The sequence below is a fragment of the Coregonus clupeaformis genome, chromosome 20 (genome assembly GCF_020615455.1).
Source record: "Coregonus clupeaformis isolate EN_2021a chromosome 20, ASM2061545v1, whole genome shotgun sequence".
NCBI lineage: Eukaryota > Metazoa > Chordata > Actinopteri > Salmoniformes > Salmonidae > Coregonus > Coregonus clupeaformis.
The window spans coordinates 37,215,765-37,283,714 of NC_059211.1; the positions used below are offsets into that span (position 1 = coordinate 37,215,765).

The following is a 67,950-nucleotide window of genomic DNA, read 5'->3' on the forward strand; positions in this document are numbered from 1 at the left end:
GAGCTTTACACCACTCCAGCAGTGGCTGGGGGGTTAGAGGTCTGGGTCAGGGGGGTAGCAGTGTCTAGAGTCAGCGCAAGGGCTGTTGCTGAGGCTGAGGCTAGCAGGGCAGTAGCCAGTCCCCCTGTGTTTGGAGCCCTGCTGTGGTCTGTGGTTGGGGTCTGGGGCAGTGGCTTCAGTCTCCCCCCCTCCGTCCTCCCTTGGTGCCTGGCTGTGTCCAGAAGCACTTTGACACTCTGAGAGAAGACAGCTCTGGGGTCTGTGGCAGGGAGGGCAGGACAGGAACAGCTCTACCTCAGCTCCAGGTACTGAGGATAGAGAAAGAGGGAGAGAGAGGGCGAGGGGTTATAGAGGAAACACACCAGAAAGACGAACGGCTGAAAGCAGCGTGTGGTGGTGGTGTGTTAGTGATCACCTGCTGAGTGTCGACGAACAGCGGCATTTCAACATGTAGAATCGCCAGGAAATGAACTGAAAGTGACGGCTGACGTTCTGTGGTCAGATGCGATAGGACGGCCACCCACTGCTTTTAAGTACCCTCGGACTTCTATTACTCTGGTGTGTTTCCTCTCTTATACACACAGTGGATGTGAGTAAATCCATCCCTAAACTGTACTGATCCAGATCACTGCTTCTACAGGTCAATGTACCAGTCAGGGATTCAACAGATTAAGATTAAGATCATTTATTGGTCAATTGCACACAAAGTCCAACCGAAATGTGATTTACGCTTTTAACCCAACTGTTGTGTATTGATATTCTAGTTTGTCCCTTTAGGGCACCTGTAACACCGCCCCTTGCTAACATACATTGGAATGCTTGTAATGTTTTGTCCTGCGAAACGCATTAAACAATGCCCACGTTAGTTTCTACCCCCGTCTCATGTCCTGTCCTTATATTAGTTGTATAAGTAATACAGTGTGGTATACAACAAAAACTGGCGACGAGGAAGAAACGTTCTCACGTTTGTGTTCATTATTTTCGGTAGAAAGTCTGAGTTTAATTCATTTTTTTGCTGTAGAAAGACGCAAAGAAAACGTGGAGCTAGCCAGTCCAGTGATGCTAGCTAGCTTCTGATGTCACAGCAACGAGAGCCTCGAGGGAGAGGAAGAGTTTTGCTGCAGGAGAAAGTGAAATCAATGGCTGCAGTCCAAACACGTTATTTTTACCCCCTCAGCCCTTGCGCTAGCCACTTTCCCTTGGGGGAATTCCCGTCGAAACCGGATGCAGTTTGATTGCCATCTTAAGTGGAGGTCCAATTCACTAACGTTGCCCCCTCGGCCCTCGACTTAGCTTGAGGGAGCGAGTGAACAACTTTGGTCACTTGCAGGGTTGATATGACCCACAATTCAATGCAAACTATATCACATGTCAAACTCTGGTGGCCGCGAAGTGTCAAATTTAATCAACAAGGCTGCATTTTCATGTCAGAAAAAAGTATGAAGCTAGCTTGCTAAAAAATATATATAGACATTGATTTTAGCATTGGTAAATTTACTTAGTCTCGTAGTGAGGAGCCTATAAAACGTAGCTAGATTCATAAACATATTTTTCAGAATTCTGAAATGTATTGGAATAAATGACCAAACTATAAAACTAGCTAACCAGCTATGGGTAACTGTAGCTAACGTTAGCTACCTGACAGGAGTGCTAGCTAGATATGTTAGCTTACTAGGTACATGAATAGCTTTAGGATGGTTGTTTTTAAGCACAACTTCAAGATTTCCACCAAGGACGTTGCCTCTCCGATCATCACTCTCCCTCGCTTGGGCAAGGGACATTTAAGGTACACTCGGATGTGACGATGTAAAACATAACTCAAGGGCTAAGGGTTTAGGGCCGAAGGCTGTCTAATTTTGAAACGCAGCCACTGAGTTATATACACTGCTCAAAAAAATAAAGGGAACACTTAAACAACACATCCTAGATCTGAATGAATGAAATAATCTTATTAAATACTTTTTTCTTTACATAGTTGAATGTGCTGACAACAAAATCACACAAAAATTATCAATGCAAATCAAATTCATCAACCCATGGAGGTCTGGATTTGGAGTCACCCTCAAAATTAAAGTGGAAAACCACACTACAGGCTGATCCAACTTTGATGTAATGTCCTTAAAACAAGTCAAAATGAGGCTCAGTAGTGTGTGTGGCCTCCACGTGCCTGTATGACCTCCCTACAACGCCTGGGCATGCTCCTGATGAGGTGGCGGATGGTCTCCTGAGGGATCTCCTCCCAGACCTGGTCTAAAGCATCCGCCAACTCCTGGACAGTCTGTGGTGCAACGTGGCGTTGGTGGATGGAGCGAGATGTGATCCCAGATGTGCTCAATTGGATTCAGGTCTGGGGAACGGGCGGGCCAGTCCATAGCATCAATGCCTTCCTCTTGCAGGAACTGCTGACACACTCCAGCCACATGAGGTCTAGCATTGTCTTGCATTAGGAGGAACCCAGGGCCAACCGCACCAGCATATGGTCTCACAAGGGGTCTGAGGATCTCATCTCGGTACCTAATGGCAGTCAGTACATGGAGGGCTATGCGGCCCCCCAAAGAAATGCCACCCCACACCATGACTGACCCACCGCCAAACCGGTCATGCTGGAGGATGTTGCAGGCAGCAGAACGTTCTCCCTGGCGTCTCCAGACTCTGTCACGTCTGTCACATGTGCTCAGTGTGAACCTGCTTTCATCTGTGAAGAGCACAGGGCGCCAGTGGCGAATTTGCCATTCTTGGTGTTCTCTGGCAAATGCCAAACGTCCTGCACGGTGTTGGGCTGTAAGCACAACCCCCACCTGTGGACGTCGGGCCCTCATACCACCCTCATGGAGTCTGTTTCTGACCGTTTGAGCAGACACATGCACATTTGTGGCCTGCTGGAGGTCATTTTGCAGGGCTCTGGCAGTGCTCCTCCTGCTCCTCCTTGGGCCCTCCTACGGCCTCCTCCACGTCTCCTGATGTCTGTCTCCTGGTAGCGCCTCCATGCTCTGGACACTACGCTGACAGACACAGCAAACCTTCTTGCCACAGCTCGCATTGATGTGCCATCCTGGATGAGCTGCACTACCTGAGCCACTTGTGTGGGTTGTAGACTCTGTCTCATGCTACCACTAGAGTGAAAGCACCGCCAGCATTCAAAAGTGACCAAAACATCAGCCAGGAAGCATAGGAACTGAGAAGTGGTCTGTGGTCACCACCTGCAGAACCACTTCTTTATTGGGGGTGTCTTGCTAATTGCCTATAATTTACACCTGTTGTCTATTCCATTTGCACAACAGCATGTGAAATGTATTGTCAATCAGTGTTGCTTCCTAAGTGGACAGTTTGATTTCACAGAAGTGTGATTGACTTGTGTTGTTTAAGTGTTCCCTTTATTTTTTTGAGCAGTGTATATGTATTTTTTAAAAGGGCTGGGAGTAAGAGACCGTCTAAAAAGTGTGAGAAAGAAAAATAATAAACTGAAAATGTCTGCACTGGTTGGAAATATAGGAACATTTGATGAATCTGTGGAACAATGGAGTTCTTACACAGAACATTTTGAGTACTTTGTGTTGGCAAATGGAATTAAAGCAGAAGTAGTTGTGCCAACATTTTTGACTGGGAGGAAAAACATTCAATCTACTGCGCAGCCTAGTAACGCCTGAAAAACCTGGTGATAAATCATATGATGAAATTGTGGCTACCTTAAAAGGACATTATTCTTCCAAACCACTAATAATCAAATCAAATCAAATCAAATTTTATTGGTCACATGCGCCGAATACAACAGGTGCAGATATTACAGTGAAATGCTTACTTACAGCCCTTAACCAACAGTGCATTTATTTTAAACAAAAAAAGTTAAAATAAAACAACAAAAAAAGTGTTGAGAAAAAAAGAGCAGAAGTAAAATAAAATAACAGTAGGGAGGCTATATATACAGGGGGTACCGGTGCAGAGTCAATGTGCGGGGGCACCGGCTAGTTGAGATAATATGTACATGTGGGTAGAGTTAAAGTGACTATGCATAAATAATTAACAGAGTAGCAGCAGCGTAAAAAGGATGGGGTGGGGGGGCAGTGCAAATAGTCTGGGTAGCCATGATTAGCTGTTCAGGAGTCTTATGGCTTGGGGGTAGAAGCTGTTGAGAAGTCTTTTGGACCTAGACTTGGCACTCCGGTACCGCTTGCCATGCGGTAGCAGGGAGAACAGTCTATGACTAGGGTGGCTGGAGTCTTTGACAATTTTGAGGGCCTTCCTCTGACACCGCCTGGTATAGAGGTCCTGGATGGCAGGAAGCTTGGCCCCAGTGATGTACTGGGCCGTACGCACTACCCTCTGTAGTGCCTTGCGGTCGGAGGCCAAGCAGTTGCCATACCAGGCGGTGATGCAACCAGTCAGGATGCTCTCGATGGTGCAGCTGTAGAATTTTTTGAGGATCTGAGGACCCATGCCAAATCTTTTCAGTCTCCTGAGGGGGAATAGGCTTTGTCGTGCCCTCTTCACGACTGTCTTGGTGTGTTTGGACCATGATAGTTCGTTGGTGATGTGGACACCTCTGAGAGATTCAGGTTTCATAAGAGAATTCAAGAGGAGGGGGAGTCAATCTCACAGTTTGTGGCTGTATTGAAACAGTTATCTGAACACTGTGAATTTGGGCGATCACTGAATGACAGTATACGTGATAGGTTAGTGTGTGGCATGCGCAGCGAGGCAATTCAGAAATGCCTTTTGACTGTGTGTAACTTAACATTTCAGAGAGCAATAGAAGTGAGTATGTCAATGGAAATGACAAATAAAGATGCACAGCAGCTAAGTGCATCGACCCAAGTGCATAAGGTGTTTTCGGATTTAAAAAACAAGGCAGTAGGTGGCAAACCATGCTATCGCTGTGGGAAACCAGCGATAGCATAGGAGTGTTGGTCCAAAGACTTCGACTGCAGAAGTTGTGGAAAAAAGGGTCACATCGAACGTGCATGTAAAAACAAAAAGACACAATCAAACAAAAGTACTGAATAAAGGAAAAGCGAATTCAGGAAGTACAAAAAGAAAGTGCATAAAATGGAGCACACAGAGGATGAACAAAGTGATACCCTGTCGGAAGGGGAAGAATCTTTGCATGTTTTGTTCATTTCAGACAAAGCAGTACGGATGCAAGTGGACACTGGAGCAGCCGTATATTTGCTGTCTGATGCTGTACAGTCGTGGTCAAAAGTTTTGAGAATTACACAAATATTAATTTTCACAAAGTCTGCTGCCTCAGTTTTTATGATGGCAATTTGCATATACTCCAAAATGTTATGAAGAGTGATCAGATGAATTGCAATGAATTTCAAAGTCCCTCTTTGCCATGAAAATCAACTTAATCCCCCAAAAATATTTCCACTTTTCTGGTTTAGCTGGAGGACAGAAATTCAGTGAGATAGACTTATGTCAGGCCTATCTACAGATGCATGTGGACCAAGAGTCACAAGAACTGTTAACCATAGTGACTCACAAAGGACTGTACAGGTACCGGAGGCTTCCTTTTGGAACCACCTCAGCTCTGGCCTTATTTCAGAGAGCTATGAACCAGATACTGAGTGGGCTCACCGGGGTCCAATGTTACCTCTATGATCTACTCATCCCCGGCAAAGACAAGCAGGAGCACCTGAGAAACCTGGACTCTACACTACAGAGACTGGAGGAGTACAGTCTGAGGGTCCGGAAGGACAAATGCACGTTTTTCCGGCCTTCTGGTGAGTACCTAGGTCACGTCATTGACAGTTCGGGGCACCACAAGGCGCCATCGAAGGTGAAGGCTGTCGCGGAAGCTCCATCCCCACAGAACGTGAGTCAACTGAGATCATTCTTAGGACTACTGACGTCCTACGCCAAGTTTGTGCCGAACCTAGCTAACATGTTAAAGCCACTGCATGAATTTTTTTACAAAACCACAGTGGAAGTGGACAGACAGAAAGTGAAAACAGCCTTAGCTCAGTCAGAGGCCCTCACCCACTTCATCCCCAACTTGCCATTACAGTTGGCATGTGATGCATCGCCTTATGGCGTTGGTGCTGTTGTCTCACACATCATGCCATCAGGACAAGAAAGGCCAATTGCTTTCGCATCACGGACCTTAAGTAAAGCAGAGAGCAATTATGCACAGATAGAGCGTGAAGCACTCGCCATCGTGTTCGGAGTTAAGAAATTTTAATCAGTTTCTGTTTGGCCGACTATTCACACTGCTGACGGACCATAGACCCCTCACCTACATCTTTGGTCCCCACACTGGCATTCCATCACCCGCAGCCAGCAGCGATGGGCATTACTGTTATCTGCTCACCAGTACGATATCAAGTACAGAAGGTCTGAGCAGTACTGCAATGCAGACGGCCTCTCAAGGCTTCCCTTACCTGTTGCACACACTGAGCACTCCCAGGCCACAGTTACGTCTGTCCAAGTGAAAAAGTTCACCTACACTTATCCAGTGATTTCTGAGGTGGACATTGTCACTCGTGGGAAAGGAGGAGAGCTGTCGGACAGCATAATGGCTTACCTGGTGAGGATGAACGAACTCACAGTTCAGTCTGGATGCTTGCTATGGGGATTTCGAGTCATCATACCGCCACCACTGAGAAGGCAGGTGCTTGAAGAACTCCATTCAGGGCACTGTGGCATGGTGCGAATGAAGGAGATTGCACACAGCTACTTTTGGTGGCCAGGTTTGGACTCAGCGATCAAAGACACGGCCAAGTCATGTTCTGCATGTCAAAAGATGAGGAACATGCCTCAGCTAGTGCCACTACACCCATGAGACTTCCCAGAGGAGCCTTGGCAGCGAGTCCACATAGACTATGCAGGCTCGCTGGAGGATCGTATGTTGTTAGTTGTAGTCGACGCACACAGCAAATGGCTCAGCGGAGAAAACCATCGAAGAGCTACTGTCAATCTTCAGTCGCTTCGGATTGCCAACGCAACTCATTAGCGATAATGGCCGTCAACTGGTGTCTGAAGAGTTCTAGTCATTCATGGAAGCAAATGGAATTCAGCACATCAAGTCAGCTCCGTATCACCCTGCAACGAACGGCCTCGCTGAAAGATTTGTCCAGACGATTAAGCAAGCTTTAAAATAATCACAAGGGAACGGGTTCCTCAATAGGCGCCTAAACACCTTCCTGTTGACCTACAGAAACACCCTCCATGCTACAACCAAAGTGGCACCCACGTCAGCCATGATGAAAAGACAGCTTCGCACGCGACTCGACCTCCTGAGACCTCCAAAGACTAAACAGGTTGTACAGACACAACAGAGAGCAAAGCGAAAGACAGAAGCTTCAGAGCTGGAGAGAGAGTTCTTGCTCGGAACTACTGCAAAGGTCCAAAGTGGATACCAGCAACAGTGGTCGCACAAACAGGCCCTGTGTCCTACACAGTTCACACACCGGAGAACATAATCTGGAGGAGACACGTGGATCAACTGTTACCAGGAACCAAACTCAGAGATGACTCATGTCAAGTGACAAAAAATTTGAGGTGACAGACAGTGACACATGGACAGACAGTGACACATTCAATACTGCCTTGCACACTCTTGCCTGCATCTAGCTGGTTTAGGGTGTAATCATTAGTCCAACAGTTGCAAACGAGAGTTTATATTTGACAAATTCAGGAATGTTTATCCCTGTTTCGTTCAATTTGCTTCCGTTTAAGAAACGTTTCTCAACAGAATCAGCGGAATGAACACACCCGTGATCACGCGTAAACACAGTTCACTTTCATAGCAGCCACGTTGTATTCCTTCTCGCATCTATGCGCTCTCCTCCTCTCACATTTTCCCTTCGCTTGTGGACTTCAATGCACAACATATCAGCTGTATGTGACCAGGTGAAAAAACCTTTCCAAGCCAAACTATATCATAACCGTTACACACAACCTACATCATTGTCACCATATTAGCTAAAGTAAAATAATAGTCAACATAGCTACTAGAACTAATGAGTTAGTAAACCCGCTACAATCATTCAGTAACGTTACAGTGTACAGTCAGTAAGCAGTTTAGCACTTACACCGGCAGGCCCCAGTGGCAATAAATTAGTAAAACCAAAAGCTTACCTCGACTTCCAGTGTTGTGTTGGATAGTCATAGCCAGCTAGCTAACATAGCATCCCTCTGTTTGAGCAGGGTGTTTGAGTAGGCTAAACTAGCTAGCTGCATTTGCTAGCTAAGTAAGTGAAACTGAAAAAAATGACACTCTCTCTATATCTCTCTTGCTTCAACTTCATTTTGGAAGAAATTAATTTGTTAAAAACTGTTCAACTATTGTCTTTCTCTCTCTTTGAGTGAACTACTCACATTTTATGCACTGCAGTGATAGCTAGCTGTGGCTTATGCTTTCAGTACTAGATTCATTCTCTGATCCTTTGATTGGGTGGACAACATGTTAGTTCATGCTGCAAGAGCTCTAATAGGTTAGAGGACATCCTCCAGAAGTTGTCATAATTACTGTGTAAGTCTATGGAAGGGTGTGGGAACTATGAGCCTCCTAGGTTTTGTATTGAAGTCAATGTACCCAGAAGAGGACAGAAGCTAGCTGTCCTCCGGCTACACCATGGTGCTACCCTACAGAGTTCTGTTGAGGCTACTGTAGACCTTCATTGCAAAAAAGTATGTTTTAATCAATTATTTGGTGAAGTTAATATATTTAGTATAGCTTTATCTGAAAAGGATAAATTGTAAATGTTTAACTTTTTTTTTAATGCAATTCGCTGAGGAGGATGGTCCTCCCCTTCCTCCTCTGAGGATCCTCCACTGGTACCTACCTACAGCTTCCACGACCCCGGCCACAGCAAAGTGTGATACTAGCCTACGTGAGATTTCATAACTTTTACAACCATGACCAGAGAGAGATTGTCAAAGAATACAGCAAAGAACTGCTGTTTTTATGAGTGAGTTAATGTTTAAGTTTTATCCAGAACTGTCAACACTGTTTTAATTCAGCACTATTACAAAACATTAAACGCTCTTCTCTCTACTTTCACTCGCGCTGCAATGCATAAGTAGCCAAGTGTATCGATAGCCCTGCGTTTTTATTATTATTAGCAGCTCGTAGTGTATATTTTAATATTGAGGAGTAGGCTATTTCACTTTCTCTGGTCATAGGAACAACATGAATTTGTGCCTGAGGCAGATGCGATGCGACTTGAGTTTTGCCATCAGGTGGAAGACTGTGTCCCCGCTCTCTGGTCAGTTTCACCGGAGGAAAGGAAGGAGAGAGCAGGGACTGTAAGAGGTGGACCCTCTGCTTCTCTCTCTCTCCCTCCGCTGAGACTAATGCCATGTTCAAAACAACTGGGAACTCTGAAATCTCCGAGGTCAAATCATGACATCATTGAACTGATCTATTTTGTTATCAAAGCTCGAGTTTTGAAATATAATATGGTCTGACAAGAACAATATTGGCAGGCCAGGCATATAGCCAATATGCTGTGATAATGTATTAGGCCTACTGCACAAACCTCATTCCTACAGAACTGTTTTTATTATGTTCATGTAAAAAAATTTAAGTGATGCTTTTTTTTTTATCGGAGCAGTAGGTCTCGACTTGCTTTTTGACTGCGAAGGTGATTTTGACTCAGAAAAGGTTGGTGACCACTGACATACAGGTTTTGGAGAGGTGCGGGGGGCTGTTGTTGTGGGGGGTTACGTGCCTTGCTCAAGGGCACAAAGGTAGGCAATGGCATCTAGGATTTGATACAACAAACCCTCCGGTTGCCAGCTCACCTCCTGCCAGATTTTTCCTGTCGGACCCGAAATTGGAAATGGCAACCCTCCGGTTGCTGGCTCGCCTCTCTAACCGCTAGGCTACCTGCCACCCAGGAGAGCTCAGTAACGTGCCAACTGAGCTCCTCAATGTGCTCCTGTTATAATGCATCTGTACAGTAGCTCAGCACCTACAGGCCCCAGTACATCAAAAGCCTCACCTAGCCCCCCTCTTACTGCTTTCAGTCCTGGCCATGTCTGGGCCTCAGCCCCCCACATCCATCCCCTTCTACCCCACACGGTAAACGTTTCCCCTCCTTCCCTGCTCTTTCAGCTCCTTATGTCTCCATGTGTTTCTCAACTCCCTCCATCCACATCTCTCCATGTCTGCAGGTGTGTATCTACAGTCTCTAGGTGTCTCATTAGTTAGATTCAACTCTCTGCTCATCCTACAGCTCTATTAAGAGTACTCATTTTAGACCACAGTCCTCAGGGCATGGGAGATGCTTCTGTACATGAGCAACACCAGGGAGACTTGATGACAAGATTTAACGCAGACATCATACACTTGACAACCACAGACCCTGGGTGAAAGTATGCTGGTTTATGTGGACCAGTGTTGTTTTCTGTGTGTGTGTGTGTCTAATCAAATTGTATTTGTCACATGCTTTGTAAACAACAGGTGTAGAAAACAGTGAAATGCTTACTTTTGGACCCTTCCCAACAATGCAGAGAGAAAAAAAGATAAATAATAGAAAAATTTAAACACGAGGAACAAATACAGAATAAGTAACGATAACTTAGCTATATACAATACATTCTGAATGTATTCAGAGCCCTTCACTTTTTCCACATTTTGTTACGTTACAAGTTTCTACCATTCTTCTCTGCAGATCCTCTCAAGCTCTGTCAGGTTGAATGGGGAGAGTCGCTGCACAGCTTTTTTCAGGTCTCTCCAGAGATGTTTGATCGGGTTCAAGTCCGGGCTCTGGCTGGGCCACTCAAGGACATTCAGAGACTTGTCCCGAAGCCACTCCTGCGTTGTCTTGGCTGTGTGCTTAGGGTCGTTGTCCTGTTGGAAGGTGAACCTTCACCCCAGTCTGAGGTCCTGAGCGCTCTGGAGCAGGTTTTCATCAACGATCTCTCTGTACTTTGCTCCGTTCATCTTTCCCTCGATCCTGACTAATCTCCCAGTCTCTTCTGCTGAAAAACATCCCCACAGCATGATGCTGCCACTACCATGCTTCACCGTAGGGATGGTATTGGCCAGGTGATGAGCGGTGCCAGGTTTCCTCCAGACGTGACGCTTGGCATTCAGGCCAAATAGTTCAATCTTGGTTTCATCAGACCAGAATATCTTGTTTCTCATGGTCTGAGAGTCCTTGAAGTGCATTTTGGCAAACTCCAAGCGGGCTGTCATGTGCATTTTACTGAGGAGCTTCGGTCTGGCCACTCGACCATAAAGGCCTGATTGGGCACACAGTGCCCAATCAGTGCTGCAGAGATGGTTGTCCTTCTAGAAGGTTCTTCCATCTCTACAGAGGAACTCTGGAGCTCTGTTAAAGTGACCATTGGGTTCTTGGTCACCTCCCTGACCAAGGTCCTTCTTCCCTGATTGCTCAGTTTGGTTGGGCGGCCATCTCTAGGAAGAGTCTTGGTGGTTCCACACTTCTTCCATTTAAGAATGATGGAGGCCACTGTGTTCTTGGGGACCTTCAATGCTGCAGACATTTTTTGGTACCCTTCCCCAGATCTGTGCCTCGACACAATCCTGTCTTGGAGCTCTACGGACAATTCCTTCGACCTCATGGCTTGGTTTTTGCTCTGACATGAACTATCAACTGTGGGACCTTTATATAGACAGGTGTGTGCCTTTCCAAATCATGTCCAATCAATTGAATTTACCACAGGTAGACTTCAATCAAGTTGTAGAAACATCTCAAGGATGATCAATGGAAACAGGATGCACCTGAGCTCAATTTCGAGTCTCATAGCAAAGTGTCTGAATACTTATGTAAGTAAGGTATCTGTTTAAATTTTTTTATAAATTTGCAAACATTACTAAAAACCTGTTTTTGCTTTGTCATTATGGGGTATTGTGTGTAGTAAAAAATATATATATCAATTTTAGAATAAGGCTGTAACATAACAAAATGTGGAAAAAGTCAAGGGTTCTGAATACTTTCCGAATGCACTGTACACGGGGTACCAGTACCGAGTCGATGTGCAGGTGTACGAGGTAATTGAGGTAGAAACACAACTTGACCAAAAGTATGTGGACACCTGCTCGTCGAACATCTAATTCCAAAATCATGGGCATTAATATGGAGTTGGTCCCCCCTTTGCTGCTATAACAGCTTCCACTCTTCTGGGAAGGCTTTCCACTAGATGTTGGAACATTGCTGCGGGGACTTGCTTCCATTCAGCCAAAAGAGCATTAGTGAGGCACTGATGTTGGGCGATTAGGCCTGGCTCGCAGTCGGCGTTCCAATTCATCCCAAAAATGTTCGATGGGATTGAGGTCAGGGCTCTGTGCAGGCCAGTCAAGTTCTTCCACACTGATCTCGACAAACCATTTCTGTATGGATCTCGCTTTGTGCACGGGGGCATTGTCATGCTGAAACCGGAAAGGGCCTTCCCCAAATGGTTGCCACAAAGTCGGAAGCACAGTATCATCTAGAATGTAATTGTATGCTGTAGCATTAAGATTTCCCTTCACTGGAACTAATAGGCCTAGCCCGAACCATAAAGAACAGCCCCAGACCATTATTCCTCCTCCACCAAACATTAGAGTTGGCACTATGCATTGGGGCATGTAGCGTTCTCCTGGCATCCGCCAAACCCAGATTAATCCGTCGGTCTACCAGATGGTGAAGCGTGATTTGTCACTCCAGAGAACGTGTTTCCACTGCTCCAGAGTCAAATGGCGGCGAGCTTTACACCACTCCAGCCGACGCTTGGCATTGCGCAACTTGATCTTAGGCTTGTGTGCGGCTGCTCGGTGAGTGTTGCAACCGAGGACAGACGATTTTTACGCACTACGCGCTTCAGCACTCGGCGGTCCCGTTCTGTGAGCTTGTGTGGCCTACCACTTTGCGGCTGAGCCGTTGTTGCTCCTAGACGTTTCCACTTCACAATAACAGCACTTACAGTTGACCGGGGCAGCACTAGCAGGGCAGAAATTTGACGAACTGACTTGTTGGAAAGGTGGCATCCTACTATGTTGCCACGTTGAAAGTCACTGAGCTCTTCAGTAAGGCCATTCTACTGCCAATTTTTGTCTATGGAGATTGCATGGATGTGTGCTCGATTTTATATACCTGTCAGTAATGAGTGTGGCTGAAATAGCAGAATCCACTAATTTGAAGGGGTGTCCACATATTTTTTGTATATATAGTGTATGTACATATAGGTAGGTATAAAGTGACCAGGCAACACACTATACTGTGAACCATCAGATCCTCCTCTCCACCCTCTCCGAGCTGGGCATCTCCGGCGCGGCTCACTCCTGGATTGCGTCCTACCTGACCGGTCGCTCCTACCAAGTGGCGTGGCGAGAAGCTGTCTCCGCACCACGTGCTCTCACCACTGGTGTCCCCCAGGGCTCAGTTCTAGGCCCTCTCCTTTTCTCCCTATACACCAAGTCACTTGGCTCTGTCATATCCTCACATGGCCTCTCCTATCATTGCTACGCTGACGATACACAACTAATCTTCTCCTTTCCCCCTTCTGATAACCAGGTGGCGAATCGCATCTCTGCATGTCTGGCCGACATATCAGTATGGATGACGGATCACCACCTCAAGCTGAACCCTGGCAAGACGGAGCTGCTCTTCCTCCCGGGGAAGGACTGCCCGTTCCATGATCTCGCCATCACGGTTGACAACTCCGTTGTGTCCTCCTCCCAGAGTGCGAAGAGCCTTGGCGTGACCCTGGACAACACCCTGTCGTTCTCCGCTAACATCAAGGCGGTGACCCGCTCCTGCAGGTTCATGCTCTACAACATTCGGAGAGTACGACCCTGCCTTACACAGGAAGCGGCACAGGTCCTAATCCAGGCACTTGTCATCTCCCGTCTGGATTACTGCAACTCGCTGTTGGCTGGCCTCCCTGCCTGTGCCATTAAACCCCTACAACTCATCCAGAATGCCGCAGCCCGTCTGGTGTTCAACCTTCCCAAGTTCTCTCACGTCACCCCCTCCTCCGCACACTCCACTGGCTTCCAGTTGAAGCTCGCATCCGTTACAAGACCATGGTGCTTGCCTATGGAGCAGTGAGGGGAACGGCACCTCTGTACCTTCGGGCTCTGATCAGTCCCTACACCCAAACGAGGGCATTGCGTTCATCCACCTCTGGCCTGCTGGCTCCCTTCCTCTGCGGAAGCATAGTTCCCGCTCAGCCCAGTCAAAACTGTTCGCTGCTCTGGCACCCCAATGGTGGAACAAGCTCCCTCACGACGCCAGGACAGCGGAGTCACTCACCACCTTCCGGAGACATTTGAAACCCCACCTCTTTAAGGAATACCTGGGATAGGATAAAGTAATCCTTCTACCCCCCCAAAAAAAAATTGTAAAGTGGTTATCCCACTGGCTATAGGGTGAATGCACCAATTTGTGAGTTGCTCTGGATAAGAGCGTCTGCTAAATGACGTAAATGTGCCCTTGAGCAAGGCACTTAACCCTAATTGCTCCTGTAAGTCGCTCTGGATAAGAGCGTCTGCTAAATGACTAAAATGTAAATGTAAATGTAAATGCAACAGGAAAGATAATAAACAGTACCAGCAGTGTATGTGATGAATCAAAAGAGTTGGTGCAAAAAGGGTCAATGCAGATAGTTAAATGGTTAACTAATTGCTACCCAGACTAACTATTTAGCATTCTTATGGCTTGGGGGTAGAATCTGTTCAGGGTCCTGTTGGTTCCAAACTTGATGTATCAGTACCGCTTGCCGTGCAGTAGCCGAGAGAACAGTCTATGACTTGGGTGGCTGGAGTCTGACAATTTTTTGGGCCTTCCTCTGACACCGCCTGGTATAGAGGTCCTGGATGGCAGGGAGCTTGGCCCCAGTAATGCCAAGCAGTTGCCATACCAAGCAGTGATGTAGCCAGTCAAGATGCTCTCAATGGTGCAGCTGTATAACTTTTTGAGGATCTGAGGGCCCATGCCAAATCTTTTCAGCCTCCTGAGGGGGAAGAGGCATTGTAGTACCCTCTTCACGACTGTGTTGGTGTGTGTGGACCATGATAGATACTTAGTGATGTGGACACCGGGGAACTTGAAGCTCTTGACCCGCTCCACTACAGCCCTGTCAATGAACAGCATTCTCAAGTAGGTGTTCCCCTTGTCCAGGTGGGAGAGGGCAGTGTGGAGTGCAACAGAGATTGCCTCATCTGTGTATCTGTTGGGGCGGTATGCGAATTGGAGTGGGTCCAGTGTTTCTGGGATGATGGTGTTGATGTGAGCCATGACCAGCCATGATCTCAGGTGTGTGTGTGTGTTACCTGTGGACCAGCCTGTCCAGCTGTGTAACTCTGTTCCTGTTAGAGGGGTGTGTGGAGAGCCACTCAGGGACGGTCGGTTCTCATCTCAGCTGGTCACTGATCTCCATCTACTGCCGAAACACTGGCCCTGCCCGAACATCAGCACACGCCTGGAGGGAAAGGCACAGATAGGGTTACACACCCACACACGCACGCACATATATGGGCACGCACACACACAGGTGTACCCTGAGTGCCTGTCTGGTTGTCATAGAAATGGTGACTATACATTACTACAGGCAGAAGGTTAGAGGAGAGAGAGAAAATGTCTATTGACAACATCGCCATCTAGTGCACTGTAGGCAGTTGACCGGTTAGTCACGATATACAGCAGAGTCAGAATGCAAGAGTGAGGTTGAGTTACTGTCCTATCCTGTACCTTGGCAGCCAGCTGGAGTCCAACTTGATCAGCTTCTGCCTCCAACATCCTGCTGTAGGGACGATCAAACATGAACTGACAGACAGACAGACAGACAGACAGACAGACAGACAGAGAGAGATAGGGAGAGAGAGAGACAGGGAGAGAGATAAAGACAGAGAGAGAGAGATAAAGACAGAGAGAATAGTTAAACATCTCTTTCACCACATGAAATGTCCTGATATGTGTGTGTGTGTGTGTTACCTGTATGAGGTTGGTCTGTATCCACTGTCCCAGTACGGCCAGACTGTCTAGTGGACACACTGCCCAGATGGCTGTTAGCAGGATCAGAGATAGGAAGTCTACCAGATGAGACATGCTGGCCTACTCTGCCTGGAGGAGGGCGGGGAGGGGGGAGGGAGGGAGGGGCGGAGAGAGGGAGGGGAGGGGAGGGGAGGGGGAGAGAGAGATGGAGGGAGGGAGGGAGGGAGGGAGGGACAGGGAGGGAGGGAGGGAGGGACAGGGAGAGAGGGAGGGGAGAGGGGGAGAGAGGGGGAGGGAGGGAGGGAGGGGGAGAGAGAGAGGGAGGGAGGGGAGGGGAGGGGGGAATAGAGAGAGGGGGGAGAGAGAGGGAGGGAGGGAGGGGGAGAGAGAGGGAGGGGGGGGAGGGGGAATAGAGAGAGGGGGAGGGGAGAAAGAGAGAGCAGAAAGGCAATAAGTAAACTATTCTCTGTAAATGTATTGATTGTTCCCACCTATTTCATCTGAACTTTTTAATTCAGACCTAATATGGAGATTACACTTGGAACAGTGAATCTAATAGAAGACACCCAGGGCGAGGTTGGAACTGATTAATCCATATACATTTTCTTCATCTAATTAAACTCTCCTCTGTATTGGAGGGTATGAAGTTCTCAGAGGAAATTATCAGAAACTAACTCAAAATATTTCTCTCAGAGCAAGAAGAATATCAGATTAGAACAGTCAGTGATTCTGATTTAAATGAAAAGGGTTGAGACTAGAGTCTCTCTGCTACTTAAATAGCTGTACCATCGGTCCAGAAACAACAACAGTGTCTCAGACTTCTAAAGTACTGTCTGTCTGTCTGTCTGTCTGCCAGCTTCTTAAAACTATGGCTGATGACGCAACCCCACTGCAATTAATGACATCCTCTCTGTAGACCTGCAGCAGATCTGAGCTCTGAGCTTTAGGTCAGGTGATGTGGATGAAAGTGTGGAGAGGAGAGCAGTACTAGTGTAGCATTACTGAGACTGATAAGTCACCCTGCACAGAACAGGACATAACTCTGTGTAGCCCCCAAGCATACACATACACACACATACTGATGAAGGTGGAGAAATAACTGAAAAATAAGAGATAAGAGGAGAGACTCAGAACTCACACACTCATACTAGAGAGAGACAAACAGAAAGGCCTGGGTGTATGCTCACAGTGTCCCGTCACTGCGTGGGCCATCTCATGTCCCAGGATGAATGTGAGCTGATGAACATCTGCTACGACCTCTAACATCCCAGTGAACATAAACACCTTACCATTCTAGAGTAGAGAGAGACAGGTATCATACAAACAACTGTTAACTTTTGCTGTAGCTGAAGTGATCCACCTTTATCTTACTGGTTTGAATGGATCTGTACTGGGAATAAAACAAACACATCAGTCACACACAGGGACTGGGACTCACAGGCAGTACGAAGGCGTTGACGATAGGGCTGTCGACCACGTGGACTCTCCATTGAACAGGAGACCTCTGGGATGTCTTTGTTCCTCTGGGCCAGGTGACGCACCACTCTCTCAACCACCTGGTGACGAGGGTCCTTCTCTGGAACCAACAACTCAGCAAACTCCTCCATGTACTGGGGAGACAAACAAGGCTTGGTTCAGTCCTAATCGGATAATAAATAGGTTTATCTGAATGGTTGAAAATAATGATCTTCCTTATTAGATTGAATAGAGAACAATAGTAATGGCTTCTTTTTGTAGGCACTAACATGTCTTGTTAGACAAAGCCTATGGGGAAATTTATGTTTTTTTTGGATAAATGCCGCAAATGAGGTCTGTGGTAAACACAGGCTTAGGAGATCTTATACATTTTGTTCTATGAGGTAATCTTCATCAGCTAACGTCACTTTTGTGAATTTTGAAGCATTTATGTAATCAAAACAAGCACATAAAGGCTCAATAATGAATACAGGTAATGTTAACTGACTGATATTATCTCATAGTACAAAACGTATAAGATCTCCAAAACCTGTGTTAGCCTCAGACCTTATTTTCGGCATTTATCCCAAAACCCCATTCTTGCCCTCCATAGGAATGGCTGAACGAACCAGAGGTTATTCATTTCCTGTTTTTAAGACTACAAGCTGGCGAGCTCTATATGGCCCACACAGGGTTAACAGCATCTCTCTCTCCACCCCCCCCTCTCTCACCCATCTCCCCACTCTGTCTCACCCAGTCTGATCACTGCAGCCAGCTCCATGTAGTTCTCTCTACTGATCACTAGGAGGCATGTGCGTCCCGTGACGGGCGATTCGTCCAGGTTTAGTGAGGAATAAGTGCCATGATCACCATAGCAACCATACCCCCAGCCACCAGCTGCCAACCGCAGCGCCAGGCATCCTGACGCAGGAGTGGCTGCTTATTGGGCAGGAGGGCCAGCCACCACTTCCTGATACTCCTAGAGGAACACCAAAAACACCATGTAGTACTACTAGAGACTGGGACACCAAAAACACCATGTAGCAGCAACATCTGATTCATCTCACCATCATAAACCTTATCAATGTAGATGGACGGGCTGAGACCGCACTCAGATCTGTGTGTGTCTTACCTGCGCAGTATGGTAGTCACTATCTTCTGCAGGGGTTTGAGTACCAGACATATTAAAGGAGAAGGCAGGGCGCGGTAAGGAACAGAGGTATGGAACAGGTTCTGTCCACACTGAGACAGCCATATAACAAGACACAGTTGACAAGAGGGCCAAGTTTGGGGGTCCCCACTGGGAGAAGTCCTGTTCATTCTCAGACAAGAAAAGTAGTCTCTGAGACAAAGATAGTCTCAATTGAAATTGACAAACTGAGTCTGTGGTTTCGCGCTGCAGTAGATTCCAACGTGTTGGTTGAGTAGTAGAGTTATGTAGTTCTATTTATAGCTAATAATATTAACAGAGATTCAATGTCATTGCAGTTTCCCCAACTCAAGCGCAGCAGCGCTAACGTTAGCAAGTTAGCTAGCTTGTCTTGAAGCAAAATGCACCGATAAGAATGGCATGCATAAACGACACTTTACCTTTGTATGATCGATCCTCTGAGGGCTAATAATATATGCATGCCAGTCTCTATTGGCTAAGAGTTTAGGAAAGACTGACTGCATCATTTCTTGTTTTTATAAGAAACAGAAATTCCAAATGGTTTGCATAGTCAACTTACACACAGCACTGTCACACATACTTACCCCACCAGACATTCCACCAGGGGTATTTTCAGTCCCCAGATCCAGAACAAATTCAAGAAAACGTACAGTATTATACAGAGCCATGAGTGCATGGAATTTCCTTCCATCCTATATAGCGCAAGTGAACAGCAAACCTAGTTTCAAAAAAACAAATACATTAACACCTCACAACGCCTCTCCCCCATGTGACCTACTTGTTGTGTGTATGTATTGACATGTATGTGTAACTGATAGATGCACACACACATTCCATGTTAATGTTTTTAAATGTATGTAAATTGTAAAGTATTTTGTTTGTAATGTCTTTTCGTTATACTTCGGACCCCTGTAAGACTAGCTGTCGCCATTGGCATCGGCTAATATGGATCCTAATAAATCAAATCAAACCCCTTGGCTCCATCTTGTCAAAGAAATACTGATTTATGCATTTTCCATTTACTTTGACAGTCCTCTGCAAGTCAAAATTTGCATGGCAAAGGAGGAACCAGAGTTTATAAACCATACTGTAGTGTACTCTCTTTGGAGGAACAGTCGTGTTGTGAGTACAAATCCCGCTGCAACTTCATGCGCAAGAACAACGTTCCGACAATGACCGTCTCGTCAAATATAACATTCTGCAGACTGTGTATATTAATAATGTTTGATAAATTCATAGTGTTAATAAACTGAAATTACATGCATTACAAAATATACACATTTTATTATCGACAGTGATACAGGTTCTATACGGGAACTATTATTGTCTGTTTTTCTTAAGGTAACTTCACCATAAAGCATTTGAACATCAAATGTGCAAACCTAAACATTGAAATGTTAGACTTTATTTCTTTTTTCCACAAAGGTGTGGAATGGTGTAACTTCCTATACATATGGTATGAAAAGTAACATGTAAAAACTTGGTCCATTACTTGTTCTAGCAATGTTTTTTTTCTCATTAAATACAGTATAAAGCCTTCTAAAACAGTAGCCAGACTTGATTTAGCTTGCCTTGTGCAACAGGTAGGCAGAGTTTTCCCTTTTGGAAACAAACTCCACATAGTGCACCAGTCGAGCTAAATCAAGTACGCCTACTAACAAACCTAAAAAAATGGATTTAAAAAAGGGGCAATCTGGAGCCACATCCATTTTTGGAATGATAAATTATTTATATGTACCCATTGATTCTTGAACTGTCGTACCCCATCAGAACCCAAAATATACACTTGTTTTACTACAATGTTTGTAAACAAAGTGCAAACAAACACTATATAGCCTCAAAACATGGTTGAAACAATCATTTTTATATCATGGATGGTCAGTTCTTGCATCCATAGCTCTGTCTATGAATTTAGAAGTGGTTACATCTCCAGTCCCATCCCCCAGCTTTTTACCGAAACAGGGGCAGGGAAAACGCTTTGTTATTGTTTCAACAGCTGATTGCAGCTTTACGAACTGGATAAATAGAGAAATCTATTAGATTCAGAATAGATAATCATGACCAGTCAACAACACAGAACCAAACTGTATTGGATGTAAATTCTCTTGATTAGCTGTGTGTGAGTTAGTATTTTCTATACTAGGCGTTTCTATATTATCAATTGGCGAGATCGATTCATTCTCCCAGTTTTCCTGTGTTCCTGTGTCGTCTGTTCCTCGGACGTTGATTGGCTGAGCGAAGGGGAAGGCATGAGTGTTGATTGGCTCTGAGGAGTCAGAGGTTTCACCCTCATCCTGGTCTCTGGGTTTCTCGGTAACAAAGTGTGACAGGAAGAGAGTGTGGATCTGGGAGAGGAAGGGGTCTCCCTCCTCCTCTAGCAGGGGCTCCAGATACCTCCCTAAAGATGACATCATCTAGAAAGAGAGAGACGGAGGTTGGGACAGGGAGGAGAGAGAGAGCAAGACAGGGATTGGAAAGGAATAGGATACAAGGTTGAGACAGATGTTGAGAAATGGAAGTGAGGCAGGGATGAAAGAGAAAGATGAAAAAGGACTCCGACAGCAAGCAGAGAGAAGGAGGGCTGAGACAGCAATATGAGACAGGGTAAGATAGAGTGACTAGAGACAAGGTGACCTACCTTCTCCAGACAGGTGAGATGAGAGTCCCTGCGGAACAGCCTGTCCATCTGGACACTGCCATGGGCGTGTTTATATTTGTGGATGATCCACTCCGCCCTCCTCATCAGCTGGCTCCAGTCAGGCTGCTGCTGGGAACACTGGTAGTCAAACCTGTAGGGCAGCTCTGAGAGACGGAGGGAGGGAGGGAAGGAGAGAGGTAGAGGGAGGGAGAGAGGATGAATACGCACGCTCAGACTATATCTATTGTTTTACCAAGTTGATTAGAGGTTGTGAAAGGGATCATGTTTAGAGGTGTATGTGTGTCATACTCTGTGGTCCAGGTCCTTGGTCCTCTCTGACCATCAGGCAGGTGGTCTGGGAGCGGGGGGAGGGGTTAGCAGGGTCAAACGGACTCACAATCATCCCAATAAAGGGGGCTCCGCCTCGAGAGAAATAACTCTGAGAGAAAGAGAGAGAGTCAGAACACAGTCTCTCACACACACACACACACACACACACACACACACCTGTACGTACCTGGAACTGGTCCTGTGTGTGTATATCCCGTAGAGAGGGGTTAGGGTGGAAGGTGGGGTGAGAGTGGTACCATCCCACTACAGCCAAGCCCAGGCTAGACAGCAGCTCACAGGCCTGAGTCTGAGACAAAGGGTCCATCTCACACTGCAGACCTGTACTCACACTGTTACACGGCTCCGCTGCAACAATCTAGCACATAGAGACACACACCAATACAGTGCATTCAGAAAGTATTCAGACCCTTTGACTTTTTCCACATTTTGTTATGTTACAGCCTTATTCTAAAGTGGTTTAAATTGTATTTTCCCCCCCTTATCAATTTACACACAATACCCCATGATGACAAAGCAAAAACAGGTTTTTAGAAATGTTCGCAAATTTATTAAAAATAAAAAACGAAAATATTACATTTACATAAGTATTCAGACCCTTTACTCAGTAGTTGTTGAAGCACCTTTCGCAGCGATTACAGCCTTGAGTCTTCTTGGGTATGACGCTACAAGCTTGGCACACCTGTATTTAGGGAGTTCCTCCCATTCTTCTCTGCAGATCCTCTCAAGCTCTGTCAGGATGGATTGGGAGCGTCACTGCACAACTATTTTCAGGTCTCTCCAGAGATGTTCGATCGGCTTCAAGTCCTGGCTCAGGCTGGGCCACTCAAGGACATTCAGAGACTGTTGTCTTGGCTGTGTGCTTAGGGTCATTGCCCTGTTGGAAGGTGAACCTTCACCCCAGTCTGAGGTCCTGAGCGCTCGGGAGCAGGTTTTCATCAAGGATCTCTCTGTACTTTGCTCCGTTAATCTTTCCCTCGATCCTGACTAGTCCCCCAGTCCCTGCCGCTGAAAAACATCCCCACAGCATGATGCTGTCACCACCATGCTTCACAGTAGGGACGGTGCCAGGTTTCCTCCAGACGTGACGCTTGGCATTCAGGCCAAAGAGAGTCCTTTAGGTGCAATTTGGCAAACTCCAAGCGGGCTGTCGTGCATTTTACTGAGGAGTGGCTTCCTTCTGGCCACTCTACCATAAAGGCCTGATTGGTGGAGTGCTGCAGAGATGGTTGTCCTTCTGGAAAGTTCTCCCATCTCCACAGAGGAACTCTGTCAGAGTGACCATCGGGTTCTTGGTCACCTCCCTAACCAAGGCCCTTCTCCCCCGATTGCGCAGTTTGGCCGTGCGGCCAGCTCTAGGAAGAGTCTTGGTGGTTCCAAACTTCTTCCATTTAAGAATGATGGAGGCCACTGTGTTCTTGGGGACCTTCAATGCTGCAGAAATGTTTTTGTACCCTTCCCCAGCTCTGTGCCTCGACACAATCCTGTCTCGGAGCTCTACGGACAATTCCTTCGACCTCATGGCTTAGTTTTTGCTCTGACATGCACTGTCAACTGTGGGACCTTATATAGACAGATGTGTGCCTTTCCAAATGATGTCCAATCAATTGAATTTACGACAGGTGGACTTCAATCAAGTTGTAGAAACATCTCAAGGATGATCAATGGAAACAGGATGCACCTGAGCTCAATTTCGAGTCTCATAGCAAAGGGTCTGAATATTTAATTTGCAAACAAAACCTGTTTTTGCTTTTTCATTATGCTGCATTGTGTGTAGATTGATGAGGATTCTTATTTTTTAAATCCATTTCAGAATAAGGCTGTAACGTAAGAAAATGTGGAAAAAGTCAAGGGGTCCGAATACGTTCCGAATGCACTGTAGATACAGAGACACACACACAGGATAGACTAGTTTTCAGCATTTTCTTTGTCAACATCATCATGAAGTGGTAGTTTCACCTTCAGGACCTTGTCCACCTCGCTGTAGGCTCCTCCCAGGAGCCCGATGACCTCACCCATCGACACATGGGCATGCTGGGTAAAAATACAAACACAAAGACACTGAGCCCTAAGACTTTGGTAAACAACGCACACTGATATCTCTGTCTGTGTGTTCATGTGTGAACATGGTTGCTTTGTTAAATACATGTGTAGATGTGTGTACCTACCATGTCCATGATGAGGAGAGCCTCGGCACATACTATCACCTGGAAGGGCTCCTGTCTTTCCTTTCCAAACTCACGACACGGAATCAGCTGGAACGGATCCAGCAACCTGACAATGGAGAGAGAGAGACATTTATTGCATGTAAGGTACAGTACACATTTATAAGGATCCACAGTGTTTCGTGACAACACATACAGGCATCATTGGTAGTATATACCAACCACTCACCCTCTGTGCCTGGAGACCTTACATGGTTTATGCGGTCTCCTCATCTCTCTCCTCAGGGCTAGCTCCTCTGCACTCAGGTGCTCATATGTCTGTCCCTCCAGGTCTTTAGCGTCACGCCAGTTCCCCCACACATCCCTCACACGACGCTTCCTGGTTCGCTACAATACACAACCAATCAACATGTCATACAGCTAGCTATAACGGGTCACAGACACCTAATTTTATGCACACTTCGACAATAACACCGAACCGTGCGCGAGGGCCCCCATCGACCCAGAGGACTCGGTGATCTCGCTCTCCGAGGGCGACGTGAGTAAGGTCTTTAAATCAGATCAACACTCACAAGGCTTCATGCCACAACGACTACCACCCTGTAGCACTCACATCTGTAATCATGAAGTGCTTTGAAAGGCTAGTTATGCCCTCATCCACATCAACGGGGCTGCAGTGGAGCAGGTCGAGAGCTTCAAGTTCCTGGGTCACTAAGGACTTAAAATTATCCACTCACACGCGCAGAGTCGTGAAGAAGGAGCGACAGTGCCTCTTCCCCCTCAGGATGTTGAAATGGTTTGGCATGAGCCCTCAAAAAGTTGTACAGCTGCACCATTGAGAGCTTCTTAACTGGCTGCATCACTGTTTGGTATGGCAACAGCACCGCCCTCGAACGCAAGGAGCTACAGAGGGTGATGCGGACAGCCCAGTACATCACTGGGGCGAGCTCCCTGCCATCTAGGACCTCTATATCAGGTGGTGTGAAAAGAAGGCCCAGACATTTTTTAAAGATTCCAGCCACCCAAGCCATAGACTGCTCTCTCTGCTTCCTCAAGGCAAGCAGTGCCGGTGCATCAAGTCTGACACCAACAGGCTCCTGAACAGCTTATATCCTCAAGCCATAAGACTGCTAAATAAAAAAATATGCCATTTAGCAGACGCTTTTATCCAAAGCGACTTACAGTCATGCGTGCATACATTTTTTTTGTGTATGGGTGGTGCCGGGGATCGAACCCAATACCGTGCTCTACCAGCTGAGCTACAGAGGACCACAGAATTTGCTAAAGAAATAGCTAACAGAATGGCTACATGGACTATCTGAGTTGACTCTTGTATCTTATTTGTATTTTGTACTGTCTCTATGCACACTCACAGGACTCTACACACTCACACACACTGACACTCCAACACACACATAACATGCACACACATTTCTACTCACTCTACACAAACACACACACTCACAATCATAATTTACGCTGCTGCTCTGTTTATCAGATATCCTGATGCCTAGTCACCTTACCCCTATACATACACTACGTGACCAAAAGTATGTGGACACCTGCTCGTCGAACATCTCATTCCAAAATCATGGGCATTAATATGGAGTTGGTCCCCCCTTTCCTGCTATAACAGCCTCCAGTCTTCTGGGAAGGCTTTTCACTAGATGTTGGAACATTGCTTCCATTCAGCCGCAAGAGCATTAGTGAGGTCGGGCACTGATGTAGGCCTGGCTCACAGTCGGCGTTCCAATTCATCCCAAAGGTGTTCGATGGGGTTGAGGTCAGGGCTCTGTGCAGGCCAGTCAAGTTCTTCCACACCGATCTTGACAAACCATTTGTGTATGGACCTCGCTTTGTGCGCGGGGGCATTGTCATGCTGAAACAGGAAAGGACCTTCCCCAAAGTGTTGCCACAAAGATGGAAGCACAGAATCGTCTAGAATGTCATTCTATGCTGTAGCCCGAACCATTAAAAACAGCCCCGGACCATTATTCCTCCTCCACCAAACTTTAAAGTTGCACTATGCATTGGGGCAGGTAGCGTTCTACGGGCATCCGCCAAACCCATATTCGTCCGTCGGACTACCAGATGGTGAAGCGTGATTCATCACTCCAGAGAACGTGTTTCCACTGCTCCAGAGTCCAATGGTGGCGAACTTTACACCACTCCAGCCGACGCTTGGCATTGCGCATGGTGATCTTAGGCTTGTGTGCGGGCTGCTCGATCATGGAAACCCACTTCATGAAGCTCCCGACGAACAGTTATTGTGCTGACGTTGCTTCCAGAGGCAGTTTGGAACTCGGTAGTGAGTGTTGCAATCGAGGACAGATTATTTTCACGTGCTGCGCGCTTCAGTACTCACCAGTTCTGTAATGTGAGCTTGTGTGGCCTACCACTTTGAAGCTGAGCAGTTGTTGATCCTATACGTTTCCACTTACCAATAACAGCACTTACAGTTGACCAGGGAAGCTCTAGCATGCCAGACATTTTACGAACTGACTTGTTGGAAAGGTGGCATCTTATGACGGTGCCACGTTGAAAGTCACTGAGCTCTTCAGTAAGGCCATTCTACTGTCAATGTTTGTCTATGGAGATTGCATGGCTGTGTGCTCGATTTTATACACCTGTCAGCAACGGGTGTGGCTGAAATAGCCGAATCCACTAATTTAAAGGGGTGTCCACATACTTTTGTATATATAGTGTATCTACCTCTATCACTCCAGTATCCCTGCACACTGTAAACATGGTATTGGAACTGACCCTGTATATAGCTTCTCACTTTCTTCTTATTTCCATTTTTCGTATGTTATTTTTAGTGCTATATTGATTACTGCATTGCTGGGTTTGAGCATGCAAGAAAGAAAGGCATTTCACTGTACTTGTGCAGTGACAAACTTTCTACATACACCTGGTGAAGAGCTATGATAAACCTTATATAGAACTGTAATAGAAGTATTATAGTACTGTAATAGACATGTATAGGCACCTTTAAAGATAAAATACTTATTTTGTGAAACTGCTCGTCCGTTTGAGATATTACAACAACAAAGAAGTTACTGCAAACAACGAACACGTTTTTTCCCCCACTTACATCATTGCACATGCAATAGAACCAGATCCCCAGTGTCCGGTCTGGAGCGTGAAGTCACGAGCTCTGCTGTTTGGCCACTGCGTAGCTACCTAGCGGTGCCAAAAGCCTTGGTCTGCCCTAGAAAGCCTATGTAAATTACGATCGCCAGAACGGCGAAAATCAAAAAATGTTGGGCTCTAAAATGTGTTTATTATGATCAAGTTCGAGCCCCACTGTGAATTATTTTAAAGTTTGCTACAATTCGAGACATTTAATTAAATAGTGATCCATTCTGACTACTATATTTGTCGTCACACAGGACCACGTGCTGACACAGACCAATCATGGGCCGGCAGCGTAGAGTTGACTCTCTGGCAGGATGAAAACGCCTAAATGACCATAATCCTTTGCTAGTTACGGCCACTTTCACCATGATCCTTAGGTGACTTGTTGTTGTCATTCAGCCCCATTCAGTAATATGGCACGCTTCATATGCCATCGGGCGTTTTCCACAGGAATACATGGATGACGTCCGCGCTATCACTATCTACTGGTTTTAATGTCTATGGATAGAACAGCACAATATGTACTGCAAGTATTTTTCCCATGCTGCCGGACGCTCCTCTCCTCCATTTCATCAACAAAACAACAACAAATTCTCCGAGCAAACAGTGGCGCTGTTTCCCCAAATGCAGATTCAATCTTTAATAAACCAAATATAAAATGACAAACCTACGTCTGACAAATACCTGACATAGATAGGTGTTCTCACACCATGCTCTATCATCTGGACCAGCTAGAGGGTTCTGGGGTACAGTAGGGGGTCAGAGGTTACAGAGGTTGACTCACCATGCTCTGTAGTCTTTGGGCCAGCTGGTATTCCAGAGTGTCTCTGCTCTCTCTGGGTTTAGAACGATCCACCACCCTGGGACGGTTATACACTGCCTGATCTGGAGGGGAAGAGTGGAGAGAACAGACAAGGTAGATCAGACAAATCAGAAAAATGAGCATAACCAAGAAAGATCAAGACTGAGAAAAAGAGAGAGAAAATCAGACTAGTAGTGAGTCCTAGTTACCACAGTTGAAGTTGATGCCCCCTATCAGCTCCAGGTAGGTGTGTATTCTGCCGATACAGTTGACATCTCCACAGTTCTTCAGACCAGGACGCACTGACGTCTTGTTCAAGTACCTGGGCTTACTCTTCAACCTGAGACAAACATACACAAAAAGCATGTTGAAAGTGAAACCTTGATGTCTCTGATTGGTTGTGGTTGTGTGTATTTTGTATTTGTATTTATTATAGATCCCCATTAGCTGCTGCCTTGGCAGCAGCTACTCTCCTGGGGTCCAGTGTGTGTATGCGTTTACCATTGGTCCAGCATGTAGTTCCTGATCCTCAGGTATCTCTCTGGGGTTTTGGATGGCCGTCCCTCAAAGAATTCTGGGATAGCTTGTTTCTCCTCCTCTGTGATGGTTGCCAGGTCCAGCTCCACTTCCTGCTCGGGGGCTGTAAGCTCCTCCTCTTCCTCTTCAGACTCCTCCCCTTGTTCCTCCCCTGCTTCTTGCCACCCAGACCCCCCTGTCTCCTCTCCAGACTCCCTCAGGGGCTCAGCAGTTCCCCCCTCACACTGTCCACTGGGGGCCTGCTCTGCTGGGCAGGGGGCTGTGAGGGGAGATGGAGGGCTACAGTTAGGTTGCTCCTGATCAGTCTCTCCCAGCCTGGGGTGTGTCTGGTTGGGTTGCACCTGGTGGGTCTCTCCATGGTTGTCCAGCTCCTCTGGCGCTCCAGGCTCACGTGTCTCAGTCCTAACTCCTGCCTGGAGGTCCTCGCCAATCCCCTCAATCCTTCTTTCTCCTCCATTTCCTTCTCCACTCCCACCCTCATCGCTGAAGTCGTCAGTGATGTCCACCTCCTCCTCCTCTTCGTCCCCCAGTCTCTCTATCCGGACAGCGTTAGTCAGAGCTGACAGGTGGGTGGGGACAGACAGGCCAGAGGTGGACACTGTTGACCCTGTCTCTGTGACCTGGCCTAAAACCACCGGGGCTGTAGGGGTCGCCACTGCAATAGCATTGCCCTCTGATTTAGCCTGTAGGCAGAGAGGACAGGGAGAGTGATATGGTGAGAGAGGACAGAGACCGTAGGATCTCTCAAATATATCCTGGTTGGCTGAGCTCGAAGAGATGTCGTCTAGAGGACAGTGTTACCTTGTGTTTGAAGTACTGTCTGGCGTAGCTCTTCACCTGTAGAACGGTCCGACTGCCTACCAGCTTGGAGATCTTAGTCCACCTACGGCCAAACTGAGCCTGGGGGTATAAAAAGTAGGGTGTCATCTGAGATCAGAGAGGAGAGGAGAGGAGAGGAGAGGAGAGGAGAGGAGAGGAGAGGAGAGGAGAGGAGAGGAGAGGAGAGGAGAGGAGAGGAGAGGAGAGGAGAGGAGAGGAGAGGAGAGGAGAGGAGAGGGTCATACCAGTCCTGTCTCAAACAGCTCCTTCTCCTGCTGAGACCAGCGAGTGGCTGTAGAGGAGCCTGAACCTGAAGGCTTGGCAGGAGACCTTGGTGAAAACACAGCAGTAACAGTATTATGTCAGAGGCAACAACACATCAGAGGGGTGGGAAGTGAACATTTTCACAAGAGGTTTAGATCAACACAAGGACAAATGGGACGACTGACTCACTTCTTCACTTTGGGTTTAGGCTTGCAGTTAGGTGAGTTGGCCCACACACTCTTGGGCAGCTCTTTACCTGTCAAATAATACCTAGAGAAGTGCTTAAGGACTAGAACAATCTTATATCAAGAAAGACAGACAAACAAACACATCAAAATCTATCCCAGGGGTGTGTGTACGGTCTTTGAGAAGGATACTGTTCTTCCAGCAGCATGTTCTCGATCACCTCTCTGTTCTCTGCACTGATAGAGCTGTCTAGTTCCCACGGCTATAGGGGAAAGAGAGAGTCAACACACACATGAAGACCAACACACAGTACCCACCTAACTTCCATCGTGCCATATTGATTTGGTAGCAACACTTCTTACCAAGACCCCAGTATTGGTCTTCCATGCTGACTGCAGGTACTGGTCCTGGAGTAGCGCTGCTCCGTCACCAAAGCCCCTGACATAGAAGTGATATAGCTATTATGCATCTCTCACTCCAGCAGGAATGTGATAATGCTGTACACACCTTTTCTATTCAGATACTGTCCATACACACCATTATATACAGTCATGTGAAAAAGTAAGTACACCCCCTGGAAAGTGGTCTTTTTTTTAAACCTATTTGGACACATGGATATTTGAGCTAAATTCCCACCACATTCATTAATAAAGATAACCCAATTTAACAAATAAAAAAATTAAAATATAATGCAAATGTTATGCAATTAAATTAAACAAAAATGACTCTTCCTTATGCAGAGAAAGTTAGTACACCCCTACCTTTACCATCACATAAAATGGCTAAAATTAGAATCAGGTGCATCAAAACAGGTGCAAATGATTAGAAAATCATTAGAGAAAACCTTAGGAGGCTCCAGCCTTCCATATGGGTGTGTGGTAACACATCATGCCAAGATCAAAATACCTACCTGAGGCCCTCAGAAGAAAGATTATTGATGCCCATGAGTCTGGGAGGGGTTACAAATCAATTTCCAAGTAATCCGAAGTACATCATTCCACTGTCCAACGGCTCGTCTACAAATGGAGATAATTACAGACCACTGGCAATCTACCTAGGACAGGTCGTCCCACCAAATTCAGCCCAAGAGCTGACTGAAAGATGCTCATAGAAGTCTCTAAGAACCCCAGAGTAACATCAAGGGATCTACAGGCCTCTCTTGCCACAATCAATGTCGAAGTGCATGAGTAAACTGTCAGAAAGAGACTGCACAAACTTGGCCTACATGGGAGGTCAGGAAGGAAGAAGCCTCTGCTTTCAAAAAAGAATATCAAGACACAACTGACGTTTGCCAGACAACACCTGGGTAGAGACCAAAACTACTGGAACAATGTGCTCTGGACAGATGAGTCAAAGGTGGAGTTGTTTGGCCTCAATGCCAGACGCCATGTTTGGCGAAAACGAAACACTGCCTTTGAACAGAAGAACCTCATACCAACCGTAAAGCATGGAGGCGGTGGCATTATGGTTTGGGGCTGCTTTGCTGCCTCAGGGCCTGGCCAACTTGCCATCATTGAGTCAACCATGAATTATATATTGTACCATATAAATCTTGAGGAGAATGTGAGGCCATCTGTCAAAAAGCTGAAGCTGAACCGAACATGGATCTTGCAACAGGACAATGATCCAAAACACAAAAGCAAAGCTACAACAGAATGGCTCAAAAATAAGAAATGGAGGGTTATGGAATGGCAGAGTCAAAGCCCAGATCTCAATCCTATCGAAATGCTGTGGGGGGACTTGAAGCGGGCCGTGCATGCAAGAAAGCCCTCGAACATGACACAGTTGAAGCAGTACTGTAAAGAAGAGTGGGCAAAAATTCCTCCCAGTCGATGTAAGAGACTGATATACAGTTACAAGAAACGTCTACATTAAGTTCTTTCAGCCAAAGGGGGCAACACAAGCTATTGAAGCTAGGGGTGTACTTATTTTTTCCGCACTATGGAATTGTATTTCTGTTGATTTATGATGAATAAATGATTGCAAAGTATAATCGTTCAGTGTCATTTGTTAAATCAGGTTACCTTTATCTGTCAATAGTGTTGAAGTGAAGATTACATATTCAGCTGTCCAAATATGTATATAAAAAAAGAAAAAGACAACTTTCCAGAGGGTGTACTTACTTCTTCACATGACTGTATATATATAAACTACCAGTCAAAAGTTTGGACACACCTACTCATTCAAGGGTTTTTCTTTATTTGTAAACATTTTTACATTGTAGAATAATAGTGAAGATATCAAAACTATGAAATAACACATACGGAATCATGTAGTAACCAAAAAAGTGTTAAACAAATCAAAATATATTTTATATTTGATATTCTTCAAATAGCCACCCTTTGCCTTGATGACAACTTTGCACAATATTGGCATTCTCTCAACCAGCTTAATGATGTAGTCACCTGGAATGCATTTCAATTAACAGGTGTGCCTTCTTAAAAGTTAATTTGTGGAATTTCTTTCCTTCTTAATGCGTTTGAGCCAATCAGTTGTATTGTGACAAGGTAGGGTTGGTATACAGAAGATAGCCCTATTTGGTAAAATACCAAGTCCATTCTATGGCAAGAACAGCTCAAATAAGTAAAGAGAAACGACAGACCATCATTACTTTAAGACATGAAGGTCAGTCAATACGGAAAGTTTCAATAACTTTGAAAGTTCCTTCAAGTGCAGTCGCAAAAACCATCAAGCGCTACGATGAAACTGGCTCTCATGAGGACCGCCACAGGAATGGAAGACCCAGAGTTACCTCTGCTGCAGAGCATAGGTTCATTAGAGCTACCAGCCTCAGAAATTGCAGCCCAAATAAATGCTTCACAGAGTTCAAGTAACAGACACATCTCAACATCAATTGTTCAGAGGAGACTGTGTGAATCAGGCCATGGTCAAATTGCTGCAAAGAAACCACTACTAAAGGACACCAATAAGAAGAAGAGACCTGCTTGAGCCAAGAAACACGAGCAATGGACATTAGACCGGTGGAAATGTGTCCTTTGGTCTGGAGTCCAAATTGGAGATTTGTTGTTCAAACCGCCGTGTCTTTGTGAGACGCGGTGTGGGTGAACGGATGATCTCTGCATGTGTAGTTCCCCACTGTAAAGCATGGAGGAGGTGGTGTTATGGTGTAGGGGTGCTTTGCTGGTGACACTGTCTGTGATTTATTTAGAATTCAAGGCACACTTAACCAGCATTGCTACCACAGCATTCTGCAGGGATATGCCATCCCATCTGGTTTGGGCTTAGTGGGACTATCATTTGTTTTTCAACAGGACAATGACCCAACACACCTCCAGGCTGTGTAAGGGCTATTTTACCAAGAAGGAGAGTGATGGAGTGCTGCATTAGATGACCTGGCCTCCACAATCCCCTGACCTAAACCCAATTGAGATGGTTTGGGATGAGTCGGATGGCAGAGTGAAGGAAAAGCAGACAACAAGTGCTCAGCATATGTGGGGACTCCTTCAAGACTGTTGGTAAAGCAATCCAGGTGAAGCTGGTTGAGAAAATGCCAAGAGTGTGCAAAGCTGTCATCAAGGCAAAGGGTGGCTATTTGAAGAATCTCAAATATAAAATATATTTTGATTTGTTTAACACTTTTTTGGTTACTACATCATTCCATATGTGTCATTTCATAGTTTTGATGTCTTCACTATTATTCTACAATGTAAAAAAAAAATAAGGAAAACCCTTGAATGAGTAGGTGTCCAAACTTTTGACTGGTACTGTATGTATGTATGTATGTATGTATGTATGTATGTATATATATGGACTCTGGCATTGCTCGTTCTGATATTTCTTAATTTATTTCTTAAATTTTGGGGGAATTTGTGTGCATTGTTTTGTATTGTTAGGTATTACTGCACTGTTGGATCTAGAAACATAAGCATTTCGCTGCACCTGCGATGACATCCGCAAAATATGTGTATGCGACCAATAAAATGTTATTTGATAACAAGGACGACATTTGTAAGTCGCTCTGGATAAGAGCGTCTGCTAAATGATGTAAATGTAAATGTAATATATATGTACTGATGTATTGTATGCATGTACAGTGAGGGAAAAAAAGTATTTGATCTCCTGCTGATTTTGTACGTTTGCCCACTGACAAAGACATGATCAGTCTATAATTTTAATGGTAGGTTTATTTGAACAGTGAGGGACAGAATAACAACAAAAAAATCCAGAAAAACGCATGTCAAAAATGTTATAAATTGATTTGCATTTTAATGAGGGAAATAAGTATTTGACCCCTCTGCAAAACATGACTTAGTACTTGGTAGGCAAAACCCTTGTTGGCAATCACAGAGGTCAGACGTTTCTTGTAGTTGGCCACCAGGTTTGCACACATCTCAGGAGGGATTTTGTCCCACTCCTCTTTGCAGATCTTCTCCAAGTCATTAAGGTTTCGAGGCTGACGTTTGGCAACTCGAACCTTCAGCTCCCTCCACAGATTTTCTATGGGATTAAGGTCTGGAGACTGGCTAGGCCACTCCAGGACCTTAATGTGCTTCTTCTTGAGCCACTCCATTGTTGCCTTGGCCGTGTGTTTTGGGTCATTGTCATGCTGGAATACTCATCCACGACCCATTTTCAATGCCCTGGCTGAGGGAAGGAGGTTCTTACCCAAGATTTGACGGTACACGGCCCCGTCCATCGTCCCTTTGATGCGGTGAAGTTGTCCTGTCCACTTAGCAGAAAAACACCCCCAAAGCATAATGTTTCCACCTCCATGTTTGATGGTGGGTATGGTGTTCTTACGGTCATAGGCAGCATTCCTCCTCCTCCAAACACGGCGAGTTGAGTTGATGCCAAAGAGCTCGATTTTGGTCTCATCTGACCACAACACTTTCACCCAGTTCTCCTCTGAATCATTCAGATGTTCATTGGCAAACTTCAGACGGGCCTGTATATGTGCTTTATTGAGCAGGGGGACCTTGCGGGCGATGCAGGATTTCAGTCCTTCACGGCGTAGTGTGTTACCAATTGTTTTCTTGGTGACTATGGTCCCAGCTGCCTTGAGATCATTGACAAGATCCTCCCGTGTAGTTCTGGGCTGATTCCTCACCGTTCTCATGATCATTGCAACTCCACGAGGTGAGATCTTGCATGGAGCCCCAGGCTGAGGGAGATTGACAGGTCTTTTGTGTTTCTTCTATTTGCGAATAATCGCACCAACTGTTGTCACCTTCTCACCAAGCTGCTTGGCGATGGTCTTGTAGCCCATTCCAGCCTTGTGTAGGTCTACAATCTTGTCCCTGACATCATTGGAGAGCTCTTTGGTCTTGGCCATGGTGGAGAGTTTGGAATCTGATTGATTGATTGCTTCTGTGGACAGGTGTCTTTTATACAGGTAACAAGCTGAGATTAGGAGCACTCCCTTTAAGAGTGTGCTCCTAATCTCAGCTCGTTACCTGTATAAAAGACACCTGGGAGCCAGAAATCTTTCTAATTGAGAGGGGGTCAAATACTTATTTCCCTCATTAAAATGCAAATCAATTTATAACATTTTTGACATGCGTTTTTCTGGATTTTGTTGTTGTTATTCTGTCTCTCACTGTTCAAATAAACCTACCATAAAAATTATAGACTGATCATTTCTTTGTCAGTGGGCAAACATACAAAATCAGCAGGGGATCAAATACTTTTTTCCCTCACTGTAACTGTCAGTAGCGTTCTATTTTGGTTATATTCTTCTTATTTACTTGTTTGTTACAGACCTATATCCATCCTGCCCTGCCTTTCGAAAGTATTTGAAAGCCAAATTAACAAACAGATCACCGACCATTTCGAATCCCACCGTACCTTCTCCGCAACGCAATCCAGTTTCCGAGCTGGTCATGGGTGCACCTCAGCCCCGCTCAAGGTCCTAAACGATATTATAACCACGATCGATAAAAGACAGTATTGCGCAGCAGTCTTCATCGACCTGGCCAAGGCTTTCGACTCTGTCAACCACCGCATTCTTATTGGCAGACTAAATAGCCTTGGTTTCTCTAATGACTGCCTCGCCTGGTTCACCAACTACTTCTCAGATAGAGTTCAATGTGTCAAATCGGAGGGCCTGTTGTCTGGACCTCTGGCCGTCTCTATGGGGGTGCCACAGGGTTCAATTCTCGGGCCGACTCTATTCTCTGTGTATATCAATGATGTCGCTCTTGCTGCTGGTGACGCTCGGATCCACCTCTATGCGGACGACACCATTTTGTATACATCTGGCCCTTCATTGGACACTGTGTTAACAAACCTCCAAACGAGCTTCAACGCCATACAACACTCCTTCCGTAGCATCCAACTGCTCTTAAACACTAGTAAAACTAAATGCATGCTCTTCAACCGAACGCTGCTTGCACCCGCCCACCCGACTAGAATCACTACTCTCGGCGGGTCTGACCTAGAGTATGTGGACAACTACAAATACCTAGGTGTCTGGTTAGACTGTAAACTCTTCTTCCAGACTCTCATTAAGCATCTCCAATCAAAAAAGTTAGATCTAGAATCGGCTTCCTATTTCGCAACAAAGCCTCCTTCACTCATGCTGCCAAACATGCCCTCGTAAAACTGACTATCCTACCGATCCTTGACTTCAGCGATGTCATTTACAAAATAGCCTCCAACACTCTACTCAGCAAATTGGATGTAGTCTATCACAGTGCCATCCGTTTTGTCACCAAAGCCCCATATACTACCCACCATTGTGACCTGTACGCTCTCGTTGGCTGGCCCTCACTACATATTCGTCGCCAAACCCACTGGCTCCAGGTCATCTATAAATCACTGCTAGGCAAATCCCCATCTTATCTTAGCTCACTGGTCACCATAGCAACACCCACCCGTAGTCTGCGCTCCAGCAGGTATATCTCACTGGTCATCCCCAAAGCCAACACCTCCTTTGGCCGCCATTCCTTCCAGTTCTCTGCTGCTAATGACTGGAACGAACTGCCAAAATCTCTGAAACTGGAGACTCTTATATCCCTCACTAACTTCAAGCGTCAGTTGTCAGAGCAGCTTACCAATCACTGCACCTGTACACAGCCATTCTGAAATTAGCCCACCCAACTACCTCATCCCCATATTGTTATTTATTTTGCTAATTTGCACCCCAGTATCTCTATTTGCACATCATCTTTTGCACATCTATCATTCCAGTGTTAATACGAAATTGTAACTAATTGTCCTATTTATTGCCTTATTTACCTCCATAACTTACTACATTCGCACACACTGTTTATATATTTTCTGTTGTATTTTTGACTTGATGTTTTGTTTACCCCACATGTAACTGTTTTTATCGCACTGCTTTGCTTTATCTTGGCCAGGTCGCAGTTGTAAATGAGAACTTGTTCTCAACTGGCTTACCTGGTTAAATAAAGGTGAAATAAAATAAAATAGTTAAATCCTTGAACTGTTATTGTCTATTGTGCCGAATTCATGTGCTAGTCAGAACTACAACATTTGCTAACTTGAACGCTGCACGTGTGTAATATAACTACAACCTTTTAGCAAGTCTGAAATGTCCGAGCTTCCTAGTTCCGACTAGCACTTGAACGCGGCATAGATGTACTGTATTATGTCATATTTTATGTTTTGTGTGGACACCAGGAAGAGTAGATGCTGCTTCAGTAACAGCTAACGGGGATCCTAATAAAATACTAACAAAGGAAACTCTCAATTTTGGCTATTATATATGAATGGAGGATAAATGTCAGAAAAGCAGGAATTCCTGATTAATCAGAAGAGAAAAAAAAAAAATCACATCCCTGGTCTATCAAAAAAGATCTGCTGCAGCAAAGACAGCGGAATGGGCGTGTCATGAGTGTCAGGTTTCACGTGGATGTGAGGCAGTTAGATGCCGGGAGCCACATCCATGTCTTTGACATTTGTCTCTACGACGTTGTTACGTAGTCGAAGGGGTGACCATTACATGTTAAATTACCTAGCTAATCTACTGATCAAGCGACCCTGTTGTCATCAGCTAGCGTTAGCAGCTAGTTACCGTGCTAGCCATGATTATTGAGTGTCCAACGGGTTATTTAGTGGCTCTGGTTCTCTGAATCGCCAAATATCGTTTAAACGTTATATTAATTACTTTTAGCCCATCAATGATAAACGCTCTTACCCCAATTTAGCATCATATTCGTCTCCTTCGATATCAACATCCAGCTCGTCCGCCATGTTGGCTACAGCCACATTTCAAACAACGGGCCAAGTGTACGCATTCACAACAATGACAGGATTCCGAGACAACGACACCAAGTGGTGGGAGTGTGATACAGTCACTTTTCCACATTGGGTAATGCAAGCGGTGAAGATATTTGCAAGGAGTGTTGAAACTCAATACTTTTAAATGTTTTGCTTTCCTAACCTCTTCTCCTTCATTACCACCGATAAATGTAAGATCTTTGGATAAAACAAGTGCTGTCTGTAGTTGGCAGTGGCTTCTTCTCATTTCCTACCACTCATTTGAAGTCAAAGGACACAACAGGACACCATGTTCAGAAAAGCAGAATTTCAGAAATTGACACATTTACATATAGAACATTAGTCTGATAAATATCCCAGAATATACTCTCCTCGTTCCATCGTCAGGTTAGTAAAATAGACACCTTCTCCTAAACAACTTGTCTGTAGGTTCAGAACATTGAGTTTGTTCTTAGTAAGAGGCCATAATTGTCTTGTGCAGAAAGGAACAAAAAAGGTTGGAACAGAATATCAATGACATTCTGTTAATTCAACATTTCATTTTATTGATTAAATCTCCCATGGTGATGCTTGCCTGAGCATCAGCTAAAATACTTTGACACAAAATGGTGGGCAGAGACAGACCGTGGCAATACAACCCATTGTAATAGGCTTAGAGTAGCTGTAACTGAGACGGACGGACGGGGGGGGCCTCATAATGGCACAGTGCAAGACCCCTCGAACTATGCCCTGTTATCTTTTAGTAAGTTATTCCCCCAGTGTAAAAGAGGAGAAAGAGAGTGGATACTGCGTCACTGTAGCATTGCTTATTTAATATCTAAAAGCAGGGATAGATTGAAAGCCAGAGGGGTTTACTACAAAGCAGGTTAAATGAATTATCCAGCTAACTTGCCTGAATATTCAGAAAAAACTTATTTTTTGAAAGATATGCTTGAAATGGGCATGGTCTAATTGACTCAACAATCCAAAACACATATCGAAGTTTAGCTTTCTTAAATGAACCAGAAAACCAATAGTTATTTCTGGTTATTTATCAAAGTTACCTGGCTAATTCATTGAGCCTGCTTTGTAGTATACCCCTCAGTCCTAGCTCACCTGAGCTAGTAATGTTTTGTTTTGCGTGAGCAGCTTGGTGTCCAGCCAAAAGATGGCGGTGTGGTGTTACTCATCAACACAGCGAGTATTTATAGAAAAACTATTTCGTAACATAGAGCATTTTGAGAGAAAAATCAGATCAAACTTGTCAGCTGCTCCAAGATGTTGGCACATATTTTAGTACATCAACCACGTGTATGTTTGTCCAAGTGCGTATATGACAGAGCTACAAAACAATAAAATAAAGCTAAATAACAGTAAATTAGACGATTTCCGAACCACTCCCACCTCCTTCAGTCCCCCGCAACCCTTTTCCCGCAACCTTCCCTGCCTCGCTTACCCCCCAGGTGCAGAGTGTGATTGCTGTGGTGACACAGCTGTGTGTTAGATAGAGAGAAAGGGGCAGGGCAGGCTCCATATCGCTTCTGCCTGCATGACTGAAACCCGACTCTCCTGTCGCCACTAAGTCTGACATTAGACCATCAGGACAGAGTTATAGGAGAACTGAAAGGAGGGAGTAGAAGAGAACAGCAGGGATTTAGAGGGTTACAGATGGAACCATTCCCTTTCCCCTACTCCACTTCTCCATTCGCTGGAACTGGCAGACAGCAGGGGAACTGGCAGACAGCAGCAGTTTTCTATTGAGTGTTTGTGAGTAAGAGATTGTGTGTGTGTGAATGAGTGTGTGTTCTTGAAAGAGAGTTAGAGAGTGAAAGGGTGTGTGTGTGTTCTGCCCCAGTGTTGCTGTCCACTCCAGCCAGTGTTTGGAAGGCCACAGTTCTGGCAGTTTGGCACAGACAGCTAAATCAGAATCTATAAGGCGTATCAATAACCTACTCTACAATAAAGTGTTTCGCAACATGACTCACGGGTCATATACTGAAAGACATCGAAAGATGTAACACAGAGACAAGACAGTCACACAACTGTGTCTGGAAGAAATAGTTGAGGTCACGTTACCATATTAATGATAAACACTTGTTCGTTTACGCTCGCTTTTAAACACCAATGACTGAAGGTCTGGCTAGTGTCTCACCCTCCACTGATTATTAGATAGACAGAGCAGATACCAACACAGACCCTCTGACCAACAGCAGCTAGACAGAGTAGAACAAAGCAGAGGAAGAGACTGGACGTGTAGGGCATTTGGGTCTGTAAGGATGTGTGACGTAATGTATGAGTGTGTGACCTGACGAAGATCAGTTTCGGATCGAAACGTTGTCAATAAAGTGGTGAATTGGGAGCTTTAACAGTGTGCGGGCCTTCTTGTTCTATACTAGTATTCTTTATTAGCCCAGCACCTATGTTTTTAAGGATGTGCGTATGACCACAAACTGTTCTGTGTGTGAGTGTTACATGCGCGTGTGAAACCTATGAGTTACAATCTCATTTTCACCACCAGTCCTGCTCGCTATTGGCTGGCTGGTGTAGACAGAGCTGTCAGTCTCTCCCTGGCCCTTCCCAGTGGGCGGGATGTTACATGTGCGTGTGTCTCTTGTCGTCAAACAGCGCACGGATGAGGTAGACCTGCACTCCCGTCACCAGCATCATCACCAGCAGGTTGGTCATGGACCACATGTTGACCCGGTCGTAGTTGGACTCCTGGAGATTGCGGTCACGAGCCTCGAATGCTTTGAGCACCGTCTGTATCTGAAGGCTCTTCCCCAGCCGGGCTTTAACACTGTTAATGGTGTCCTGGAGAGCAGAGGGAGAGAGAGATAGTAGTTTGGGTTATTGCGATAGTCTTAGAACCATCCTGGAACTAGAATTAAGCAATATACTGAGTAGAGAAAGTAGACTAGACTTCAGGACCATGCAGATTATAAATGTTACCTATGACACAGTAAAATAGATTGTATCGGTCTACTAAAGAGGTTCCAAGGGACCTAGGCAACAGGACAGGATGGAGAAGTGGTGGGTGCATGTAAACAAAGCCGCCAAGTCGGTGAGTCCTCTCAAGGGACCACAGCTGTGCTTTACACTTCCTGTCTCTGACTGTGTCTGTGTACTGATACTGGGGGAGGGGGTTCTGGTAGAAAGATCAAACCATTTTGCTCTCAGGTGCGTGTGTGTTGTTGTGACATTGATGGCTGTGGTGCTCAGTCTCTCTGACCTTCTGCTGTTGTGTTGACAGTGTGTGTTTTGTATTGGCAGTGTGTGTGTGTGAGCTGGGTCAAAGTGACACCACCTTTGTAGTTGTGTACTCTAAACTGACGTGTTGTAAATCCAGGCATCTCTACCTCAGAGTAGTGTTGTCACGATACCAGAATTTTGACTTTGATACTGATACCAGGTTTAATATCACAATACCATCACGATCCTCGATACCGTCACGATACGCGATACCAAAATGATACCAAAACGATATCAAAACAATACCAAGGGAAAAGAAGAAGGCGTATTAGCCAAAGTCACAGAATGGCACTTGGATCTTTTGAGTTGAATATCATTACATTCAACATTTTAAAAATGTATGCATTAATGAATCAATTACACAAATCATACAATCAATCAATTACAAATATAAACAAAATTGGGTGACACATTACCAATCTAACTACATAACAACATAATGGTAATCATTTATTTGAATGGTCTATTAATAAACTGGGTTAATCAAGATGTAGCGTAGGCCTATTTACAATACAGGTGAATGCTTTTAAATAGGAGCTTGTGAATGCATTGAGTTATTGACCTTGTTTTGGCTACAGATGAAAAACAAATCTGTTTCCTTTCCATTTGGGACTTATTTTACTGTACTGATCAACAACATTTGCATAAAAGAAGCACTCTTCTTTTATAAAAGTCGGCGCTGTCTCTTTAAGAACCACAGTCAGTTCAAGGCTCAATCAAAGATGCTCTTGACAAAGCAGCTTAACGTTAATACATGCGAACTCATGGGTTGTGTGACAGATTGTGTGACACCCTCATATATTGGTATTCCAGTGAAATAAGATAGTAATGGTTATGCCTAAATGTGCAATAAGGATCAGAAGTCTAGAGGCTTCCTACATTTTATCCCTGTTATTCACAGCAGAAGCTACACTGAACAAAAATATAAAACGCAACATGCAACAATTTCAAAGAGTTACAGTTCATAGAAGTCAAATCAGTCAATTTAAATAAATTCATTAGGCCCTAATCTGTGGATTTCACATGACTGGGAACACATATATGCAGCTGTTGGTCACAGATACCTTAAAAACAAGGTAGGGGCGTGGATCAGAAAACCAGTCAGTATCTGGTGTGACTACTATTTGTCTCATGCAGCACGGCATCACCTTCGCATAGGGTTGATTAGGCTGTTGATTGTGGCTTGTGGAATGTTGTCCCACTCCTCTTCAATGGCTGTGCGAAGTTGCTAGATATTGGCGGGAACTGGAACCCGCTGTCGTACACGTCAATCCAGAGCATCCCAAACATGGTCAATGGGTGACATATCTGGTGAGTATGCAGGAAAAACTGGGACATTTTCAGCTTCCAGGAATTGTGTACAGATCCTTGCGACATGGGGCCATGCATTATCATGCCGAAACATGAGGTGATGGCGGAGAATGAATGGCATGACAATGGGTCTGAGGATCGTCACGGTATTTCTGTGCATTCAAATTGCCATCGATAAAATGCAATTGTGCTAGTTGGCCAGTAGCTTATGCCTGCCCATACCATAACTCCACCACCACCATGGGGCACTATGTTCACAACGTTGACATCAGCAAACTGCTCGCCCACACGACGCCATACACACTGTCTGCCATCTGCCTGGTACGGTTGAAACCGGGATTCAGCGTGCCAGTGGCCATCAAAGGTGAGCATTTGCCCACTGAAGTCAGTTACGACGCTGAACTACAGTCAGGTCAAGACCCTGGCGAGGACGACAAGCACACAGATGAGCTTCCCTGAGACGGTTTCTGACAGTTTGTGCTGAAATTATTCGGTTGTGCAAACCCACAGTTTCATCAGCTGTCCGGGTGGCTGGTCTCAGAAGATCCCGCAGGTGAAGAAGCCAGATGTGGAGTTCCTGGGCTGGCGTGGTTACACATGGTCTGCGGTTGTGAGGCTAGTTGGACGTACTGCCAAATTCTCTAAAACGATGTTGAAAGCAGCTTATGGTAGAGATATGAACATTCAATTCTCTGCAACAGCTCTAGTGGACATTCCTGGAGTCAGCATGCCAATTGCACGCTCCCTCAAATCTTGAGACATCTGTGGCATTGTGTTGTGTGACAAAACTGCACATTTTAGAGTGGCCTTTTATTGTCCCTAGCACAAGGTGCACCTGTGTAATGATCATGCTGTTTAATTAGCTTCTTGATATGCCACACCTGTCAGGTGGATGGATTATCTTGGCAAAGGAGAAATGCTCAAGAACAGGGATGTAAACAAATGTGTCCACAAATTTAGAAATAAATAACCTTTTGTGCGTATGGAAAATGTCTGGGATATTTTATTTCAGCTCATGAAATATGGGACCAACACTTTACATGTTTAGTTTATATTGTTGTTCAGTGTAAATCAATGGCTACAGCAGGACCTTTTTCTTACCTTACAAAAGGAAATTGAACAATATTTTAACACAATGAAATACTCCCAACAAAAAAGCTCTCAGAATTATAAAATGTGTGTATATCCCTTAAAGGTCTTTGTGTAATGTGTTATTGTAGACCCTAGCCCCATCCCTAGCTCAACTGTCCTTTGTATATTATTTATGTATACTTGTGTTCCCCGTGTACTGTTGTATTGATTTATTATTGTTAAAAAATGTATTGTAATCATCATCATCATCTTGACTGGGAGAGACGTGAAGCGGGGGAGATGAAGTGAATGAATAAAGTTTTTGGTGACAATCAGCAATATTTGGCATTATGATTTGCATATTATCACAAAAAAAGGTAATAGGGTAGTGAATTGATGTTAGCTTCATGTAAGCTAGTGAGGAAAGTTAGCCTACAAAACTGGAAGCTACCGGCAGCGGGAGCTGAACGTTACAAATGGTTGACACTAAGACTAGGAAACGTGAGACGTTAGTCCACACGATTGAAATGGTGAGAAACTCAAACTCTCAATCTCTTACTAGACCGTAGCATTACCAGTCTGCAGCTGGCATGTAAAGTAGTCTAGAACTTTCACTAAAGACAAGTTGGGAAGGACAATCCCATCTCAGACAACCGTTGGTACATCTGAAGTATCTATACTAACAAACACTCCATTCGAAGACAAGCCGAGTCTCACCGAAGTGGGATAGGACACTCAAACCCTTTTTGAGAAAGTGGTTCAACAGAGAGACGACGATCAAAGACAGCTACGCGTAAATATGCATTGCATTTCTTATCCGAATGAGCGGTGGTTTCCAAATGTAACAACGATAAGTTGAATCTCTTTGTCTCTCCCTTTCTATTGACCCCTCCTTCCCCTAACCAAGCAGTCATGCTGTTGTTAGTCCACTAGGGACCTGTTTTCATTGTATTATGTTAGTAATCAATAACCTATACCGTGTGTGTGTGTTTATGTATTCTGTGTTATTATTTAGCTAGCTAGTAAAATAATTAAGCCAATTTGTGTATTGCTTATTCATCAATAAGGTTAGGGTTCTTGCGGATTCAAGGATTATGCGACGTTCAGAATGAGACTGATAAGAGGTAATTATTGATACGTTGACTCTTTTATACATAGTGACCTTTTAGAGTTTAATTTGGGAGATGGTAACTCTAGAAACAACTCCAAATTCGAATGAGTTAATTGTTACATGATTAATTTAATCGAGTAACAATTAAACATAGTTAGTTGATTCGATAAATAACAGTCATCATATTAATGAAAGTCACGTCACAACAATGTGGTGATGCAGCCCATACTCCCAGTGAGTGCAGTGGTTCCTCAGGACTGGCTAGAGCTAGCAATGAGTAAGTGGAGCAGGCACGGTTAGGGCTGGCTAAGTGGAGCAGGCACGGTTAGGGCTGGCTAAGTGGAGCAGGCACGGTTAGGGCTGGCTAAGTGGAGCAGGCACGGTTAGGGCTGGCTAAGTGGAGCAGGCACGGTTAGGGCTGGCTAAGTGGAGCAGGCACGGTTAGGGCTGTGGCAGTCATGACATGTCGTCAGCCAGTTCGTGTCATGCAAAATAGTGCTGGTCTCACGGTTATTGAACATGAATTAACATAAAGGAATAAAGTAGAGAGAGGAGATGAAAACGCATGGTGGTGAGATATTCTGTATAGCTAAAAAGGTAATGTGTCACCCAATTAATTATGAAAATATAAAAATTCCCTATTAATAGGCTATTCAAATACAAATGCACTATATTTATAGGCCAACTGTAAGCCGCGCTGCACAATCAATGAACCAACAGCATCACCTAGGGCTATACTTTCTCTCCCAGACTCATGGATAGAAATGTTGGTGCATAAGGTAACCATCATCCAGTATGCATAATAACACAGTCCACACTCAAAGGCGATTACTCAAATTTTACTAATTTTGGAGTATTGGATAGACCAATTACCAAATACATCTTAAATCAGTTTTTTTTAAATGTTTTTCTGCCAAGCGTAATATACGGTAGGGTATGTATTGTATAACAGCACAATCATTTTAATTCAGTATATTTTTCGGACTTGGGCTCATATATATAGGCCTATCCCAAACCATCTCAATTGGGTTTAGGTCGGGGGATTGTGGAGGCCAGGTCATCTCATGCAGCACTCCATCGCTCTCCTTGGTAAAACAGCCCTTACACAGCCTGGAGGTGTGTTGGTTCATTGTCCTGTTGAAAAACAAATGATAGTCCCACTAAGCCCAAACCAGATGGGATGGCGTATCGCTACAGAATGCTGTGGTAGCCATGCTAGTTAAGTGTGCCTTGAATTCTAAATAAATCACAGACAGTGTCACCAGCAAAGCACCCCCACACCATAACACCTCCTCCTCCGTGCTTTACGGTGAGAAATACACATGCAGAGATCATCCGTTCACCCACACCGCATCTCACAAAGACACGGCGGTTGGAACCAAAATCTCCAATTTGGACTCCAGACCAAAGGACACATTTCCACCGGTCTAATGTCCATTGCTCGTGTTTCTTGGCCCAAGCAAGTCTCTTCTTCTTATTGGTGTCCTTTAGTAGTGGTTTCTTTGCAGCAAATCGACCATGAAGGCCTGAGTCACACAATATCCTCTGAACAGTTGATGTTGAGATGTGTCTGTTACTTGAACTCTGTGAAGCATTTATTTGGGCTGCAATTTCTGAGGCTGGTAACTCTAATGAACTAATCCTCTGCAGCAGAGATAACTCTGGGTCTTCCATTCCTGTGGCGGTCCTCATGACAGCCAGTTTCATCATGGTTTTTGCGACTGCACTTGAAGAAACATTAAAGTTCTTGAAATGTTCAGTATTGACTGACCTTCATGTCTTAAAGTAATGATGGACTGTCGTTTCTCTTTGCTTATTTTAGTTGTTCTTGACATAAGATGGACTTGGTCTTTTACCAAATAGGGCTATCTTCTGTATACCCCCCATACCTTGTCACAACACAACTGATTGGCTCAAACGCATTATGAAGGAAATAAATTCTACAAATTAACTTTTAAGAAGGCACACCTGTTAATTGAAATGCATTCCAGGTGACCACCTCATGAAGCTGGTTGAGAGAATGCCAAGAGTGTGCAAAGCCGTCATCAAGGCAAAGGGTGGCTATTTGAAGAATCTCAAATATAAAATATATTTTGATTTGTTTGTTTAACACTTTTTTGGTTACTACATGATTCCATATGTGATATTTCATAGTTTTGATGTCTTCACTATTATTCTACAATGTAGAAAATAGTAAAAAATATAAAGAAAAACACTTAAATGAGTAGGTGTTCTAAAACTTTTGACCAGTAGTGTATATCTATTGGAGTATATACAATTGGGGTATTTTATGCTTGCTATAACGCTGACACATGAGAAAGTTCCTATTCCTCTTCCTTTTCATATGAAGATGGGTTACCAGCCCCAGACAGTGATGAGAGACGTGTCCATTGTGCCCCAGGTTGTCCATTGAAAAGCAGGCCTCCCTGTTGAACACTCCCATAAAGGCCAATACAGCCCTCAGCACCAGGCCATTAGCGACCTGATGGTCGTTAGCAAGTTGGGTACTACTAACGCGTTGTCCAGAGTGCATAAAAAGAGATTACCCGCAACAGCCCTAGGCACGCGCTATAAAGGGACATCAGCTGTGCTGATACAGACTTGATCCTCTCTCAATTAGTAGACGACGTGAGACACATTTGACAGAAGTACCCAAAGTAACAAACATTCTAGTACTGAACCGTTTTTTAGGTTCTAGCACCGAACAAGTACCTACATTTCGGTATACCGTGCAACACTGGCTCAGAAAGAAAGGACAGACACCAATGTCAACAGATAACAGGCCTCAGACAAGAGCCAGATTCTTCTGCCCATCTGGTCACACACTTAACCACTCTACCATTTCTAATGTTCATTTCCATGTAAAAGGACCCATGAGCACCAACGTGAAGTTCATAGGAGCATGTCAAATTGGGTGTCAAATAATAATATAATATAATAATATGCCATTTAGCAGACGCTTTTATCCAAAGCGACTTACAGTCATGCGTGCATACATTTTTGTGTATGGGTGGTCCCGGGGATCGAACCCACTACCTTGCCGTTATGAAAGCTAAGGGTCTTTATGGTTGAAACATAAAAAAAATGTTTCAATCATTTTAAATCCTAAAAATTAGGAACAGATGGAAAGGGGTTAGAAAACATCTACCAGAAAACTTCTTACAAAAGTTATTACAAATAAAGACCCCTCCTACCTTCTGTCAGTTTAAGAAACATTTAATTGTGCCTTGAAATTCCGCTACCAAAAACCCACATATCTTTAAGATATTTTCTAATTTCTCTCCCTCATGAGTTCACAGAAGTAAAAAGTAAAGGTAAACCTATCAATTAGTGTTTTTACTGATATCCATTTTATTTTATGAATTATTAAGTGATTAAACTCGAAATTCCGTTACCAAATCATAGTAGTCACAAATCACAGTTGGGTTCACAAGTTTGGACAGCACAGTAAAGAAAAGTATAGTTCAGTAAAGTACTGTACAGTACAGTTCAGTACAATACACGTTAGAGCACACTAGAGTTGAGTACACTATAATGTACTGTACTGAACTCTACTTTGATGTCCAAACTTGTGAAACATAGACATCTATGATTGGTTCAGATTTGGTCCAGTCCAGCCAAATGCGGTCTTGTTTGGGGGCAGAGCTCATTAAAATAATGAGGATATTGCATAGTTATTCCTTTGTGTACCCATTTAGGATACAGCACCATGAAGAGCATGACATTTATATCCATAATTACGCATTTCTGTGTAGTACAGATCAGGGACCCATGGTGAAATTCTGTTACCGGGTGTAAATCCACTTCACTTACTGTAGATCAATAACCCAAAAATTTTTTTTCAAAGTCAATGTGTCATGTCATAGCTGACACCCCATTATTTTTGCAGACATCGTTTAATCTTAATTGGGAGCAAAACTGAGGTAGATTTTACAAAAATTCTGTTACCAAACTTTGCATCTGCACAGTTCTTCCAGTAAATGTGTTTTTGTAAAATGTTCAGTGTAAATTGCTAAAAGTAGTCATTGTGCACAAGGAATTTTTATTTTATTTTCCCAATCTATCCACAGGGATTCTCTTTTGACTATCCAGTATCCAGAATCACTTTCCAAGATCTTCAAAGAACATGTGTGAATTCTGTGAAATGTTGTGTGTGAAATCGCACCCCCTCGCATGATGTGCTACAGATGTTGTGCGATAAAAACGCACCCTCCATGATGTCATACATGTATAGTGCGTGTAAAAGCAAAGCATGCCTCCAGGCCTAGCTAGGACTACAGCTCCACCCTTTTCCAGAAGTACGCACTTGCACACTCCCTGTCATGGATTTCAAAGCATAGAATTGGTGTAAGCATTTGTTGGAGGGAGTTTCCACCATTGTAAAATCCATGTGAGAAAGTTTAAGTACACACTTCAGGAGAAGGGTGGAGAATCAGGACATAGCCTAGATGTAGTGTAAGCACACCCCCTCACCATGATGTCCTCCAGCTTCATGTCCAACATGTCGGTCCCATGGACGTACTCCTTCCAGTCCTCTGGCTCCTCCCCTTCCTGTTCCATGTTGTCCATGAGAAGCTCAAAGAAGATTATCTTTTCCGACACCGCAGAAAACGAGTTGTCAAAACAAAACATGTAGTCTCCATCCTCCGTCTCTACACTAATAGAAACATACCGGGAGAGAGCGTGAGAGAGAGCGAGTGAGTCCAACTCCATGTGAGTGTGTATTCCACATTTGCGTGGTGTGTGTGTGTCTTACGTGTGTACTCCGTCTGACTTGCGGTGGTCGCTGTACAGAACGTGTCCAGTAGGAGAGAACAGGGAGAAGTCAACATCCAGACCTGCTCCGTCCAACACCTGAGGACACACACAGACAGGTGGGATGATATGAGACAGACAGGTAAAAGGAGAGACAGGAGAGGAGAGAGAGACAAAGAGTCAAAACAAAACTACATCACCTATTGGGAAACACAAGCACAAAGCAAAATGCAGTGCTATCTGGCCCTAAATCGACAGTACACCATGGCAAACTAATTATTGATTATTTCTTATTGATGTTGTTATTGATATTATTAATGAATTATCCATTTCCAAAGTAGGCTTTGGCAATATGTACATTGTTACATCATGCCAATAAAGCAATTGAAATTGAAAGAGAGAGAGATAGAGAGAGAATGGTGCAAATTACGGAGGACCCGGGGGGGTCAGCTCCCCTGAATGCAACAAAAGTCCAACTTTCAGGGGGCTCTCTAAATAATGCTAATTTAACCATTCTCCTATTTGTTTAAAATGCAGTGGTAAATATGAAAATAAAACCTTCCAAATGTCATGGTTTAAACCATTTATAGCCTATGCTTTTATTCCAATGCATTAGATTTATCCGTTGATTCATTATTGTTTGCTTTTGTCAGTCAGCTGTTTATAGTGGTCATTGATTTGTTTTTCAGGTGCACGTGGGTATTGGTGTTCTCTGTGCCAAAAGAAGTAGACCATTTATTTAGCTTGATTGTTTTCTATCAATATTTGTTTTCTTTCCTGGATCAGCAGATGGTCGACAATATCACTAGACAACTAGCCTACAGCTAGACACCAATGTGCATCTGATCCATCCAACAAGTATACACAGTGTACAAAACATTGGGGACACCTCCAAATATTGAGTTGCACCCCCTTTTGCCCTCAGAACAGCCTCAATTCGTCAGGGCAAAGCGTTCCACAGGGATGCTGGCCCATGTTGACTCCAATGCTTCCCACAGTTGTGTCAGGTTGGCTGGATGTCCTTTGAGTGGTGGACCATTCTTGATACACACGGGAAACTTGAGTGTGAAAAACCCAGCAGGGTTGCAGTTCGTGACACACTTAAATCATTGCGCCTGGCACCTACTAAGATACCGCGTTCAAAGGCGCTTACATTTTTTGTCTTGCCCGTTCACCCTCTAAAATGGCACATTTAATTGTCTCAAGGCTAGAAAAATATTTATTTAACCTGTCTCCTCCCCTTCATCTACACTGATTGAAGTGGATTTAACAGGTGACATCAAGCTTTCACCTGGTCAGTCGGTCATGGAAAGCAGGTTTTCTTAATGTTTTGTACACTCAGTGTACGTTAATGACAGTAGGCCTATAGTTGGCTCTTTCGGTTACAAGCATTACATTTTGCAATTGCATACGCCTACATTATTTTGGATTTGTGTGCCCATGAAAACTGTTTTCACGGCGAAAGATAATGAAAATGTTACGTAGGCATAGTTACACAAATAGTGCACTTTCTGAGATCTCCAAGATCCAGGATTCATACAGGGTTTAAGTTCAATGTTCTAATTCAATTGTTAAATGTTTAATAATAACAAATAACACTGTCATAAATGTCATTCATGTAAGGAAAGAAAGGTAGTGTTTTATGTCACGTGATCTATGAAGACTCCAAGCATTCAACTAATGAATTATGGACAACTCATGAACTAGGGTGTAAACATGTTTTGATTCATCTCATGTAGGCCAATTATATTGAATGTAGGCTACCTGTTCTGCGTGTACAGTGGCTTGCGAAAGTATTCACCCCCCTTGGCATTTTCCAATATTGTGTTGCCTTACAACCTGAAATTAAAATTGATTTACACAACATGCCTACCACTTTGAAGATTTTTTTATTGTGAAACAAACTTGAGCGTGCATAACTATTCACCCCCCCAAAGTCAATACTTTGTAGAGCCACCTTTTGCAGCAATTACAGCTGCAAGTCTCTTGGGGTATGTCTCTATAAGCTTGGCACATCTAGCCACTGGGATTTTTGCCCATTCTTCAAGGCAAAACTGCTCCACCTCCTTCAAGTTGGATGTGTTCCGCTAGTGTACAGCAATCTTGACTAGGCCATTCCAAGACATTTAAGTGTTTCCCTTTAAACCACTCAAGTGTTGCTTTAGCAGTATGCTTAGGGTCATTGTCCTGCTGGAAGGTGAACCTCCGTCCCAGTCTCAAATCTCTGGAAGACTGAAACAGGTTTCTCTCAAGAATTTCCCTGTATTTAGCGCCATCCATCATTCCTTCAATTCTGACCAGTTTCCCAGTCCCTGCCAATGAAAAACATCCCCACAGCATGATGCTGCCACCACCATGCTGCTTCTCGGGGTGATGAGAGGTGTTGGGTTTGCGCCAGACATAGCGTTTTCCTTCATGGCCAAAAAGCTCAATTTTAGTCTCATCTGACCAGAGTACCTTCTTCCATATGTTTGGGGAGTCTCCCACATGCCTTTTGGCGAACACCAAACGTGTTTGCTTATTTTTTTCTTTAAGCAATGGCTTTTTTCTAGCCACTCTTCCGTAAATCCCAGCTCTGTGGAGTGTATGGCTTAAAGTGGTCCTATGGACAGATACTCCAATCTCTGCTGTGGAGCTTTGCAGCTCCTTCAAGGTTATCTTTTGTCTCTTTGTTGCCTCTCTGATTAATGCCCTCCTTGCCTGGTCCGTGAGTTTGGGTGGGCGGCCCTCTCTTGGCAGGTTTGTTGTGGTGCCATATTCTTTCCATTTTTTAATAATGGATTTTAAAAAATTGTGCTCCGTGGGATGTTCAAGGTTTCTGATATTTTTTTATAACCCAACCCTGATCTGTACTTCTCCACAACTTTGTCCCTGACCTGTTTGGAGCGCTCCTTGGTCTTCATGGTGCTGCTTGCTTGGTGGTGCCCTTTGCTTAGTGGTGTTGCAGACTCTGGGACCTTTCAGAACAGGTATATATATATAAATACTGAGATCATGTGACAGATCATGTGACACTTAGATTGCACACAGGTGGACTTTATTTAACTAATTATGTGACTTCTGAAGGTAATTGGTTGCACCAGATCTTATTTAGGAGTTTCATAGCAAAGGGGGTGAATAAATATGCACACCACCTTTCCATTATTAATTTTTTTGAAAATTTTTTTAACAAGTTATTTTTTTCATTCCACTTCACCAATTTGAACTATTTTGTGTATGTCCATTTCATGAAATGCAAATAAAAATCAATTTAAATTACAGGTTGTAATGTAACAAAATAGGAAAAACGCCAAGGGGGATGAATACTTTTGCAAGGCACTGTATTCATGTGTGTAAAATTGCCTCGGCTGAGAGGGTAGGTTACTGGCAGTGGTGTTGGCCTAGTGGAGGGTAAACGCAAGTAAACGCAGTCTACCCACCTTTTTCAGAAAAATGCATTGAAAGTATAGGGAACGTTACTTTTTTTCACCTCGACCGACAATTACAGTTTACCCACCTATCTTTTTTACCACTACATCACTGGCTACCGGTAGGCCTTTTTGAAGTTCATGGTAAAACACATTGTAGCCTAGTCTAGTAAATTGACCGTGTGTGTTAGGGTGACCATCCTGTTTTTTCACGGGACATTTTCAGCCCCATTTCAGGTGTCCCGACTTTTCAGGCTACAAATAATGTTAATTTGTCAGCAAGACGCATCAATTAATGTAGGCCTAATCAATGGCAATCGCCAAATGTCATTAGGCACACTTCTTGGTGTTTTGGAAACAGATGTCCATTTCCATTCATCAAATGGCATGAGTACATGCAGTGCACTGTTTTGATGCTGGAATTATTTTGGAGTGGACGAACATGCACAGGTAGCCTACTTTAAGTGATTTGCATGACGAATCAGATGAAAACCATGACTGGTTGTGTTCATGCCACATTAAAAGGTCATTCATTTTACAGTTAAATGACATTTTTATTATTATTATTATTCCCTTTAAAAAATTCACCCAAGAGACCACCCCGATTGTCAGTGTAATTCGCACTCAGAGAAAGAGGTGAGGAGAGCTGGTGCTGAAAAGTTGTACAACAGGCAGAGGGCTTCACAATGTCCAGTCCAAGAACATGGCCCATTTTCAATAGTGAAATATGGTTGGATTGAGTCCATTCAAGACAATAAGTGAACAGGCCAGTCCCTGGTAACTGTTTCTCTACAGTTGCATTACTGTTTCAGCATTTCCACATATCTCTGCCTCCTCTGTTACTCAGGAGCAAAGAATGACAGGGTTTCCAAACTTTCATGACTAGTTATTCAAGTATTTCAAAACACAGACATTGAGCAGATACCATGAAGTACTTAGAAATGAGTGTCTCCACAAACTAAGGACATTATCAAAGTGTTGTTTTCACTCCAAGGGCAGAGTGGTGGGCTACAGCATGCCAGAGATAGCTTGTCTATGGTGGTAGTAGGCTACAGCTAGGCTGTCCTACTGTGATGGTATGACAATCCCTGAATGTCAGAAATGTTAAGATATTTCATAGGAAATAGAGGTTTTACCAGACTTCTGTGTTGAGATATGTGATTCTGGGCCACTACTAAATTGGAAACATTTTAAACACATCAGCAGAGCACAATCTAGGGCTAGGCCAATGAAACAGGAGTAACAGGGACCACAGCCTAGGATGGAATGTCTGAATTAGAAAGGAACTTTTAAGCCAGTTCTGGTAAAAACAAGTTTCTAAACTAGTATGATGGCATAATTTCAAAATCACATAGGCCTATAATTAGTGTTTCATGAATTTACAATACATTTAATTTATTTCAACCTATTCCACAACTAGTTCCTAGTTCAGATACAACCAGTGGTATAAAGTACTTAAGTAAAAATACTTTAAAGTACTACTTAAGTAGTTTTTTGGGGTATCTGTACTTACTTACTTACTTTAACTTCACTACATTCCTAAAGAACATTTATTTATTTATTTAACCAGGTAAGCCAGTTGAGAACAGGTTCTCATTTACAACTGCGACCTGACCAAGATAAAGCAAAGCAGTGCGATAAAAAAACAACACAGAGTTACATATGGGGTAAACAAAACAAAGTCAAAAATACAAACAGAAAATATATATATAAATATATATACAGTATATACAATATATATATTATGTACTTTTTAGTCCATACATTTTCCCTGACACCCAAAGGTACTTGTTAACAGTGGTGTAAAGTACTTAAGAAAAAATACTTTAAAGTACTACTTAAGTAGTTTTTTGGGGGTATCTGTACTTTATTTTTTTGACAACTTTTACTTTACTACATTCCTAAAAAAAATACTGTACTTTTTACTCCATACATTTTCCCTGACACCCAAAAGTACTTGTTACATTTTGAATGCTTAGCAGGACAGGAAAATGGTCTAATTCACAAACTTATCAAGAGAACATCCCTGGTCAACCCTACTGCCTCTGATCTGGCGGACTCACTAAATAAACTCAGCAAAAAAAGAGAAACGTCCTCTCACTGTCAATCGCGTTTATTTTCAGCAAACTTAACATGTGTAAATATTTGTATGAACATAACAAGATTCAACAACTGAGACAAAAACTGAACAAGTTCCACAGACATGTGACTAACAGAAATTGAATAATGTGTCCCTGAACAAAGGGGGGGTCAAAATCAAAAGTAAAGTTAATATCTGGTGTGGCCACCAGATGCATTAAGTACTGCAGTGCATCTCCTCCTCATGGACTGCACCAGATTTGCCAGTTCTTGCTGTGAGATGTTACCCCACTCTTCCACCAAGGCACCTGCAAGTTCCTGGACATTTTTGGGGAGGAATGGGCCTAGCCCTCAGCCCTCACCCTCCGATCCAACAGGTCCCAGACGTGCTCAACGGGATTGAGATCCGGGCTCGTCGCTGGCCATGGCAGAACACTGACGTTCCTGTCTTGCAGGAAATCACGCACAGAATGAGCAGTATGGCTAGTGGCATTGTCATGCTGGAGGGTCATGTCAGGATGAGCCTGCAGGAAGAGTACCACATGAGGGAGGAGGATGTCTTGCCTGCAATGACAACAAGCTCAGTCCGATGATGCTGTGACACACCGCCCCAGACCATGACGGACCCTCCACCTCCAAATCGATCCTGCTCTAGAGTACAGGCCTCGGTGTAACACTCATTCCTTCAACGATAAACGCGAATTCGACCATCACCCCTGGTGAGACAAAACCGTGACTCGTCAGTGAAGAGCACTTTTTGCCAGTCCTGTCTGGTCCAGCGACGGTGGGTTTGTGCCCATAGGCGACGTTGTTGCCGGTGATGTCTGGTGAGGACCTGCCTTACAACAGGCCTACAAGCCCTCAGTCCAGCCTCTCTCAGCCTATTGCGGACAGTCTGAGCACTGATGGAGGGATTGTTCGTTCCTGGTGTAACTCGGGAAGTTGTTGTTGCCATCCTGTACCTGTCCCGCCCCGCAGGTGTGATGTTCGGATGTACCAATCCTGTGCAGGTGATGTTACACGTGGTCTGCCACTGCGAGGACGATCAGCTGTCCGTCCTGTCTCCCTGTAGCGCTGTCTTAGGCGTCTCACGGTACGGACATTGCAATTTATTGCCCTGGCCACATCTGCAGTCCTCATGCCTCCTTGCAGCATGCCTAAGGCACATTCACGCAGATGAGCAGGGACCCTAGGCATCTTTCTTTTGGTGTTTTTCAGTGTCAGTAGAAAGGCCTCTAGTGTCCTAAGTTTTCATAACTGTGACCTTAATTGCCTACTGTCTGTAAGCTGTTAGTGTCTTTATGACCGTTCTACATGTGCATGTTCATTAATTGTTTATGGTTAATTGAAAAAGCATGGGAAACAGTGCTTAAACCCTTTACAATGAAGATCTGTGAAGTTATTTGGATTTTTACAAATTATCTTTGAAAGACAGGGTCCTGAAAAAGAGACCTTTTTTGCTGAGTTTAAATGCTTCGTTTGTAAATTATGTCTGAGTGTTGGAGTCTGCCCCTGGCTATCTGCAAATTTAAAAAACAAGAAAATGGTGCCGTCTGGTTTGCTTAATATAAGGAATTTGAATACATTTGATATATTTTAGCAATTACTTTTACTTTTGATACTTAAGTATATTTCAAACCAAATACTTTCAGACTTTTACTCAAATAGGATTTTACTGGGTGAATTTCACTTTTACTATTAAGGCATCTTTACTTTTACTCAAGTATGACAATTTGGGTACTTTTTCCACCACTGGATACGACAGTGCTAACCACAATCAATGATGAGATATGCACAGAACATGGGACTTCTTGTGAAGTCATGTGAGTAGAGCGACGTCTACAAAGCTGCCCACATTAGTTTTATCAAGTGTGCTCATGTACAACTTTGTGTTCACACTTTCCCCTTGTAAAACCAATAATAAACCTCTGGCACCTGATATTCTATCTCCAGCGACGCGTCCTTCTTCATTGTCTGGAAGAAGCACTCCTTTCGTCCAGCGGGGAGTGTGAATGTGAAGTCGCTGTCCAGGCTCTGGGAGAACGCGGCCACCAGGAACTTCTCAGACACCAGCACCGAGAACAGGCACAGTAACACCCGGCCCACGTCCATGGTCTCCCGCTGCCTTCAACTCTAGATTTTGACTCCGTAAAGAGACAAGCTCCCGATAAGTATTAGTTCAGTTAGTGCTCGTCAAAACTTCACTTCTGATGGACAGCTCACCGTTCGAGATGGCAAACGCTATGTGAGGACCCTGCCTTTTAAGAATGGAAATCGTTCATGTTTGAGATTTCAACCCAGCATTTAGAATGTGAGGCTCTCTACGCCTCAGAGTTACAAATTCCAAATCTCCAACATTTTCTTATTCAATGTAATGTATTGGTGCATAAAATATATTTGGGACACATTCTGCGCGTATTATGTGACATTTTTAACAAAAACAAATACGTTTATACAGGCAGTTCTCAGAAGGCGCACTTATCCGTTGTATGTTGGGTAATGTAGTATTTAAGAACAACAGACGGCATCCAACGCTGCTCCAAAAGCGCACTCGTCTTTACAACATCAGGACTGTCGCATTCCCTTGAAATGAACATGAGATGTTTCCTTGTGCTACACAGATCTATTAGTATATTGCAATATTGAGCAGGACGGATAGAAAAAGTACAAATCTGCCCTCGTGTGAATATTGAACATGAATGTTTATTTGTAGAATCTTGGTCGTAGAAAATACATCATAGAATGATAAGACACAAAACGTAATGTCATATAGACATGTCATTTTCAATGATTGATGATCATGAGAGTTATAGAGCTTTGAAAACACTACAGTAGTCATGCCTCTGTACTGTTCTGTGTTGTTGTAATGTAATTGTGTCCTACTGTAAGAAGAAGAAGAAGAAGACCACAATCTGATCAATGAGCTTGTTTTTATAAATTGTAGTGAACTGAACTTCAGGCTCTGCAAAAAATATGGAAACTATTCAATAGGCCTATATTTAGGTCATGACATGTTGTCACCAATTATGTACACTTCATATACAAAAGTATGTGGACACCACTTCAAATTAGTGGATATGGCTATTTCAGCCACACCCATTATTTATTTTTCTCCCACCTTTATTTAACCAGGTAAGCCAGTTGAGAACAAGTTCTCATTTACAACTGCGACCTGGCCAAGATAAAAGCAAAGCAGTGTGATAAAAACAACATCACAGAGTTACATATGGGGTAAACAAAACATCAAGTCAAAAATACAACAGAAAATATATATACAGTGTGTGCGAATGTAGTAAATTATGGAGGTAAGGCAATAAATAGGCCATAGTGCAAAATAGTTACAATTTCGTATTAACACTGGAATGATAGATGTGCAAATAGAGATACTGGGGTGCAAATTAGCAAAATAAATAACAATATGGGGATGAGGTAGTTGGATGGGCTAATTTCAGAATGGCTGTGTACAGGTGCAGTGATCGGTAAGCTGCTCTGACAACTGACGCTTAAAGTTAGTAAGGGAGATAAGAGATTCAGAGATTTTTGCAGTTCGTTCCAGTCATTGGCAGCAGAGAACTGGAAGGAATGGCGGCCAAAGGAGGTGTTGGCTTTGGGGATGACCAGTGAGATATACCTGCTAGAGCGCAGACTACAGGTGGGTGTTGCTATGGTGACCAGTGAGCTAAAATAAGACAGGGATTTGCCTAGCAGTGATTTATAGATGACCTGGAGCCAGTGGGTTTGGCGACGAATATGTAGTGAGGGCCAGCCAACAAGAGTGTACAGGTCACAATGGTGGGTAGTATATGGGGCTTTGGTGACAAAACGGATGGCACTGTGATAGACTACATCCAATTTGCTGAGTAGAGTGTTGGAGGCTATTTTGTAAATGACGGACTCCATCCTAGCTGGAGGGGTGCTCTCATCTTATCTACCAACATAGATAGGGCTCTAACTCCTCTAGCCCCACAGTGAAATAGGGTGCAGGCCAGGCAGCAGGCTGTTAGCCAACCTGCCAGCTTAGTGGAGTCTGCCAATAGCACAGTCAGTGTAGTCAGCTCAGCCATACCCATTGAGACTGTGTCTGTGCCTCGACCTAGGTTGGGCAAAACTAAACATGGCGGTGTTCGCCTTAGCAATCTTATTAGGATAAAGACCTCCTCCATTCCTGCCATTATTGAAAGAGATCGTGATACCTCACATCTCAAAATAGGGTTACTTAATGTTAGATCCCTCACTTCAAAGGCAGTCATAGTCAATGAACTAATCACTGATCATAATCTTGATGTGATTGGCCTGACTGAAACATGGCTTAAGTCTGATGAATTTACTGTGTTAAATGAGGCCTCACCTCCTGGTTACACTAGTGAACATATTCCCCGTGCATCCCGCAAAGGCGGAGGTGTTGCTAACATTTACGATAGCAAATTTCAATTTACAAAAAAAAAAATGGCGTTTTCGTCTTTTGAGCTTCTAGTCATGAAATCTATGCAGCCTACTCAATCACTTTTTATAGCTACTGTTTACAGGCCTCCTGGGCCATATACAGCGTTCCTCTCTGAGTTTCCTGAATTCCTATCAGACCTTGTAGTCATAGCAGATCATATTCTAATTTTTGGTGATTTTAATATTCACATGGAGAAGTCCACAGACCCACTCCAAAAGTCTTTCGGAGCCATCATCGACTCAGTGGGTTTTGTCCAACATGTCTCTGGACCTACTCACTGCCACAGTCATACTCTGGACCTAGTTTTGTCCCATGGAATAAATGTTGTAGATCTTAATGTTTTTCCACAAAATCCTGGACTATCGGACCACCATTTTATTACGTTTGCAATCGCAACAAATAATCTGCTCAGACCCCAACCAAGGAGCATCAAAAGTCGTGCTATAAATTCTCAGACAACACAAAAATTCCTTGATGCCCTTCCAGACTCCTTCTGCCTACCCAAGGACGTCAGAGGACAAAAATCAGTTAACCACTTAACTGAGGAACTCAATTTAACCTTGCGCAATACCCTAGATGCAGTTGCACCCCTAAAAACGAAAAACATTTGTCATAAGAAACTAGCTCCCTGGTATACAGAAAATACCCGAGCTTTGAAGCAAGCTTCCAGGAAATTGGAACGGAAATGGCGCCACACCAAACTGGAAGTCTTCCGACTAGCTTGGAAAGACAGTACCGTGCAGTACCGAAGAGCCCTCACTGCTGCTCGATCATCCTACTTTTCCAACTTAATCGAGGAAAATAAGAACAATCCAAAATTTATTTTGGATACTGTTGCAAAGCTAACTAAAAAGCAGCATTCCCCAAGAGAGGATGGCTTTCACTTCAGCAGTAATAAATTCATGAACTTCTTTGAGGAAAGGATCATGACCATTAGAAAGCAAATTACGGACTCCTCTTTGAATCTGCGTATTCCTCCAGGGCTTAGCTGTCCTGGATCTGCACGATCTCTGCGAGGGCCTGGGATCGGGAGAGACACTTAAGTGTTTTAGTACTATATCTCTTGACACAATGATGAAAATAATCATGGCCTCTAAACCTTCAAGCTGCATACTGGATCCTATTCCTACTAAACTGCTGAAGGAGCTGCTTCCTGTGCTTGGCCCTCCTATGTTGAACATAATAAACAGCTCTCTATCCACCGGATGTGTACCAAACTCACTAAAAGTGGCAGTGATAAAGCCTCTCTTGAAAAAGCCAAACCTTGACCCGGAAAATATAAAAAACTATCGGCCTATATCGAATCTTCCATTCCTCTCAAAAATTTTAGAAAAAGCTGTTGCGCAGCAACTCACTGCCTTTCTGAAGACAAACAATGTATACGAAATGCTTCAGTCTGGTTTTAGACCCCATCATAGCACTGAGACTGCACTTGTGAAGGTGGTAAATGACCTTTTAATGGCGTCAGACCGAGGCTCTGCATCTGTCCTCGTGCTACTAGACCTTAGTGCTGCCTTTGACACCATCGATCACCACATTCTTTTGGAGAGACTGGAAACCCAAATTGGTCTACACGGACAAGTTCTGGCCTGGTTTAGATCTTACCTGTCGGAAAGATATCAGTTTGTCTCTGTGAATGGTCTGTCCTCCGACAAATCAACTGTACATTTCGGTGTTCCTCAAGGTTCCGTTTTAGGACCACTATTGTTTTCACTATATATTTTACCTCTTGGGGATGTTATTCGAAAACATAATGTTAACTTTCACTGCTATGCGGATGACACACAGCTGTACATTTCAATGAAACATGGTGAAGCCTCAAAATTGCCCTCGCTAGAAGCCTGTGTTTCAGACATAAGGAAGTGGATGGCTGAAAACTTTCTACTTTTAAACTCGGACAAAACAGAGATGCTTGTTCTAGGTCCCAAGAAACAAAGAGATCTTCTGTTAAATCTGACAATTCATCTTGATGGTTGTAAAGTCGTCTCAAATAAAACTGTGAAGGACCTCGGCGTTACTCTTGACCCTGATCTCTCTTTTGACGAACATATCAAGACTGTTTCAAGGACAGCTTTTTTCCATCTACGTAACATTGCAAAAATCAGAAATGTTCTGTCCAAAAATGATGCAGAAAAATTAATCCATGCATTTGTTACTTCTAGGTTAGACTACTGCAATGCTCTACTTTCCGGCTACCCGGATAAAGCACTAAATAAACTTCAGTTAGTGCTAAATACGGCTGCTAGAATCCTGACTAGAACCAAGAAATTTGATCATATTACTCCAGTGCTAGCTTCCCTACACTGGCTTCCTGTTAAGGCAAGGGCTGATTTCAAGGTTTTACTGTTAACCTATAAAGCGTTACATGGGCTTGCTCCTACCTATCTTTCCGAGTTGGTCCTGCCGTACATACCAATACGTACGCTACGGTCACAAGACGCAGGCCTCCTAATTGTCCCTAGAATTTCTAAGCAAACAGCGGGAGGCAGGGCTTTCTCCTATAGATCTCCATTTTTATGGAACAGTCTGCCTACCCATGTGAGAGACGCAGACTCGGTCTCAACCTTTAAGTCTTTACTGAAGACTTATCTCTTCAGTAGGTCATATGATTGAGTGTAGTCTGGCCCAGGAGTGTGAAGGTGAACGGAAAGGCTCTGGAGCAACGAACAGCCCTTGCTGTCTCTGCCAGGCCGGTTCCCCTCTCTCCACTGGGGTTCTCTGCCTCTAACCCTGTTACAGGGGCTGAGTCACTGGCTTGCTGGTGCTCTTTCATGCCGTCCCTAGGAGGGGTGCGTCACTTGAGTGGGTTGAGTTACTGACGTGATCTTCCTGTCTGGGTTGGCGCCCCCCCTTGGTTTGTGCTGTGGTGGAGACCTCTGTGGGCTATACTCGGCCTTGTCTCAGGATTGTAAGTTGGTGGTTGAGGATATCCCTCTAGTGGTGCGGGGGCTGTGCTTTGGCAGAGTGGGTGGGGTTATATCCTTCCTGTTTGGCCCTGTCCGGGGTTTCTTCGGATGGGGCCACAGTGTCTCCGGACCGCTCCTGTCTCAGCCTCCAGCATTTATGCTGCAGTAGTTTATGTGTCGGGGGCTGGGGTTAGTTGGTTATACCTGGAGTACTTCTCCTGTCTTATCCAGTGTCCTGTGTGAATTTAAGTATGCTCTCTCTAATTCTCTCGTTCTCTCTTTCTCTCTGAGAACCTGAGCCCTAGGACCATACGTCAGGACTACCGGGCATGCTGACACCTTGCTGTCCCCAGTCCGCCTGGCCTTGCTGCTATTCCAGTTTCAACTGTTCTGCCTGCGGTTATGGAACCCCTACCTGTCCCAGACCTGCTGTTTTCAACTCTTAATGATCGGCTATGAAAAGCCAACTGAGATTTATTCCTGATTATTATTTGACCATGCTTGTCACTTATGAACATTTTTGAACATCTTGGCATGGTTCTGTTATAATCTCCACCCGGCACAGCCAGAAGAGGACTGGCCACCCCTCATAGCCTGGTTCCTCTCTAGGTTTCTTCCTAGGTTTTGGCCTTTCTAGGGAGTTTTTCCTAGCCACCGTGCTTCTACACCTGCATTACTAGCTGTTTGGGGTTTTAGGCTGGGTTTCTGTACAGCACTTCGAGATATTAGCTGATGTACGAAGGGCTATATAAAATAAAATTGATTGATTGATTGATTGATTGTAAATGACATCGCCGAAATCAAGAATCGGTAGGAGAGTCAGTTTTACGAGGGCATGTTTGGCAGAATGAGTGAAGGAGGCTTTGTTGCGAAATAGGAAGCCGATTCTAAATCTAACTTTTGATTGGAGATGCTTAATGTGAGTCTGGAAGGAGAGTTTACAGTCTAACCAGACACCTAGGTATTTGTAGTTGTCCACATACTCTAGGTCAGACCCGCCGAGAGTAGTGATTCTAGTCGGGTGGGCGGGTGCAAGCAGCGTTCGGTTGAAGAGCATGCATTTAGTTTTACTAGTGTTTAAGAGCAGTTGGATGCTACGGAAGGAGTGTTGTATGGCGTTGAAGCTCGTTTGGAGGTTTGTTAACACAGTGTCCAATGAAGGGCCAGATGTATACAAAATGGTGTCGTCCGCATAGAGGTGGATCCGAGCGTCACCAGCAGCAAGAGCAACATCATTGATATACACAGAGAATAGAGTCGGCCCGAGAATTGAACCCTGTGGCACCCCCATAGAGACTGCCGAGGTCCAGACAACAGGCCCTCCGATTTGACACATTGAACTCTATCTGAGAAGTAGTTGGTGAACCAGGCGAGGCAGTCATTTGAGAAACCAAGGCTATTTAGTCTGCCAATAAGAATGCGGTGGTTGACAGAGTCGAAAGCCTTGACCAGGTCGATGAAGACGGCTGCGCAGTACTGTCTTTTATCGATCGCGGTTATAATATCGTTTAGGACCTTGAGCGTGGCTGAGGTGCACCCATGACCAGCTCGGAAACCAGATTGCATAGCGGAGAAGGTACGGTGGGATTCAAAATGGTCGGTGATCTGTTTGTTAACTTGGCTTTCAAAAACGTTCGAAAGGCAGGGCAGGATGGATATAGGTCTGTAACAGTTTGGATCTAGAGTGTCACCCCCTTTGAAGAGGGGGATGACTGCGGCAGCTTTCCAATCTCTGGGGATCTCAGACGTTACGAAAGAGAGGTTGAACAGGCTAGTAATAGGGGTTACGACAATTTCGGCGGCTAATTTTAGAAAGAAAGGGTCCAGATTGTCTAGCCCAGCTGATTTGTAGGGGTCCAGATTTTTCAGCTCTTTCAGAACATCAGCTGTCTGAATTTGTGTAAAGGAGAAGCGGGGGGGGGCATGGGCAAATTGCAGTGGAGGGTGCAGAGCTGGTGGCCGGGGTAGTGGTAGCCAGGTGGAAAGCATGGCCAGAAATAGCAAAATGCTTGTTGAAATTCTCGATTATTGTAGATTTATCGGTGGTGACAGTGTTTCCTAGCCTCAGTGCAGTGGGCAGTTGGGAGGAGGTGCTCTTATTCTACATGGACTTTACAGTGTCCCATTATGGACGCAGGCAATAAGGCAGTGATCGCTGAGATCCTGGTTGAAGACAGCGGAGGTGTATTTAGAGGGTAAATTTGTCAGGATGATATCTATGAGGGTGCCCATGTTTACAGATTTTGGGTTGTACCTGGTAGGTTCGTTGATCATTTGTGTGAGATTGAGGGCATCTAGTTTAGATTGTAGGTTGGCCGGGGTGTTAAGCATATTCCAGTTTAGGTCACCAAGCAGTACGAACTCTGAGGATAGATGGGGGGCAATCAGTTCACATATTGTGTCCAGGGAACAGCTCGGGGCTGAGGGGGGTCTGTAGCAAGCGGCAACAGTGAGAGACTTATTTCTGGAAAGGTGGATTTTTAGAAGTAGAAGCTCATTGCTGACAGGTGTATAAAATCGAGCACACCGCCATGCAATCTCCATAGACAAACGGAAGAATGGCCTTACTGAAGAGCTCAGTGACTTTCAACGTGGCACCTTCATAGGATACTACCTTTCCAACAAGTCAGTTCGTCACATTTCTGCCCTGCTAGAGCTGCCCCTGTCAACTGTAAGTGCTATTATTGTGAAGCGGAAACGTCTAGTAGCAACAACGGCACAGCCACGAAGTGATAGGCCACACAAGCTCACAGAACGGGACCGCCAAGTGCTGAAGCGCGTAAAAATCATCTGTCCTCGGTTGCAACACTCACTACCGAGTTCTAAACTGCCTCTGGAAGCAACGTCAGCACAAGAACTGTTCGTCGGGAGCTTCATGAAATGGGTTTCCATGGCCGAGTAGCCGCACACAAGCCTAAGACCACCATGCGCAATGCCAAGCGTCGGCTGGAGTGGTGTAAATCTCCCTGCCATTGGACTCTGGAGCAGTGGAAACCCATTCTCTGGAGTGATGAATCACACTTCACCATCTGGGTGTCCGACGGACAAATCTGGGTTTGGATGCCAGGAGAACGCTACCTGCCCCAATGCATAGTGCCAACTGTAAAGTTTGGTGGAGGAGGAATAATGGTCTGGAGCTGTTTTTCATGGTTCGGGCTAGGGCCCAGTGAAGGGAAATCTTAACGCTACAGCATACAATAATATTCTAGACAATTCTGTTCTTCCAGCTTTGTGGCAACAGTTTGGGGAAGGCCCTTTCCTGTTTCAGCATGACAATGCCCACGTGCACAAAGCGAGGTCCATACAGAAATGGTTTGTCGAGATTGGTGTGGAAGAACTTGACTGGCCTGCACAGAGCCCTGACCTCAACCACATCGAACACCTTTGGGATGAATTGGACCGCCAACTGCGAGCCAGGCCTAATCGCCCAACATCAGTGCCCGACCTCACTAATGCTCTTGTGGCTGAATGGAAACAAGTCCCCGCAGCAATGTTCCAACATCTAGTGGAAAGCCTTCCCAGATGAGTGGAGGCTGTTATCACAGATAGAACAATGAGACAGATATTTCACTGGATGTATAAATGTGAAGCATCCGCTTGGCGTTTCCACTCACTACTAAATATGGTAGTGAGAGGAAGCCCAGTGGCCGGCAGTGGGAGAAGATGGAACGAGATGGATTTTGGCTGACATTCTGCTAATCTTCTCATCGATTAAACATTTGATCTCAATACAGTTTTCAGTTCCCAAAACTAAAATATGTAATGAATAGAGTGGACTAAGTTTTGTAGACTTTACCTTTTGCCAAAGTTACAAAAAAAGTTACAAGATGGCTCCGTGGTGGCTTCAATACAGTGCCCCCTGTCAGTCATCAAGGGTTTATACACATTATTGGTTGTAACATGTCAAGGACAATACACTACTGTACTTGGCATATTATTTTGTATGCCATCCATGCCATCCCTTATCTGCTCCTTTTAAAGGGATACTTCGGGGTTTTGGCAATGAGGCCCTTTAACTACTTCCCCAGAGTCGTGAATACAATTTTTATGTCTCTGTGTCCAGTATGAAGGAAGTTAGAGGTAGTTTCGCTAGCCAATGCTAACTAGCGTTAGCGCAATGACTGGAACTCATGGATACATAAAAATGGTATCCACAAGTTCATCTGACTCAGTGGAAGTAGATAAAGGGCCTCATTGCCAAAATCCCAAAGTATCCCTTTAATAATAAGAATAATAAGAATTTATTCTATAGCACTTGTCATTACAGAAAGAATCTCAAAGCACTTGAAAAACAAAACAAACTAGAAAAGGACATTTACTGAAGTATGTAGCGAATGTTCTATAGTGAATGTGCCCACTCTGGTATTGGCACCTGCACTCTAGCCAACAGCTAGCAGATACAGTGCGGTTATAGCCTACATGATGAGATTATTATAGACAAAAGAGTGAGATTATTTTAATTTGTCAAACGGCAGCCAAGATTCGATCATGTGTATACGGTATGACTTTACTCTCATAAAAACTGTGGATGGAAACGTGGTAACTAGCTAGGTTTCCATCCAATTGGCGACAGATTTTCATGCGAATATTCAAACATCTTAATAAAGAAATATGCGCATTTTCCCACCAGTGGTGTCACCTCTTTCCACCAAAACAACTTGTGGATAATGGTGCGTTCAAGACAACTGGGAACTTTTTTATACACTATGACCTTACTCTCATAAAAACTTTGGATGGAAACGTGGTTACTAGCTAAGTTTCCATCCAATTGGCGACAAATTTTAATGCGAATATTCAAAAAATCTGCATAAAAACAATATGCGTATTTCCCTCCAGAGATGTTTCCATCAAATTGACTTGTTGCAGATAAAGGCTGTGTGATGACATTGTGCACATAGAATACTATTTGCGTTAAATTCACATGTACCGAATAAAACATACAAGTTAAAACTCAACTCTATTGATTGTTTTCTCACAAAAAATGTTGCGTTATATAGCGAGTGTGCCAACTATATTATTGGCACGTGTGCTCTAGCCAATAGTGCTATCTGTGCGCTGTTGGCTAGAGCACATGTATAGAGTACCACAGTATACGTCACAATACCCATAAAACCTAGCGGTCAAACAGGGAAATGGTTCACTTAAAATAAGGGCTGTGTTTCGTGTACGCTAACCCTGGTGTGACGTTTTGATAACCATGTAAATCTCACTTTTATCAATATATTCCTGTATTCCCCCCCAAATATTTTTTTATAAATAAATGAAATGCTAATTAGCTGCTAATGTGGCTATCATAAAGAACTACAAATGCCATGATGATCTGGATGAGACTGCCGAATCGAGGCAAAGGTAAGAATATATGGGTTAACTATCTAATGTTAGTTAAATGTAGTGTAATTCATAAATTGGCAATTCTGTGAACTGTCTTGTGCAAGTTTAAATTGACACAATATCTGTTAGCAAAGGTGTCAACTAGAGATGACATGCAGGGATTTGTAGTTTTGCATTATGTCTACTTTGATGCTAATTAGCATTTTCAAATCTGAGAGTAAATAGAGCTGAATATATTGATAAAACACCTTGTCCGAGAGAGATTTACATGGTTATCAAAACGTCACGCAAGGGTAAGCCTACACAAAACACAGCCCTTATTTTAACTGTTTCTAAAATCCCCTATGGGAAAAATGAATGATGGAAAAACGATTGAAACCATTTTCCTGTTTGACCGCTAGGTTTTATGGATATTATGACATCTCCACTGTGGGACTCTATAGCCTACATGATGAGATTATTATTACGGACAATTTAAGAGCAGATTATTTTTTGTCAAATGGCAGCTAATCATCAATTAACATGTCACCAGAATAAGATCTTCGATATTTATTGGAAAGGACCATCAAGCTCATCACCTTGCACTTTCACCACCCTATAAAGTTAATCATAATTGATTTCATCTGTAGCCTAATGCATGCATTCCTAACGAGTCGTAGTGGGAGGACCACACATGTCATCGCGTGACTCCAAGTTTA

The 67,950-nt window shown here is 44.2% G+C and overlaps 2 protein-coding genes and 1 pseudogene across 3 annotated transcripts; all 3 read right to left on the reverse strand.

Annotated features, from left to right (window-relative positions):
• Positions 1–15,219: 15,219 nt before the first annotated feature.
• Positions 15,220–19,027, reverse strand: LOC121532895 (annotated as a pseudogene).
• A 1,320-nt stretch (positions 19,028–20,347) lies between these two features.
• Positions 20,348–37,828, reverse strand: LOC121533336 (histone H2A deubiquitinase MYSM1-like). 2 transcript variants are annotated; one of them, XM_045205486.1, is made up of 16 exons: positions 37,527–37,828; positions 29,770–29,845; positions 29,599–29,669; positions 29,411–29,491; positions 29,203–29,287; positions 28,940–29,038; positions 28,103–28,821; positions 27,811–27,941; positions 27,584–27,684; positions 23,891–24,048; positions 23,665–23,770; positions 23,456–23,530; positions 21,666–21,854; positions 21,458–21,503; positions 21,149–21,312; positions 20,348–20,924 (listed from the first exon to the last, which is right to left on the reverse strand). In XM_045205486.1, the coding sequence occupies exons 1-16, from the start codon at positions 37,580–37,582 to the stop codon at positions 20,553–20,555; spliced, it is 2,529 nt and encodes an 842-aa protein (XP_045061421.1). In that variant the 5' UTR covers positions 37,583–37,828; the 3' UTR covers positions 20,348–20,552. The 2 variants fall into 2 exon arrangements, with proteins under 2 accessions (XP_045061421.1, XP_041695105.1); XM_041839171.1 differs by having other exon boundaries at positions 21,458–21,587.
• A 309-nt stretch (positions 37,829–38,137) lies between these two features.
• On the reverse strand, positions 38,138–56,845 carry LOC121533337 (transmembrane emp24 domain-containing protein 5-like). The gene is made up of 4 exons (XM_041839173.2): positions 56,507–56,845; positions 49,087–49,184; positions 48,804–48,987; positions 38,138–40,399 (listed from the first exon to the last, which is right to left on the reverse strand). Exons 1-4 carry the CDS (start codon positions 56,681–56,683, stop codon positions 40,181–40,183), a joined length of 678 nt encoding a protein of 225 aa, XP_041695107.1. The 5' UTR covers positions 56,684–56,845; the 3' UTR covers positions 38,138–40,180.
• Positions 56,846–67,950: the final 11,105 nt, after the last annotated feature.

What these genes read in the sequence shown, in the direction of transcription:
- LOC121533336 (XM_041839171.1), bottom strand. Translation starts at nt 37,582, where the DNA reads ATGGCGGACGAGCTGGATGTTGATATCGAAGGAGACGAATATGATGCT. An exon ending in AACATGCTGCTGGAAGAACA is followed by an intron (nt 29,492 to 29,598) that starts GTATCCTTCTCA and finishes GCACTTCTCTAG; the next exon opens with GTATTATTTGACAGGTAAAG. An exon ending in AGCTGTTTGAGACAGGACTG is followed by an intron (nt 29,039 to 29,202) that starts GTATGACCCTCT and finishes TTATACCCCCAG; the next exon opens with GCTCAGTTTGGCCGTAGGTG.
- LOC121533337 (XM_041839173.2), bottom strand. Translation starts at nt 56,683, where the DNA reads ATGGACGTGGGCCGGGTGTTACTGTGCCTGTTCTCGGTGCTGGTGTCT. An exon ending in CGCTGGAGATAGAATATCAG is followed by an intron (nt 49,185 to 56,506) that starts GTGCCAGAGGTT and finishes GTGTGTCCTCAG; the next exon opens with GTGTTGGACGGAGCAGGTCT. An exon ending in AAGTCAGACGGAGTACACAC is followed by an intron (nt 48,988 to 49,086) that starts GTAAGACACACA and finishes TGTTTCTATTAG; the next exon opens with TGTAGAGACGGAGGATGGAG.